This window comes from Marmota monax, unplaced genomic scaffold, assembly GCF_021218885.2.
Source record: "Marmota monax isolate L192 unplaced genomic scaffold, Marmota_monax_Labrador192_F-V1.1 WCK01_AAM20220418_F8-fsc00404, whole genome shotgun sequence".
In the NCBI taxonomy this organism is placed as follows: domain Eukaryota; kingdom Metazoa; phylum Chordata; class Mammalia; order Rodentia; family Sciuridae; genus Marmota; species Marmota monax.
This window is the reverse complement of record NW_026694380.1, coordinates 619,654-679,521: the sequence shown is the minus strand read 5'-3', so window position 1 is coordinate 679,521 and position 59,868 is coordinate 619,654. Positions and strand designations below refer to the sequence as shown.

The following is a 59,868-nucleotide window of genomic DNA, read 5'->3' as shown; positions in this document are numbered from 1 at the left end:
TGAATTAAATACATTTTTATTGCCAAATCACCTGAGATTGTGGCTGTTTGTTACACAGCATTATTACAGCAGTAGAACTGACACATAATTATCAATAGTCCTGCCATGAAACAACAATGGTTCAAATAAAACACTGGAAGTCTCTGAACACTTCTCTTCCCCTTCCAAACTTTGTGCCCACAAATCTGTTTAGTTGAATCTGGTTTCTAAACCTGACTCCTCCTCTCCCACCCCACTACCATGCCTCAGGTCAGGCAATCATTCTCTCCACATCACAAATGCACTCCAAGCCTCCTTCTTGCTCACCTCCCATTCATCCATTCAAACTGCCAACATGAGCATTCCCAGCTTGGCTCTGTTTAGGATTCCCCCTACTCTGCAACCAAACTCCATAACACAGCACAGAAAGCCTTTACTGATCCAGTAACTGTCTTCCTCTCTGAACACTTGTCCCCAAACTCCACCATCTGAGATCCTCAGAGCCCTTACACTCAACCCCAAGAACTATTTAGTCAAATGCAAGTAGCCACAATCACCATATTGTATGCCCTCTGCCGTTTTACATTCCAGCCCATCAACATCCAGGGCTCTTGTGCCAGCCCAGGTGTCTACTCCTAATGACCTCATCCTGACACCTGACAGTGGTGTTAATACAGGACCATCTCTTTATTCCAGTATTGCCACTTCTTACCATCCTCTCTTCACTCCTCCTACCAACCATGATGGCCTCATTATACCCAGAATAATCAACCAAACTCCTACTTCAAAGGTTTCATAGCAGGTGCTCCCTCTGCATTAAACTCTGGCCCCACAGATATCCACCTGGCTAAATACCTACTTCCTTTGAGCCTTGTTTAGACTGTCAATAAGACTCTGCCCAATTCCCTATGTAACACTATGGATTGTCCTAAATTCCCAGCCCACATCCTGAGCCCCTTTCTTAAATCTACTTGGTCTTTTGTCTTAAGTACTTATCATCTTATGCCATCTTGTACTGAATTATTTCTTATAATTTTTCTTCCTTTGTCTCTAGAATGTAAACTCCTCATGGCTGGGATCTCTATTACACTGATATATCTCTGGTGCACAGGACAAGTCCCAAAATATTTTAGATGCTCCCTATACAGTGTTTGTATTGAATCAATTAATAAAAGATGAGCCACTTTTTTCTCCACTTCACCTATAAAATGTTAGGTTAAATTAGATGATCCTTGATATTCCCATCAAACCCAATATTCCCAAGGTCTCCAGAATAGACATCAAGTAACTAACCTGCCACCTTCACTTCCAAATCAGCCTCTTCATAGAAGCCTCCATGTCTGAAGAAGCAGGTGTACATTCCATTGTCAGAAACCCGGACCTGGCGGAGGAGCATGGCAGCATGCCCCTCAGTAAGGCAGCCCCTCACCAATGAAGTCCGCCCTCTGTACTCAGCCATCTGCTCCTCAGTCTGTTCCCAATGGTTCCAGTAGATGAACACTGTTTGTGAGAATGTGGTGCGGAACCACCCAAGTTCCATGTTCTCTGCATTCATGGCTGGAACTAGGGTGCAGGGAAGTATGACATCCTCACCCAGCACTGCCAAAATGGGGTGTCGAGGGCCAATGACCTGGAATTGCTCTGTGGGCACAGACATAGTGGGGAGAAAGCTAGAGAGACACAGACCAAAAAACGAGAACATACAACATCAGGTGGGAAGGCCAGGAAAGCCGGGGCAGGGGCCACATGAGATGACCCTAGAAGTCTGATGGATTTGGAAGAGGTCTTCTGATCATTATCATGTGGCCAGAAATAATGCCAAAGACACTCCCTCATTGTCTTCTGCTCCTGGTCCCAGGCCATCCCATGAAGAAATCTCTAATTCAGTGATTCTCAAACTTTCATGCACCAGAACCATAAGGCTGCCTTATAGAGCACACATCACTGGACTCCACTCCAGAGTGTCTCATCCACTAGATCTGGGGTGTGTGGGGGGGCAATGAATGTGCATTTGCAAGGAGTTCCAAGGGTGGTCTGAGGAGCACACATTGGGACCTGGGAACCCCAGGTCTAACAAACCCCTGTCTCAGGACAAACATGAAAACTGACAAAGAGCTCACATGCGGCCTGGGTCAGCACTCTTTGGTCATTCAGTCACACCCAGGAAATTCCCCTCTTCCTATTCTAAATTATTTACTTCAGTCTATATTTTTCTCCTCCACTGAGGGAGGAGAGAAATACATATGCACTTTAAAACACAGAGTCAAATGTTACTTACTGCTATGAAAATCCTGCTCTCATAATTCACGGAAACCCCCATCAATGCATGTTCAAGAAGCAGTTCACCTCACTCTCCACTCTTGGGACTCTTGGGCTTCTGAGGCTACCACATGACTCCTCTGCAGGACACGCTGCAATGGGCCTCCAAAGAGCTACTCTCAAATCCTGTACCTCTCCACTCTGGTCTCAGCCACCATTAAATCTCAACTGGAGAATGACTAGGATTCCTGACCTCAGTGATCCTTTTAACACGTGAGCTGATCCATGATGCTGCTCTGCTCAAAGCCTCCACATGGCTCCCCACTTCTCCCCAGGCCTGTCTAGTTTGACCCTCCTTCCCAAGACCCTTCTGAACTCACCTGCTGCTTCTCTCTCCATGGGCTCTAGTCCAGCAACACTGGCCTCTGAGCTTCCTCACACCTCAGCACACTGCCAGCTCTGTACAGGCTCCTCCCCCTGCAGGAACCCTCCTTCCAAATGGTCCTACAGCTCACTCCTCCTTCTCCAGGGTTATGTTCCCATCTACACACCACCTCACTGAACAGTGCTGCCTGCCCACACCTGCCTCCCATGCCCCGGACTGTCCACACCCTGCCCTGCTGCATTTCCCATAGTTTTCCAACACTCTTAGGCCTCTCTGCCTAGTTGCAGTTATTACTCACTCTCTCCTGCTAGAAGACAAACTGTATGACAGAATTTGTGTCTGATTCTTTCATAGAATAGCACCTACCAATCAACATTTCATTAATATTTCAGGAATAAAATGAATGAATGAAAGCTCGCAGCACCAAAAAAAAAGCCAAGAAAACAAAAAAAAAAATGAGGAAAATGTATTTTCAAATGTTTTTCTATCTTGATTTTTAAAACCACAAAGGAAAACAGATGGGGACACTCACCTGTGGACAGCTGGACAAGGAGAAGCAGGGAAGCGAGACAGCAGAGCAAGGAGCGACTGCAGCGCCCTTCCATATCTTTAGAGCTGGGGAGAGAGATGGGGATGAGGGCCGAGACCTGCAGGCAGGAGGCAGGTCCAGCCCAGAGCTCCAGCACCTCAGCATAGAGAGCAGGGCTCAGGGCTGGACAGCAGTCCCCTGCTGGAGCAAAGCATTTCCTATTGGTTCATCATACTAACAGGGTGGTGGGCCCCCCACTACCCTGACACTATCAAATAGCTGAGCCTGGGCTCCTTCCAGCTCTTGTGGGAAGACTGTGGTATCAGGAAACCATAGAATTACCTGGTAAGAAACTGTTCCTATTAGTACAAGCATGAGTGTTCACATGTGTACACACACACACACATACACACACACACACACACACAGAGAGAGAGAGAGAGAGAGAGAGAGAGAGAGAGAGAGAGAGAGAGAAAGGGGTAGAAACTTAAATAAATGCAGGTATGGATGCATATAGGTGAGTCAGCCTACCACATGTTTCTAGCTTGGAAAAACAAGTAGTTCCAGAAAAAATGACACTCTAGTAGCCACAAGCATACGGAGCATTAATGTAGTTGTTTTTAAATATCCTTTTCCAATTAAAAAAATACTGGGATCTCTGAAAAACAGCCTGATGATAGGACTGAAGCAAGATAAACATAAATTACATTTGGAGCATATCATAGTAGCAGATTGGGAGAAAGTGCTCAGACATATAGTTAAGCAAATATATCACCAAAGGTGTGTGGGGGGGGGGGGTTGAAAATCAAAGAAAAGGAAGAAAAAGAGAATGGGACCTAGTCACTAGGAAAGACTCACCAACCAGAAAGAGCTTCTAATAGCCAAGGCTTGAGCCATCAAATAAAAAAGCCATAATAAAAAGAATAAAATTACTAAGAAAATACTTTTTATATTTTATTTGGATTGTAGTTCCTCAAATAAAATCTGAGTTTGTATTATTATAAATAAATGGATAATTAAATTAATGGGAGCATTTTTTTCTTTACACAAGACTTCTAATAAGGAGAATGAAAACCCACCAGTTCAATATTTAGAAAAAAATTACTGCAGGAAAGATCAATGAAGAAATGCAAAAGGAGGAGCAACTTCAAAGAAAAACAGGATATTAAAAAAAAAGAAAAGAAAGAAAGAAACCGTTCCTTCCTTTCCCACCCCAACCACAGCTTACTTGACCCAGAACACCAGGCTCTTTCTCTATATATACCTGGAGCTCTGTGGTGGAAGGCATTCCTCTATCTCTCTGTTATTCACATACCACTCATGACCCCCCAGAAAGGAGGGCCCAGACCCAGGGTTCCCATTATGAAAATCATGCAAACTCCTGCTTGCCTCTTCTCCTGCCCCATAATTATGCCCAGGTTTGGCCTGGGCAGTGTCAGAGACAGACATGCCCTCAAGGAGGCTGTGGTGCCCATCACAGGAGCCCAGAACCCTGTCCTGCTTTCTTAGATGTGGAGTTCCCCTAAACCTGAATCTCAGCCCAGTCCCTTCCGCTGCGGGCTCAGATATGGCGCTTCATTTAGAAGGTGCCAAGCACTTCCCCCACCAACAGGTTTGTCCTTGCCTTCTTTTTCTTTGAGAGGTTAGGGACCCTTCCTGGAGACAAAGCATAGAGATAATGAGCCCTGGTCAGAGAAAAGACCCCAAATCACCTACAATTTGGAAGGACCAGGGAGAAGACAGTCTGTGGTATTGGGAAGAACAAATTCTGGGAGCCGACTTCAAGGCTGCCCTCCAGGCTCAGCCACTCTCACCGTGACCTTCTTGGCCTCAGTTTCCTTGACTGTCTGATGGACATAGTCACAACATCTACCTCCCAAGTTTGTAATGAAAATGATGTGATTTATAGTCACTACATGTAATTAAAACAGGGCCTGGTCCAAGAAAATGTTAAAGAAATGTCATTATAGCAAATGAATAAAGGAACAACCCTCATTAAGCTTCTCCTGGGTCTTCCTAGAACAAGACTGTTCCACCTACTCCCCCACACTGCCTCTCACACCACCTCATCCTCTGCTCCTTCCTGCCACCGGCTTCTCCCTAGATTCCTCCTCTTAGGTCACAGGTGTCTTCAAAGCCAACTTACCTTCTTCTCTGTTCTCCCACCTATGAAAGGCTGTGACTTCCTGGAGCATCTCTAAACACAGAGCTGGAGAAATTTCAGAGTCAAAAGGACCCCAGAAGACCACAAATAATGCCCTCAGAATTTACACCTGCCCCAAGCTGCTCACATAACCCAGTCCTCTGCCTCTGAGTCCAATGCTGGGGCCACAAATTCCTCATCTCCTAGAGGCAGTTGGTTCCCAGGAAAGGGACAAAGCAGAGCCGGACATAAGTTGCAGTGATCTCTGCAGAGTCTCTGACACCGGGGTCCCCACTAAGCCCTCCCAGTCAGAGGAGCAACCACTCACTCACTCCTTTCCACCATCTAAAGCGAAAGCTTGCAAAAGGAGCCTGGGCAGAGTGTACCCTGCCCTCTGGACATTGCTCTCTTTACCAGGAAGAAGGAAGCAGAGTAGAGCAGCAAAAAGAGAGTGCCCACCATTTTCCTGGAACACTGCAGAACAAGCTCAGAATGCCACCACCAATCCCTGCCCAAAGGTCAGACTCCCTAAAACCTAGAGATGTTAGGGACATGTTACAAAAAGAAGAAAACAAAATTATACTGAATCCCTATCAAGAATTGTGCTACATAAATTTTACTAATGCCATCTCATTATCACAACTGCAGAGATAAAGCCATGAGCCCCGCCATCTGGTAACATCAATCTAGTAACTTCCTAGATGAAGGAGAGCCTAGATGTGCCAGGAGACTGCCTCCCACCACCACATCTCCAGCCCAGCTCAGCCCCCTGCCCCAGGTAACTCAAGTGAGCAAGATCCTGAAAGAGACCTTGGACTCTCAGTTGCCTCAATTACATGACCAGAAAGCTTATCTCACCCAGACCTGAGCATTCTCCCTCCCAAGGTTGCCCTTTGCCCTTCCATTTGGGGAGGAAGGGATGGAAGTAGTGACAAAGAGCAGGTCAGGTCTCCTTAAAGAACACTGGCAGAATCCTTGAACAGCACTGGCAGGGGACACAGAACCTCAGCACTATCCTCTCCCAGCTCATCAGGATCACTGTTCAGCTGCTTCGACAAGAATCACCATTCACTGAACCACAAATAATTTTTCTTGTATAAACATAAATTATCCTAATATTAATGAGGTTAATATGTACTGTCTTTTATAACCAAAATGTAGTCTTATCTTTTACCTGTAGCAAGTACTTTCTAAATAGCTTCAGATAAATGCCTAAACCACAAACAACAGTTAATGTAAAATGTATGAAATGCATTGGAATTCTAAAAATGTGAGAGTTGATGTAAAGTACTTCACTCACCCAACCCCCCACCCCATTCTGTTCATACTGGGGATTGAACTCATGTTAGGAAAGCCCCCTGCCTCTGAACCATATCCCTAGCCCTTTAACCCCTTTTCTTAGAATACAGGACCATCTCTTTATCTTGACACTGCTAAGATGAGTTCACTAGGTTACCTTCTACTGTAGGAAAAGGTTTAAAGAACTGTTTTCTGGCTACTTATTTCTAGAAAAAAAAATGAAAAGGAAAAAGACACACAAGTTGGTGAATTTTGTTTCAGTTCCAAAATATCCCTCCAATCTCTATCCAGCATAAACCTGGCTGATGGGCTGCCCTGTGACCTGGCAGCCCACTGAGTAGAATCCCAGTGGTGTGGCTGTGCAAGCCCCTTCTTCTGAGTCTGCCCATCTGCCTCTCCGGTGGGGAGACCCCTCCCAGGTGAGGCTGTCACCTCCGAAACTGAATATCCAATTAGAAGCGGCTGAGAGACCTCCTTATTCCTCTCACTCTCTTAGTGGAGCCAGGCCTTGGCCCAGCCCCACGCTGAATTCACCAATGAGCCCTCCTGGCTGGGGCACCTGCCCCACCACTCTGCATGAGCAATCCACCCCCTTCCTCATCTGAGATTCCAGGGAGGTAAAGTATCCCTCCCACTCAAGCCCTGAGATAGAAAAGGATAAAGGAGTGAGGCCAGAGAAACAAAAATTGTACATTCCTATAGAAAATTTAATGAATTATATTAACTAATAAAAAATAAATAAATAAATAAAAATTTACAAGTAAAGACAGCAGATTGAGAGAAAGCTGGCATAAAAAGGAAGGAGCAGGGCTGTGGGTGTGGCTCAGTGGTAGAGCTCTTGCCCAGCACATGTGAGGCACTGGGTTCGATCCTCTGCACCATCCAAAAATAAATAAAATGCAGATATTGTTTCTATCTACAACTAAGAATTTTTTTAAAAAAGGACAAAAAGTGAAGCCAGGAAAGAGGGATAAGGCCTTCTTGGCATTCGGTCCCAACCTATAAGAAGATGAGACACCAGAATGGGCCCAGAGTATCTGAAACATGTTCCCCAGTTACTGCAATGTCAGATCAGTTGCAGAGAGCCAGCACAGGCACTGACCATATGTGTGACCCATCAGTGACCTGGGAAGAATTTACTGACCCTCCCAATCCCAGGTAGGTCAGGCCCATGTATGGTCAAAGGTGAACCAGGTGAGTCCCAGTGGAAGGGATTTCAAAACTGGGTCATGGGAAAAGGCCTAGAGTTCTCAAAGGTTGACCTCCGCCCCTCAGAGAAGTAGAGGGGGGCCTAGGGCAGGAGAGGCCCTGTCCAGCTCCAAGAGGCACATTCTAACAGTCCCTAGGATGCTGCACACCTTGTTCCTCTCCTGTCACAGAGAATCCTCCCCCCAGGCACAGCCAGGGCCTCTGCTCTCTAATAACCACCAAGAAATATTTAGGCACACCATTCACTGAGGGTCATTTTACCTGAACATTTTATACTTCATTCCCATGATGATTCCCATGAGGTGGTTCTCACTGTCCTCATTCTAGAGCTGAAGGATGGATCCTCTACAATATGTGTAAGCTATCCAAGGTCATAGGGTCACGTGGACAAACACTGACAGGGGCAGGTCTGCCCCAAGGCACAGTCTAAATCCAAAAGAGTTGGGGGAATCAGCACTTATGGTGCTCCAGGGACCTGGGGGGCAAAAGGGGAGGCAAAAACACATTAGAACTTCTATTATAAAAGCTTTAATCTTACTTCTCCTGATGTGATATTTGTTTTTATAAGCCAAATAACTCTTGTACATATTTGTTAGCTGCATGTTCAAAATTCATAACTTTAAAAGGAGGGCATGTCCGGAACTGTTTGGAAACTCCCTCTCAGAGAGGAAGGAACAACATGCACCCAGCCAGAGGGTGCTTCATGGATGCCAGATCATTCTTGGGCCAATGAAAAAGCCACACAGGCATCCTCAACCAGTTTCCTTGGCCTCTGCTGCCCCCTTGTGGCTAAAATGTGGCAGAGAGAAAGGGCAGTTCCCCCAAGAAAGAGAGAGAATATGAAGTCAGATAAGAAATCTTAAAAATGTTGGGGGCTGGGGATGTGACTTAGTGGTTAAGTTTCTGTGAGCTCAATTCCTGGTGCCAAAAAAAAAAGGAAGAAAAATTTAAAGTCAACAGGATAGGGCTGGGGATACAGCTCAGTTGGTAAAGTGCTTGCCTTGCATGCACAAGGCCCTGGGTTCAATCCCCAGCACCACAAAAAAAAAAAAAAAAAAGAAAGAAAGAAAGAAAAGAAAAGAAACAAACAAACAAACAAAGTCATCAGGCTAGAGGTGAAAAGACCTGAGCAGAATCCTACTTCTCACTGGATAGACCTGGGACATTCTGGCCTGCTGTAGGCCTCTGGTCCTACCTGTGAAATACAAGTAATCTGAGTGTCAATCCCTTATGGTTATTTTATATAGATAGATAGATAGATTACACGGCTTAATGCATGAAATTATTCACTTTTCTGAAGTACTAGCTCAGATTCAGATTCATTCCACAAGAGAACTGACTCACCACAGAGGGCAATACAGGGAACAAGGTCAGCATTTCTGCCCCAAGTCTCCCCTCAAATTAGTCTACCCACATTACCCCACTCCCACTGCTCCCCTGAGAACAGGGAGGATGAAGATCTCCCCTCTTCCTGGATAGCCCCAAACACACAACTGCAAAAGGCCCCAGCCAGACCTGGTTCTGCCCTTTCCCCAAACCAAAAGCTTTTCCTCTTCTCCCCTCCCCTTTGGTCCTCACATTCCCCTACTGATAGGCTGTAGGACACAATCTCTACACAAACTTGTTCAGAGAGCATTTATTAACAGCCAGCTGCATGTATCTGGAACAACAACAGAAAGAAAAACAAAGTCCTTTGCCTTGAGCAGTTATGATCTAGTTAACTAACAGGACCCGTGGTAAAGTGGAGAAAATTACACAGCAACATAGATAAGAAATTCAGGCTCCCAGATACACCTAAGACAGGATACACCTAAGATAAGGTACACCTAAGGTAAGCCCAGGTCAGAGGAGCTGGAGAAGCACCCTCAGTTTTCTGGCTCTGACCCTGGGGAAATCGAATTCTCTGGGAATGGGAACAAAGCTGAAAATGTCACCAGGAAAACACCCTTTTGAACCCTGAGAAACAATCCTTTTTAATAACTAGTCCTCTCTTCCAAACCAAATTATACACCTAGCCAACCATGCTGACATCTGGGACCTCCTTGGCCACTACTGTGAAACTAGATACAGACTGGAACTGAACAAAATTGGTTTTAGGCCTAAAGGATGCCATGTAGACCTGTTATTCACCCCAGACTCATTTCCACTTCATTGTAATTATCTTGCTTGGTCTGGTCCCCTTATGACCCAGATTGAAATCAGCTCAAAAAGAAAGGATCAAACAAAAGCAGCCCAGATGGGACATGGTGCTTTGAACCTGTATAATCCCAGCTAATCAGGAAGTTGAGACAGGAGGATGGTGGGTTCAAGCCAGCATTGGCAAAATAAAGAAAATAAAATAAAAGGGCTGGAAGTGTAGCTCAGTGTTAGAGCACTTGCCTAGCATGCTGAAAACTCTAGGTATGATCCTCATTACGAAAGAAAGAAAGAAAGGTCCTTATCTCCAGAATGAACCTAACCCTCTCCCCAGAAGAAGTCATGAATCATCCTCCTTCTCCTTAAATCCCAACTTTCCCTCCATATTCTTAAAAGGACTGTCTCATCTTTTGTTTGGATGGGAAGCTCATCGGAGAGTTATCTCTAGGCTTCTCTTTATTCTCCAGCCAAAGAATAAACTTTCCTTCATTTATAATCAACTCTCAGATTTGTTATTGGTTTCATAACTCAGAGAGTGAGAAAGAACCCAGTGTGGGTCAGAAATTGGAAAAAAAGGCTGCTCAGCTCCTGCCCTCTCTGAGAGACCATCTTCCTCTCTACAGAGACACTGACTCTGAAAATTGGAATCAGAGGTTCAAAGGCTGAGTGTAAGGAGGGTAGAGAGGAGAACCCTGCTGAGGACTCTGCCCTGCAGTTTCTGCTGAGAAGAACGCTGTCCTCAGTGAGATGAGAGCTTCCCCACCTCACAGGAAATTCAGCCCTCACCCCTGTGGGCTGGGCGCCAGGGTGAGAGGAAAAAGAAAAATGGAGGGGGGCCAGTGGGAAGTGAGTGCCGCTGAGAAGTTCAGCTACACAATTGTAATGAAGGGGCTGTACACTGGCCAAGGGCCAGTGAAGGGGACAGCAAGGAGCCATTACCCTCATACACACACACCCCAGGCATGAAGGGGTGAGAAGCAGAGAAGCCCCGCAAAAAAGGAAGCCTGACACTGACAGCAGTATGGGTGAAATGCCCACCCCCTCTCCTTCCATGCAGGGCTCCCCCTAGAGCTTCCTATTGGACAAAACCAACAAGAAACTGCCCGCAAGGGGGTCCCAGAGTGATCTGTCCATCAAATGTGAATATGGAGTCAGTTTCCAGGGTCACAAAGCAGAGAGGGGAAGGATGGAGGATGGATGGGGGGAGGGAACAGACAGAGATTATGGAAAACATGAAGGACAAAGTCCAGGCCATGGGGCAACAGGTAGGGCGGTTAATAAGAGAATCCTCATCCTGATCCCTCTCCACCTCAGACACCTTCCCAGGTTACTGCCAGATAATGACCCTCCCTCCATAGAGAAGAAAACACCAATAACCAACTCACTGACAAGGAGAATCCAGGTGCACATGGAAGTGGAAGAGGTAAAACATCAGTCCAGGTGGCTCAGGGGTAGGACAGGATGAAGGGAAGAACTGGGTTCTGTCCACTGATCAGAGCCCTTGATGTTTGCAGACCCAAAGTCACGACCCAGCCCATCCTGACACTTCTGTTCCTCCCCTCTTCCTCCTGCCTCTGCTGCTGGCTGAACCTCCAAGAAACAGGGGCAGTTCCTTGGATGGAAGGGTAGTAGCCTCCCAACAGGAGCTACAACAGCCCTGAGGTGTGGATTCTAGACATACTCACCCCTGGGAGCCTCTACCATTCTCCAGGATTGCAGGAAGAATGGCTCCCTGTGTCCACTCAGTTTAGCTTTTGGTGTTTGTTTTAAACCACTTTGTTTAGGGAGCAAATAACTTCTCCTGCTTTTCGACCAGCAAAAAGCTGCACATACTTCATGTATACAACTAGATGAGTTTGGAGACAAGTATATATCCCAGGAACCATCACCACAATCTATGTCATAAATTATCATTTTCAAATCTTTCCTATGATAAAAGAAAAATTCTAAGGTATTCTAAAGTTAATTACAAAGGTCAGAGCATGGTGAACTGTTCTGGTTTGGATACAAAGTGTCCACCAATGTTGAAGGCTTGGTCCCTAATGCAGCAATGTTCAGAGGGGCTTTTGGGGGGAGTGATTAAATCATAAGGGCTCTGACCTCATCAGTGGATTAATCCATTAATAGCTGAATGGACTACTGAGAGGTGGTGGAGTCTATAGGTGGTGGGACCTAGTTGAAGGAGTGGGTCCTTGGGGGGCATACTCTTGGGTACTACATCTTGTCCCCAGCCTCTTTCTCTCTCTATTTCTCTCTCGGCAGCTTCCTAGGTACCATGAGCTGACAGCTTTCCTGCCGTGACCTTCCACCAGGACATTCTGCCTTGCCCCAGTCCTGGAGCAATGGAAGCAGCCAAACATGGACTGAAATCTTTGGGTTTTTTTTGTTTTTGTTTTTGTTTTTGTTTTTAAGAGAGAGAGAGAGAGAGTTTTTTTTTAATATTTATTTTTTAGTTTTCGGCGGACACAACATCTTTGTTTGTATGTGGTGCTGAGGATCGAACCCAGGCCACACGCATGCCAGGCGAGCGCGCTACCGCTTGAGCCACATCCCCAGCCCCTGGACTGAAATCTTTGAAACTTTGAGCCCAAAATAAATCTTTCCTTCTCTAAGTTGTTTTTATCAGATATTTGTCACAGCAATAAAAAGCCAATACAAGGAAGGAAGGGGGGGAGTTAAAAGTTAAGCTAAGACTGAAACCAACAAAAGACTGTTCCACATTCCTAAATATATGTTAGAACTCACTTAAAACCCCTGGAGACTGACCATTAGGTGCCAACACCTCCTGCTTAAGTATAAGCCTCCCTTGGGGAATGAAAATGACTAAATGATATTGTTCTATTGTATGTATGTACAGATATGTAACAATGAATCCCACTATTATATACAATTATAATGCACCAATTAAAAAAAAAAGTTCAACCCTTCCTAAAAGCTATTAACCCCGACCAATCCAGAAGCAACAAATAACTTCTGCTTTGTCCTCCTGTTCCAAAACCTTCCCTTCACATTTTCCTTTTCTTTCACCTAAATGCAGTGTAGGTTCATTGTGAATAATTTATGCTTTCCTTCTCCAAATTTTCATTATAAAAATGTTCTTCACTCTCAGGTCCCGAGAACATGTTCCAAGTTCTTTCTAGCCTTGCTGCGGGGAATTGTAGAAATTGTCCCAGGACTTGTTTCTTTTCTTGCTAGCACCGATTGGGTTATTTGTTCATTTGTTTGTTTTATTTTGTTTTGTTTTGTAGTACTGGGAATTGAACCTAGGGGTACTCTACCACTGAGCTACACCCCTATCCCTACATCCCTTTAACTTTATTAATTTTTTATTTTGAGACAGTCTCACTACATTGCCCAGGCTGGCCTCAAACTTGTGAGGCCAGCCTGGGCAAGACTCCCAATTTGGAATTCCAGTTGTGTGCAACCACACCTGGCTCTTGCTAGCACTTACCAGTTCAATAAGCCTTTTTATTTCAATGAACTCTCAGTCTCAAGAGTTTAAGTTTAATGCCTTCAGCCCTTTGTTTAGTGTGTGTGTGTCAAGAACTGACTTTTGCCATAATGTGCCTCTTGGCAACTTTTAAGTGTACAATGCACTATTATTAACTATAGGCATTCTGTGAACAATAGAGGTAGATTTTCTTTTTAAAGAAATTCTATACAAAAAATAAAAGGTAAAAAATGCAACAAGGACTCCTGAAGAGTTTTCAGTGCACAGGGCTCTGAGCTCTCTGCCCTGCATCTGAAAGCCAGTGGCCTGGCTGTCCAGCACTATGGCTGTCTGGGATTGGCCTCAAGCCACTGGACTCAGTCCTCCTTTTCCAAATCTTTCACTGTGGTGAACTTAGGGCCTTCCCATGGCTCCAAATCATGCAGCCTTTCATTCTGCAGTTGCCCCCCTTCTCCCTGTGAACTTCCCACGCCACCCGCCTGCTCACAGAAGGTCAGGGCCTCACCCCTGTCTCCAGCTCTCCCCTTACCTGTCTGCCCTGACCTGCCCCCACCTGTGCATTCCCATGCATTGCTCCCGCCCCTCACTACTCTTACTGGTTAGGGGTTTTTTTTTTGCTGTCAGAAGAATCAGATTAAAGGCACAGACAACAAGAGCAAGACCCTTTATTGGGACTGGAACATAAGGGAGACACAGCACTGACCAAGTGAGTGTCAAGCTGGCTCCCAGGACAAAAAGAGAGAGCTAGTTTTATTCATGTGAAAAGGTGATGGGGTGGCCTCGAAATTAGAAATAATTGGCTTTAAGTAGATTTTTAAAGATGTTTTTCTTCTCCTGGGCCAGTGCTTTGACCTTGAGGAAGTGGTAGCCGTCTCCCATAGTGATGCTGAGTCCTGCATAAACATCTTTGCCCAGGATGAGGATGAGTTGCTGCTGCTGTTAAGAGAACTCACAGATGGGGAGTGGAAGGAAACACCAACCATGACAGTAACAAGCTACGGGTCCTGGAAATATGTCATTTCAGTGACTTCTCAGCAGTTTTATCCTACATGTTTTTTTTGTCCTTAGAGACCCATAACCCAGGCATCCTGGCTTTAATGGCACCCAGTTTCTGAGGCCAATGAGACTGAGAGGGAGCAAGTGAGGGGCCAGAGGAAAACAGAGCTAACGTGCCATGAGTTCAAGTTCCTCAAGTGCATTAATCCTTTTCAGGGGACAGGGGCTGACTGTCTCTTTCCCCCTAAAGCCTTTACTCTCTTAATGTTAAGGGGTGCTGTTTTTCATGGGGGGTTCCTGGATAGCTCACTGCCACCCACAGAAGCTAGCCTCTGTGGACAAGAAGCATCCTGTTTCCCTTTGACCAGCACTATCCCCACCCCTAGTGATCTTGCTCAGTTCTGCTCAGTCCTTCCTGCTCTGCTCACTGCCATTGGGTGTCAAATAGGGAACCCAAAGAGATCCCAAAAAAACCTCTAGTACATAGCTAGTACACAAAAAGAAAGAATGGGGTGGGTGGGATGGATGAAACACAGAGGAAAGGGGATGGTATGTGAGGTAGCGCTCAAATGGCCCAGGGACAGCTGTGCTAAAAGTGACATCATCTTGACAACCTCTGCCCATTCCAAAGATGCCTTTGAGGAAGAAGGGGCGGGGTCTCTCTGACACCCCTACATCCTCTAAGGAAGGGTCAGTAGCCCAGACATAAGTGGTCTCTGTGGCAAAGGCTTATTCATCTAAAACAAAGAGCAACTGGCAAGCCTCCTGTCTCAGCCTCCTGAGCCACTGGGATTAGAGGCATGCACCACCGTGCCCAGCCCTTTTTACTTTTTGAAACAGGTTCTCATTAAGTTGCTAAGGCTGGCCTTGAATTGGTGAACATCCTGCCTCAGCCTCCTGAGTTGCTGGGATTACAGGCATGTACCACCGCACCCAGTTTGGACTTTATTTTTAAATTCAGTTTTGCCACCAACCCAGTAACTTACTTGGTTCTACATAAATGCACAGAAGATGGTGTTCTCAGCAAGCTCTCAACCATAGTCACCTGTTGGAGAATACAGTACAGGTATAGTGCACACCTGAAATCCCAGTGATCAGGAAGGCTTCTCAGTGGTAGACTGTCCCTGGGTTCAATCCCTAGGGAAGGAAGGAAGGGAGGGGAGGAGAGGAGAGGGGAAGAGAGGAAGGAGATGGTAGCTCAAGTGGTAGAGCACGTTCCTAGAATGTACCAGACCCTGGGATCGATCCCATTACTAAGGAAGAAATATTTTTTTAATTAAACAGAGGAAAAGAAAAAAGACATGCTGGCATAAGCTGGGGGACAACATCTGGGAAACATTTAGGAGAGGAAGAACTGTGGAAGGGCCAGAGATGAGAAGGAAGAAAGAATCTCAGGCCCTGCCATGGCCTGGGTAATTGTCCCCAAAAAGGTTCATATGTTAAAGGGTTTGTCCCCAGCATGGCAGTATTAGGAGGTAGGGCCTAGTGGGAGGTTCCCAGGTCACTACAGGCATATCTTTGGAAGGAGATTGTGAGACCTCAGATTCTTCCTATTTCTTTTTCGCTCCTAGCTGAGGAACTAAGTGATTTTCTTCTGCGTTATACTTCTGCCACAGGCCCAAACCAATGGAGTCAATCAATCATGAACTGAAACCCATGAAACAAACCCACGCTTCAAAACCATGCAGCAAAATAAAACTTCCCTCTGTATAAGTTTATTATCTCAGGTATTTTAGCACAGTAAAGAAAAGCTGAATAATATAGGCCCTGACAGGTGGGCTAGAGAGAACAGAGGACCTAGGGAGTAGGGGGCATTGCAGAAGAGACTCAGGCAAAGCCTAGAAGGGATGCATTACCATCTTGGCGATTTCTTATGTCCTACATCAGAAGAATCAGATAAAGACACAACTGCAAGGAGAATGAGACTCTTTATTGGGACTTCTGCTTGAAACAGAAGGGAGACACAGCACTGACCAAGAGAGTGTCAAGCTGGTTGCTTGAACAAACAAGAGAGCTAGTTTTTATTTCCATGTAAGGATTACAAAGGTGGGCTGGAGTCTAGAAATTTTAATTGGCTTTGGGTACATTTTCTAAGGTATTTTCTTTGTGGGTCCTGTGTGAGCACTTCAACCTTGAGGGAGGAGCAGTCTATTGGTCAGCCTAGTACCAAATATTCCATCTCCCATATTGATGTTGCATCCTGCATAAACATCTGTGCCCTGTGATAAGGATAAGCTACTACAGCTGTTAAGGGAAAAAATACTTGTGAAGTGGAAGAGAACACAAATCATGTAACAAGTTAAGAGTCCTGGGAATTTGCAGTTTCCATGACACCTCAACAGCTTTATCCAGAACTATTTATCCTTAGAGAGTCAGAGTGAGGGTATCCTGACTTTAATGATACACCTGGTTTCTGAGATCAATAAGACTGTTTGAGAGTGCAGCGAGTGACAAGATAGGGAAAGGCTCTTAATAAATAGCAAGCCCTGAGTTAAGATGGGACATCAAGGAAAAGTACACTCCATAATTTTAACAGCTAATAAGCTATGAATTGAGGTCTCTGGAGTACATTCCCCCTTTTCCGGTGGGGGTGGGGGACAGACTGACTGTCCTATTCTTTGCTCAGAGTTTTTATTCCCTTAATCTTAAGAGAACACTGCTTGGGGGTGTTCGGGGGAGGTCCCTGACTGTCTCAGATGGAGCCCTGTCCTGTCTGGGCCCCACGGCTTAAATCTAGATGTTCATGGTAGGATGAGGAGTCAGCTTGGGGATTATGATGAAGGCAGAGGTGACCAGATTAGCTGGCAAATGGAGTGTTACCTAGGTTTCCAGCCTAAGTAATAGGATAATGACTTTGCCGAGGGGAGGTAAGAAGAGGGAGGAGATGTTGGAGCAGGGAATCAGAGTTTAAATTTGGATGCATTTCTGGGAACACTCCGCTGGGGAGTTAAGGAAGCGAAACATATGGGTCTGAGGTCTAAGGAGAGGTCTGAGCTAAAGACCTACATTGTGTAGCTATAGCTTTTTCCCAGAGCTTCCAGAGGGGTGTTCACAAAACTTCCCTTCACACCCCATTTGTATCTGTCTGTCTTTCCCACCTTTATTAGGAACTTCTGAGGGAAGGGGCTTGGAGGCAAAATATCCTTCCTAGAAGACAGATTTTCCTTCTACCTAAAGCTGGGCCAAGTTCAGAGACCCCATGAGGAAGACAGGCCAGGGGAGGGAAGCCCTGGATCCATAACTGTGCCCAGCTAGAGACCTGGGGCCATGAGAGGTGCTCCCAAACTCATCACTAATACAGGCCAGGGGTTGGAGATCTGACCTCCTCTGGTGATAACCAAACACTGGGGGAGAATGGACTATGAGTAGATCACAGAAACCCAGTCAGGTGACCATTGAACATTGCACCATCTCAGACTGCCACCATGGCACACCATACCCTGATCCCACACCCAAACCATTCATCTCAGGATCCTCTAACCCCTCGGAATCTGCTCCATCAGCTACCCCTGGACATCAGCTCCTGGGCAGGTTCTGAAGCCCCAGACAACCACCTGCCGCCCCACCACAGTGTCACACCTTGTCCTTATTACCTCTCTACCTCCAATCCTCCCATCTTCTAGTCCTCCCAATCCCCATGCCCACAAAGCCCTTGAGTCCCAGCTGCACCTGCCTAAGGGCTTCTTCCTGATAAGGAGAAAACATTATGATTTCACCGAAAACACATCCAACAAGCCTCTATCTTCAGTAAGTATTTGGTAAAATTTGGCAAGAGAGGCAGAAAAACAGAGAAACTGTGCAGATTCACATGCCCTTTGGATCTCTGGGGCTTGGAGCTTGGGGACAATTACTAAAGGCCAAGAAGTTGTTTCACTAATTTTATTTATCTATCAATCAGAATGAATTTCTTATGCTTATAAAATTTTTATACATTTTGATTGTTTCCTTAATTCAAGACCCCCAGCCCATGATTGTTCTTCTCTTTAAAAAAAAAAAAGGCAGATAATTCATTTGTGAGGTTTTTAATTTTTTTCTATTTATGTGATTGTTTCTAAATTTAAAATGGAGGATTGTCATAATCGATGATCCTGTGTATCCAGTAAAAATTTTAAAGTCTATTTTCAGGATTAATTGCCAGTCTTCCTGGGAAAGAGATGGCCCAGAAAGCTCCCCAGCGCATGGTCTCCTGGGACAGTAGCTGACACCATTTTACAACCCCTAATAGAAAAACAGAGCTGGGCAATGGTCATCAACAACTGTCAACTAGAATTATACACTTCCTGATGAAAAAACACAACACAACACTACTTATGACATATCCTGTCATAAAATAGACCCTGAGTCATTTCAAGTCTTTAAAATCTAACAGAAAGAACAGGGGAGGCAGAGGAGCATGATAAATGATAATGGATGCAATTAGCAAAATTTAGAATGTGGAAAATCCTATAATACGACATTTCTTCAACAAATATATGTGGGGGGATTAAGAGAGACTTAAGCTCCAAGCTCTAATTTTCCGGGGGGAAATGGCCAGCATCTCATTGAGGGGGTTCTTCTGCCCAGAGGATTCCAAGCCACCCTAAATCTTAATATGTCAAGTAATTAACAAATAATAAAACACAAACACTCAGAAATATATTTACAAACAGCGAAGTCCCTGATAGATCTAGTCCACATGAGTTCTTGAAGTAGACAAAGAGAAAATGGCTCTGGTGGTTTATTTAAGGGGGTACATCAAAGGCAGGGATAAGTTTTCAAGGGTGAGTCTTGCTTCAGTGATGTCTTGCAGTCAGCAGGTTGATTGACATCTCGGCAAGTCACACTCATCTCAGGTGTTGTGTAGAATCTTAGGCAGAGCTTGAAGGGGAAGTTCACCTGCTTCAGGCAGTCAATGCCTATGGGGGTTGCTCAGGAAGGTCCCAGGGCCAGACTTATCTCCTCAGGAGGATACTAGCAACATAGTCCACACACAGCCCACAGATGGCTAATCACTAGGAAAACACCAAATTCCAAAAGAGGACATCCTATAAAGTGTTTGACCAGTACTCCTCTAAATTATCAAGGTCAGAAAAATCAAGGAAACTTTGTAAAACTGTCACAGGCAAGAAGAATCCAAAGACACTGGACAAATATACATAATGTGGTACCTTGGATGAATCCTGGAACAGATAAAGGACATTAGGTAAAGACTAAGACAATCCAAATAAAATATTGACTTTAATGATAATTATCAACATTGATTTATTAAGTATAGCAAATATACCAAATTCATGTGAGATGTTAGTAACAGGGGACACTGGACGCAGAGTACACAGAAACACTGTATTATCTTCTCATTTTTTTCTACAAATTGAAAACTATTCTAAAAAATAAAATATATTTAAAAGAAGAGAGACAGAGCTCAGTGACTCAAAAAGCTAAGGCAGGAGATCATAAGTTTGAGGCCAGCCCCAGCAACTTATGAGACCCTGTATCAAAATTTTTTAAAAAGTAAATATTTTAAAAAGGACTGGGGATGTAGCTCAGTGTTAAAGCGTCCCTGGATTCAATCCCTAGTACCAAAAGAAAAAAAGAACAGAGACTCAAGAGACATATCAGCTTAATACAATGTATGATTCTTTCTTTGATCCTGATTCAAACAAACAGTGGTGTATGTGTATATGTATGTCTATTAGACAATTTGGGAAATTTGAACTTTGCTTATTTTGAGATAAGAAGGAATTATTGCAAATTCTAGGAGCAATAATAATATTGTGGTTGTATTTATAAAGAGTTCTTACGTTGTTGTTGTTGTTGTTGTTGTTGTTGTTTTGTTTTGGGTACTGGGGATTGAACTCAGGGGCATATGACCACTGAGCCACATCCCAAGCCCTACTTCTAATTTAGAGACAGGGTCTCACTGAGTTGCTTAGCACCTCACTTTTTGCTGAGGCTGGCTTTGAACTCATCAGCCTCCTGTCTCAGTTTCATGAGCCACTGGGATTATAGACATATGCCACCACACCCCTCTGACTCCTTACCTTTTAGAGATACTGAAATACTAACATTAGAAATTATATGTCTAGGGGCTGGGCACTGTGGCGCAGGCCTGTAATCCCAGCAGCTCAGGAAGCTGAGGCAGGAGGATCAAAAAGGCAGTCTCAGCAATGGCGATGCAGTAAGCAACTCAGTGAGACCCTGTCTCTAAATAAAATACAAAATATGGCTGGGGATGTGGCTCAGTGGTCAAGTGCCCCTGAGTTCAATTCCCAATAGCAAAACCAGAAAAAAAAAAAGAAATGAAATATCTAGAATTTGTTCTAATAATCTAGGATGGAGTGTGAGAGTAGAGATGGAACCAGAGGGGGCTGGGGATGTGGCTCAAGCCTGGGTTCGATCCTCAGCACCACATACAAATAAAGATATTGTGTCTGCCGAAAACTAAAAAAAAAAAATTAAAATTCTCCCCCCCCTCTCTCCTTAAAAAAAAAAAAAGAGAGAGAGAGAGATGGAACCAGAGTATTCCTGAAATAATAATTTATTACATCTGGATGATGGGTATGTGAGAGTTCTTTGTTTAATTGTCTCAGCTTATGTGTATGTTTGAGTTTTCTGTGATAAAATTTTTAAAAGCCTCATATGCTCTCCTGCCATATATCTTTCCTCAACTCTCCATAACAAAATTCTTGAAGATATTTCAAAATATAAAATGTCTGTACACCTATCCTCTTACAGATTTATTGAGGCACAATTTATATCTCACAAAATTTAACCATTTTAAGTACACAATTCAATGAATTTAGTATATTCATAGTGTTGTGAAACTATCACCATAACCTAATTTTAGATTATATCACCTCCAAAAGAAACCTTACGTTGGAGCAGGGAGTATAGCTCAGTGATAGAACACTTATCTAAGATGCATGAGGCCCTGAATTCCATGTTCCATACCAAGCACTGAAAAAGAAGGAAAAACCTTGTGCTCATTTGCACTCATGCCCCATTCCAACCCCCATAGCTAGGCAATAGTTAATCTTTCTGTCTTTGTAGTTTTGTCTATTATGATCATTTAGTGTAAGTGGAATCATACAATATGTGATCTTTTTACTCAGAACTCTTTCACTTGGCATGTTTTTTAGGCACATTTACATATCAGTACCTCATTCCTTTTTATTGCTAGTTTCATTGTATGGATGTACCATATGCTGTTCACCAGTTCACCAACTGATGGATATTTGGGCTGTTTCCATTTTATGGATGTTGTAAATAATACTGCAATGAACATTATTATACATGTACCTATGTGGACATATACTTTCATTTTTCTTGGACAATATGGAATTTGTGGGCCTTGTGGGAAATCTACAACGAACATTTTAAGGATTTGCGAAGCTGGTTTTCAGTTCCAGGACAAGATGGGATAAATGCACTTCTGATTCTTCCTAATAAATGCAACCACAATCCTGAATTTTATATATAAAACAAATAAAAATAAAATTGAGATGAGAAAACAGACTGGCTAAGAATCTCAAGCTCCAAAGAATATGATGGTGAGGGGCTGGGGATGTGGCTCAAGTGGTAGCGCGCTCGCCTGGCATGCATGCGGCCCAGGTTCGATCCTCAGCACCACATACAAAAAGATGTTGTGTCCGCTGAAAACTAAAAAATAAATATTAAAAAATCTCTCTCAAAAAAAATTAAAAAAGAATATGATGGTGAGTTTTCTGAGTTTTGTTTTTACCTCACATATATGGAACTGGGTACTGGAAAAGCCAGCAACCAGGAAATTTCAACAGGCACAGGAAAAAAAAGAAAAAAAAAAAAAACTTTAACCAAATAATCAAGAAACAGACATCCTGACAATATAGAAAACTTGTAGAAAATTGCTGTCTACCTGAGGTAAACACCATAGTGGTAGGGGAGATCTTCACCTCACCTTCCAGGAAGGCTGAATGGGAAGTTTAGACATGACAATTTAGATGTTGACCCTCACCCAGCTGAAGTACCCCTCCCCACTGCTGGCATGGCATCAGAGAAGACCAAGTGGAAAGCCAGGATTATCAGCCCTGCCTGATGGCACCAGACTTCTCTCCATCATGTTTCTAGGGACTAATTGGGAAGCTGAAATAAGGGACCTTACACTTTCTCAGTCAATGTATGTCAGCAGAAGCCTACCCCTCCTGACTGCAATGCATCAGAACTCTCTTTCCTACACTGGCACGATGTCAGAAGACACCTGCTAAAACAGTTTTAAGTAGATCCAGAGTCTCATAATATCCAAAATGTCCAGGACACAAGTGAAACTCATTTATCATACCAAGAATGAGAAAGATCTCAAATAAAATAGGAAACAACAATTGACCTAAAATTCAAGATGACCTAAAAGATGAAATTATCTGATACATCTAAAGCCGACAGGTACTTTGAGGAGAGAGGGGAGATTGAACTCAGGGTCACTTAACCACTGAGCCACATCCCCAGCCCGTTTTAAATTTTTTATTTTGAGACAGGGTCTCTCTACATTGCTGAGACTGTCTTTGAACTCATGATCCTCCTGCTCTAGCCTCCAGCTGCTGGGACTACAGGCATTCACATCCAGGCTCGGCACAGACTAGTATTTTAAAGCAAGTATTAAAAGTGCTTCTCCAAGAATTGTGGCATATGCCTGTAAACCCCGCTTCTCTTGAGGCTAAGGCAGGAAGATTGCAAGTTCAAGCCCAACCTGAGCAATTTAGCAAGATCCTATCTCAAAATAAAAAAGGGCTGAGGATGTAGCTCTATGGTGAAGTGTCCCTGGATTCAAGCCCCAGTACAAGAAAGGAAGGAAGGAAAGAGAGAAAAGAAAAATACTTCAATAAAGCCAGGTTAAGTGGCCCATGCCTATAATCCAGATACTCAGGAGGCTGAGGCAGGAGGATCATAAGTTCCAGGTAGCCTTCACAATTTAGAAGCCCTGTCTCAAAATAAAAACAAAAAGGGTTGCATCTGGATTTAGTAGTAGAATACTCCTGAGTTCAATCCCCAGTACCAGAAAGAAAAAATAAAATAAAATGCCTCAACAAGTACTTATAAACTCTCTTTAAATGAAAAACATAAATAATATTGGCAAGGCTGGGGATGTGGCTCAAGTGGTAGCGCGCTCGCCTGCCATGCGTGCGGCCCGGGTTCGATCCTCAGCACCACATACAAACAAAGATGTTGTGTCCGCCAATAACTAAAAAATAAAATAAAAAAAATAATAATAATAATATTGGCAAAGAAATAAGATATAAAGGATAACTAAATAGAAATTTTAGAACTTAAAAATTCAGTAATCAAAATTAAAAACTCAGCAGAATGGAAAGTATAAAGGAAAAATAAAGTGAACTTAAAGATGGAAGGTATACAGGGCTAGTGTTGTGGCTCAGTGGTAGAGCGTTTACCTGGCACCTGTGAATGTTCTATCCTCAGCACCACATAAAAATAAATAAATAAAATAAAACTATTTTTAAAATGGAAGATATAAATTAATCTGGACTGAAAGAGAGAAAATAGACTGAAAAAATGAACAGAGGTTCAGAGATTTGTTGGACTAACAAAAAAGTAAACATTCACATCATAAGAATCTCAGAAGGAACTGGACACAGTGGTTAGATACCTGTAATCTCAGCTATTCTGGAGTCTGAGGCAGGAGGGTTCAAAGTTGAAGCCAACTTAGACAACTTAGTAAAAACCCATCTCAAAACAATTTTTTTTAAAAAAAAGTCGGGGGCACGCTCAGTGGTAAAGTGCTTGCTTAGCATTTGCAAGGTGCAGGGTTCAACTCCTGGTACCGCAAAAAAAAAAAAAAAAAAAAAAAAAAATCACTGAAGGAGAAGAAAATAATGGAACTCTTGTTCCATTAAAATAAATAATGGCTGAAAAGCTCCAAGATTAGATAAAAGGTAAGAGTTGGGGATATAGCTCAGTGGCAGAATACCTTGTCTAGCACAAATGAGGCCCTGAGTTCAATCTCCCTTCTGAAAAACAAAACAAAACCAAATTAGGCAAAAGATATAAACCTATGGATTTAAGTGGTGGAGACCCTGACAAGCTAAATTTTATGTGTTTATTGGTCATTTGTATATCTTTTGGGGGAAATGCCTATTCAAATCTCATGCCTTTTTTGTTTGTTTGTTTTTTGTTTGTTTGTTTGTTTGTTTTTGAGACAGGGCCTTGCTAAGTTGCTGAGGCTGGCTTTGAATTTACAATCCTCCTGCCTCAGCCTCCAGAACCACTGGAAACAGGTTTTTGCCACTGCACCTAGCTTCTTGCCCATTTTTAAATGATCATTATTGAGTTATAAGAGTTCTTTTTATATTCTGGATAAAAGTCCCTTAGCCAATATATGATTTGCAAATATTTGTTTCCCATTTTGTTGTTTATCTTTTCATTTTCTTTATGGTGCCTTTCAGAGCATCAAAGTTTCCAATATTAAAAAAAATGTATTTTTAAAATTGTATTTATTTGTTTGCTTGTTTATTTATTTTTACTGGAGATTAAACCCAGGGACACTGAATTAGATCCCCAATTGTTTTTATTTTTTATTTTGAGACAGAGTCTCACTAAATTGCCCAAGGTGACCTCGAACTTGTGATCCTCCTGCCTTAGCCTCCAGAGCCACTGGGATTATAAGTGTATGCCACTGAGCCCAAAGTTTCTAAGTTCAATGAAACCCAATTATAAATATTCTATTTGATTGCTGTACATTTTCTATCATGTGCAAGAAATCATTTTCGTAATAACCCAAGATCATGAATATTTACTCTCAGACTTTCTTCTAATAGTTTTATAGTTTTAGCTCCTTCATTTAGGTTTATGGTCAACTTTGAGTTAATTTTTAGATATGGTATGAGGTTAGAGTCCAAATTTATTCTTTTGCATGTGGAGACACAACGGTTCCAGTACTATTTGTTGAAAAGACTTCACCACCTTGAGATACCTGGGTACCTTTTTAAAATTAATTAGTCATAAATCAATTCTGTTGCATTTATCTATGTGTCTAACCTACCAATATCATGCTGATTTCCATAGTCTTATAGTAACTTTCAAAATTGAGAAGTGCAAGTTTTCTGTTGTTCTTTTTAAAACTGTTTGGCTATTCTAGATCCTTAACATTTTCATATGAACTTTGTTATCAACTTGCCAATTTCTGAAAAAAAAAATTAAATCAGCTGGACTTTTGATAGGAAACACATTGAATCTTTAGATCAATTTGTTTAGTATTAATAATAGTAATAATAGTAAGTCCTCTTACCTAGGAAAATGGAATGCTCATTATTTCAGTATTTTAATTATTTTCAGCAATGTTGTATAGTATTCAGTGAATGAATCCTGCCATCTTCTATTAAATTTATTCCAGAGAAATTTATTCTTTTGATAATATTGGAATGGAATTGTTTTCTTAATTTCTTGGTTTTTACTGCTGTTTTTTGTACTGGACACTTTACCACTAAACTACATTCCCAGCCCTTTATATTTTTTATTTTGAGACAGAGTCTCACTAAGTTGATTAGGGTCTCACTAAATTACTGAGGCTGGCCTCAAACTTGCAATCCTGCCTCATCCTTTCGAGTCCCTTGGATTATAGGTATAAGCCACCATGACTGGCCTTAATTTCATTGTTAAATTGCTAGAACATGGAAATATACTTGGACTTTGAGTATTGATGTTGTATCCTGAGAACTTGCTAGACTTTTTCATTAGTACTAAGAGTATTTGGAGGGATTTGTTAGAATTTTCTGCATGTAATATCATGTCATGTGCAAAGAAATATAGTTTTACTTCTTCCATAGCCTTCCTTTTCATTTTCTCCATTCCAATCTGAATGCTTACACTGTCTGGTGTACACTCCCCTACAATATTAAAGAGATCTTTGTTCCCAAGTATAGGGGTAAAACATTTGGTCTTTCACCTTTAGGTATGTGATATTAATATTTTCATAAACACACTTTCCCAAGTTGAGTAAGTTCCCTTCTATTTGTAATTTTTCAGGTTTTTATCATGAACAGGTATTGGGTTTTATCAAATGCTTTTTCTGTACTTACTGAGATGATTATGTTATTTTTGTCCTTTATTCTAACAAATTTGGTATATTACTTGATTATTGGATGTTAATTACTAATTTGATATATTTACTTCTTTTTTATTAGTTGTTCATGATAATACAATGATCTTGACATATTATACATTTGAATCAAATGGGGTATAATTTCTCATTTTTCTAAGTGTACAGGTTGCAGAAACACATTGGTTATACAGCCACGTACATACATACAGCAATACTAGTGTCTATTTTATTCTGATGCCCTTCCTATCCCCCTTTCCCCTCCCCTCCCCTACAATATATTTACTTCTTATAGGTCTATTCAGATTTTCTTTTTTCCCCTTGAATCAATGTTAGCAACATGTGTTATTCTAGGAAATTGTCTATTACATCACTTCTAATATGTTAACAAATAATAGTTGATGATTTTCTCATGTTACATCAGTATTGATGTCCCCCCTTTCATTCCTGATTTTAGTAATTTATGTCTTCTCTTTTTATTCATCAAGCTAACTAAGGAATTATCAAAATTGTTAACCTTGACAAAAAGACAGCTTTGGGACTCATTAATTTTCTCTATTATTTTTTATTTTCTCTTTTATTTATTTTCACTTTAATACTTATTATTTCCTTCCCATGGCTTGCTTTGGGTTTACTATGTGTTCTTTTTCCAGTTGTGTGTGTGTGTGTGTGTGTGTAGGTATGTGTATATGTATATAAATATATATATAAATACCTTTATTTTATTTATTTATTTTTATGTGGTGCTGAGGATCGAACACAGGGCTGCATATGTGCTAGACGAATGCTCTACCTCTGAGCTACAACCCTAGCCCTTTTTCTAGTTTCTTAAGGTAGAATTTTATATTATTATAATCTTTATTCTTTATTTTTTTTCTAACAGGTATTACCAACTATAAAAAGTTTCTATAAACAGTTTTATCTGTATCTTGAGAATTCTGGTGTGTTTTTTTTTCATTCAGCTCAAAATATTTTCTAATTTGCCTGTGATTGCTTCTTTGATTTGTTGGTTGTTTAGAAGTGTGTGTGTAATTTTTGCATATTAGAATTTTCCCAAATTTGCTTTCATTGTTTATTTCTAATTCTATTGTGATCAGAGTACATATTTTGCATGATTTCAATCCCTTTAAAATCATTGAGACTTGTTTTATGACTTAGCATATGGTCTAGCTTGGAGAATGTTCCATGTGCACCTAAAAAAAAAATGTTATACTCTGCTCTTTTTTGGTAGAGTGTTTCAGAGTTCTCCATTAGAGAATTTAATTGATGTGTTGTCCAGTCCTTAGCTCTCAGCCCTCTTTGTAGACTGAAGATAACTGCCTCCCCAAAGTCACACTCTTTTCAGAGTCAAACCACCTCACAGCTGAATAATGTGTGGATGTAAAGGCCTGGCTACCTCATCCCAACTCCAGATTAAATCTCAATGTCTGCTTCCCAGAGACCCAACCTGCATATCCCTAATTCAGTCAAACCATGACAACCCCGGTTTCAAAACATATTTTGTATCAGACCTCTTCTCACCTTGCCACCATCATTTTTCATAGGTCACCATGTAGGGAATGGCTTGGGCTAGGGGTTGGGGGAAACATGGAAGCAAGGAAACCAGGTGGGATACTATTGCAATATATCCAGTAGGATTTGGTGGTGGTGTGGTGAGTAGCTGTCTGATTTAGAATTTATTTTGAAACTAAAGTGGACATCTCTTATTGACCTCCCAATTTAAAATAACCCCAAAGTCATTCTTTCTTACCCTTCTTTATATTACCTCATACTCCTTATAACTATCTAATACTATATTTTACATTTACTTGCTGTCTGTCGTTTTGTTCACTACTGAAAATTCAGAGCATAAAACAGTGCCTGGCATACAGCAAGTGCTCAACAAAGAATTTTTGGATGAATAAATGAGCCAATCACATGCAACAGTACTTCTTGAAAGTGGCATTGAATGTGGTAAGTAAAGGCATACAGGAATGTCTGGATGTGTGGTTTCTGGTGCAATCCCAAGTAGAAACTTATTTTCCAGTCATTCTCACATTATTTTTTAAATGACAAAAAATATAATTCCCACTAAGATAGATGGTGCTTCCAGGTAGAAAGAACATGGGTTTGGAAGTAAATACCCTCTGTCTGAAACTCAGTAGCTACATGACCTTGGGCAAGTGACTCAACTGCTTTGAGCCCCACATATCACTGTAAATGGAAGTAATAATATTCTGCTCCTGAAGGTTTTTAGGTTTTTATTTGCAGTATTAACGATTGAACCCAGGGTCTTGTGCTTCTGGGGGTATTTTAAATGCGATAGTACATGGTCAATTGAGGTTCCGCTTCACACAAGCCTAAAATAAGTAAATAAAACATAAAAATATCTCTGCCTTTGGGGAACTGCCAGTCATTAAATAAGAAAAATAAATGAAATATATAACATGCTAGTTAGATGGTTAAAAAAAAAAGTAGCAATAAAAAGAAGAACCAAAAGGGATGGGAAACATGGGAGAGAACTTCCAATTTGGGAATAGGATAGACAAGGAAGACCTCCAAGAAAAAGTGTCTTTTGTGGAGGAAGGAGTAATGCAGATAGGTGGGGGAGGAGAAGATCCAAGCAGCAAGAAGAGCAAATGTAAAAGCCCTGGGATGTGCATGAACCTGTTTAAAGAACAGTGAGGAGGCCAGTGTGGCACAATGAATAAGAGGAATAACTACAGTTAGCTCAGAAAAGTAAATGGGGCAAGGAGTGATAGGGTGGATGTGTAGGGCCTTGAAGGCCCTGAAAGGAAGTTAGCTTTACTCTGAGTAATTAAAGAATTTTGAGCAGAGAAGTTACATGATCTAACTCACATTTTAACAGATTCATTCTGGCTGCGGTGTAGATAAATGGCCAAAAAAAGCAAGGGCAGCAGTAGGGGGAAAGGAGATGCAAGAGATGAATCTGGATACATTTTGAAGGTAGAAACAATGGGATTTAAGACAGATTGGAAGCCAGATGCAATGGCACATGCCTTTAATTCCAGCAACTTGAAAGGCTGAGGCAGGAGGATCACGAGTTCAAAGCAAGCCTGGGTAACTTAGTGAGGTTCTAAGAAGCTTAGTGAGACTCGATTTCTCAATAAAAAGGGCTGGGGATATGGCTCAGTGGTTATGTGCCCCCTGCATTCAATCCCCAGTACCAAAAAAAAAAATCGCAAGAACCATTTCTATCAGTAGGAAGGAGAAGGTTTATAATGGAAAATCAGATCAATTTTGAGCAAATTGGGTTTAAAGTACTCACCAGACATTGGAAGTACAAGTCTGGAATTCCAGGGAGTGGTCTGATCTAGAAATAGTAATTTGAAGTTGTCAACACAAACATGGTCTTTGAAGAAACTATTTAAATCTGGTGGGGAACCATGAAACTGTATGAGATCACCTAGGGACAGAAAAAGAAAAGATCCAGGAATTGAGGCATGAACACTACCACGTAAGAAGTCTGGGAGACCCAGCAGCTCAGGAGGCTGAGGCAGGAGAATCACGATTTCAAAGCCAGCCTCAACAAAAGCAGGGCGCTAAGCAACTCTAAATAAAATACAAAATAAGGCTTGGGATGTGGCTCGGTGGTTGAGTGCCCTGAGTTCAATCTCTGGTACTGCCCCTGTAATGCCAGATTCATGGGACCCCAATAGACCTCCAGGAGCCGAATCCGATGCAATCACACAAGAGTCTCTATTGCAAGCCTGGACTCAACAACCGTTCCCGACACAGCGGTCCTGAGGAGTGAGTCCCGGTCCTTTGTTCAATGAGATTTTATAGGTTTTGGGGGATACTCTATGTGTCATAACATCATATAGAAAATCATTTCACACCGAGGGAAAGTCAAACAACAATTAACATTGATTAGCACATTCACTGGGGGGAACAAGTTGAGTAGGAGTGTTTGGTTAGTAAAAGAGGAGGATTCCTTTGAACTGATTGTTTTAAGCCATGAGGGGTGTTTGTGCTAAACTACATGGTTTCCCAACATGTTATCAACCACCATAAACTACTGGGGGGGGTCATCTGGCATCCCAGGTATTTTCCCTGTCTCATGCTGATTGGTGGCTGCTAGAGGGTTGCTATGGGTCCTCACCTAGCCTGACTGAATCAGGGACACCTGGCTCTGCAGATCTCTCCTGTTATTTTCAGACAAACAACTCAGCAGGGTGGATATGTGCCTAGGAGCTCTCTGTGGGTTTTTCCAAGGACAAGGGTCACACCCCCTTCGTTGGACAGGCTTTGAGGTAGAAGCTGTTTTCAAAACTGGAGTCACATCAGTTTCTCACCCCCCCACACACACACCAAAAAAAGAAAAAGAAGAAGAAGTCAGGGAGAGGAGGCCAGAGTGGTGGTACATGTAAAATATTCAGGAGGCTAAAGCAGGAAGATCTTGATTTTGAGGCCAGCCTTGGCAACTTTGTGAAATCCTGTCTCAAAATAAAAATTTAAAAGGACTGGGGATATAGCTCAGTGGTAGAATGTCCCTGGGTTTGATCCTCAGTATGAAAGAAGGAGAGAGAGAGACAGAGGAAGGAAGGAAGAAGAGAGGAAAGAAGGAAAGATTGATTTATCAGCATGGGGTCAATTTTGCTTATTTTTATATCTATGGTGGGCTGTTGTCTTCTTTGTGTTTAGTCACATTATCAGGGCCTAGCTCAAAGACTGATCCTCTGAAGGTCAGAACCTGAAGTATGCATGATTGACAGGTTATCCCACTCAGGAAATATACACTGAAAGAGAAGTCAGTTGAGCAAAATGAACCTCTCTTTGAAGGGATATTATAAGGAAAGGGGTCATTTTCACCAGAGAGAACTTTGTGCCCCTGCCATGCTGTAGATCACTTTAATGACCATACCATCATGGTTAGCATCAACCTCTGGGAAGCCTTTATGAAGGAAAAGCAAGCTCTTAGGCAAGTCTCCATATTCTTTGGGGATGTAAGGTCCTAGAAGACAGTGAGTGTGTCTGAGACCCAGGAACAGCAGGTTCATACTGCCTGACCTCAAGCAGGATAAGCAAAGAATGAACCAAGCACCTTCCTGACACTATCCTTAAACAGTTTCTGCCTTACACCACTCCTGGTTCCCCTTCCACCTAACAATGTCTCTGTCTCCATTGCCAATTCTTCTTTTTCCCAAGCTCTAGCCGAGTGCCCCAGCCTCCTTCTCTAAAATGCTATGAGGTCAGCAACACAGCAGAAATGGCAAGTTCAGTTCTTTCCACCCAGGTTTTTTCTTTGTGGTTCCATGAGAAGCCTAATGTTTCTTCCTATTTTCCTTTTGCTACTCATCAACACCAAATCCCCCAATCAGAAAATCAAAGAGGGCAAAAGGAGGGGTTTTTCACACCAGGTTTCCCCTTCCCAGATCCCTATACCCTTGGCTCCTCAGCTGCTGCCTCAACTAAGGAGGTGATACAAAAATGGCTTTACCAATAACACAATGGGCCTAAGGCACAGACAGGAAACTCACAAAAGAAGAATCATGAATCATCATTACCTAGATGAAAATGTTAACCCTAACAACAAAATACTTCTTTTTTTTTTTTTTTTTTTTTTTTGTACTAGGAATTGAATCCAGGGACACTCTATCACTGAGCTACATTCCAAACCCTTTTTATATTTTATTTGAGACAGAGTCTCACTAAGCTGCTCAGGCAGGGCTTGAACTTGGGATCCTCCTGCCTCAGCCCCTCAAGTAGCTGAGATTCTGGGCATGCACTATCATGCCCAGCAACAAGATATAAATTTAAAGCAATAATGATATGCCATTTTGCCTAATACCTAGGGTTGAAAAGAGTAAGGACATATATATAGACCTTGCTGACTGGAATATAAAGTCCTGCACTGATCTTTGGAGAATGATATTGGCCACACTTAAGGACCAAGAGTTTTGACCCAGGAAACAGACAACCACACAAATTATGTAGATTCAAGAATACTTACTGCAAAATAGTTTATATATTTTTAAAAATTGACACCCACCTAAATGTGTTACAATAGGAAATTGGTTTAAATGAATGAGGGGGTTCATCAAATAGTGGTATACTAGGCAACTATTAAGAATGATGGCGGGCTGGACATATTGCTCATTAGTAGTGCACATGCTCACCATGCCTGAGGCTCTGGGTTCAATACCAAGCATCAAAAAATGAAAAAATAATAAAATTCAGACTTACTCAAGCTATCTACAAAATAACTGACCTATATTCTTTTTTAAATTGATACATTATAGTTATATATAATAGAATTTTTGATGGCATATTTGTACATGCACATCACATAATTTGATCAATCTCATTTCCATTACTTTCCCTCTCTCTCCTCTCTTCCTTCCCATTGATCTGCTTGCTCTACTTTACTGATCAATCTTCCATCTATTATTATTATTATTATTACATTATAATTATAAGTGGGATTCATTATAGCATATTCATAAATTAACATATAATAATTTGGTAGATTTCATTCCCTAGTACTTCCCCAGTCCCTCCCCCGACCCTTGATCCCTTTTCTCTACTCTGTTGGTCTCCTTTCTGACCTGTATTCTTTTAAATGTCAACATCATGAAAGGCAAAGTGAGTCTAAAGAAACATACCTACATTAAAGGAATGTAAAAAGACAAATACTAGCCGGGTGCGGTGGTCCCTCCTATAATGCCAATGGCTCGGGAAGATTGCGAATGGTTGAGTGCCCCTGAATTCAATCCCAGGTACCCAAAACAAAAAGACTTAAATACTAAATACAATATAATGAGTGATTCTACATTAGATCCTGGGCCTAGAAATAAAATTTTTATAAAGGGTGTTATTGGGCAATTAGCAAAATTTGAATATGGATTGCAGATTAGAACACTGTATTATATCAATCTAAGTTTCTTAAGGTCACTTCATCTTTTGCCCACCAGTATTAGTGATTGAACCCAGGTACACTCTATCACTGAGCTATATCTCAAGCTCTTTTTATTTTTTATTTTGAGACAGGGTCTTGCTAAGTTTCTGAGGCTGGCCTCCAACTTGAAATCCTCCTGCCTCAGTCTCCTGACTAGCTGGAATTATGGGCATATACGACCCAGCCTGGCTAAATTTCCTTATTTTGATAATTGTAGTGTATTATATAAAAAGATGTTCTTGTCCTTAAGAAATTCATGCTGATGGGTTTAGAGGTACTGGCCTTGTGTGTGACTTAACTCTCAAAGGATTCAAGAAAAAAATGCTACTAATGTGCATTTATAGAGAAATAATGATAAAGCATATGTGGTCAAATGATATCCATTGGTGAATCCAAGGGTAGGGTATCCAGGAATTCTTTTTAGTATTTTTGCTGCTTTTATATAAGCTTTAAATTATTTCAAAATAAAAAGTTTAAAAAGAAAAAAAGAAAGGGAGGGAGGGAGGAAGAAAAGAAGGAAGGGAGGGAGGGAGGGAAGGAGGGAAGGAGAAAGGGCGAGGGAGAGACAAATGGCACCGATGATGTATATTCCTTGGCAAGAGAGGTGTTCAGAACACTCCAGAATGCAGCCCAGGTCAACACTGGGTGTGTGCGGCTGCCGAGACACCTCCACAACCCTGGACTCTTGCTCTCTGTGCTACTAGAGGAACTGAGCATGCAGTTGACCTCAAAGCTCTCCTGGGCTGACTTAAGAAGATGGAATGAGACTTCAAGGCAACAAATTTCCTTTTGTAGTTTTATTTACTCCAATTTTATATTATACATCCCAGAGATCTCCACAGTAGAGGGAAGCAGAGATGGAAGGAGTAAAAGCTACCCAAATTCAGTATTTGCTACAAATAATTCAGAATGAAAAAGTTAGAATTTTAAATTTAGAATAGATGATAGAATATACTAGAATTTAGGAAACACTATGTTCATTTATCATTGATGATGACAAATATGAAGGCCAAGATTTCCTCCTAAAACCAGCTGAGTATCTTGCCCATTCCCCAGAAGGAGGGGAAAAAAAGAGTCCCCACAAGGACCAAGGTGAGGTCCAGAGGTCCCTGGGTCTTTTCTGCAAGGTAAATGGTTTCAAATCATGACAAGTTGCAGGTCCTCTGAGAAGCATCTGTACTCATGAGGCAAGTTAAGCATCATCTCTTGGGAAGAGGAACAGGGAGATCCCTCACTACCCCACACCTCTGCTTCCAGATCCTTCCCCTCTGGAGGCTCAGGGGTAGCCACCTTGCAATTCTCTTCTCTAGAAAGGAGAAACCAGATTCACAAACAGAAGAACTGAGACTACCCCCCACCAGGGGCCTCAGAAACCAAGCCAGTTCTCCCCTCCTATCTTCACCTGCCATTCATTCATACCGTCCTACTTCTCCCACTTCCCCAGGGGTTGTCAGGGACAGAAGGCCCCTCCTTCATCCCCCTCAATGTTCCTCCAACCCCCCCACACCACCATTCACTAGGGTGTCCAGGACATTGTGTGACTCAGGAAACAGCTCAGACATTAGGCTTGCAGCAGGCTGAAGAGGACAAGGAAAGGGCAGTGTGAGCCAAGGAGGTGGCCCTGCCACAGTGAGGGCTCTGAAAGTCCCTGCCTGAAAAGGGAGAGGAGATCTGGGCTTGGGGATGCTCTGGAATGCAGCCCCCTTCCCTGCTGCTGCTTCTGCTGCTGCCGCCACCACCGTGTTTCCTAGTTGTCATGGCCAGAGGTGAGTTATGGGGTGTGAGAGGAGGGGGAGTCCATTTTCCCTTAAGAGGATGTCCAGTGGGGTGGGAGAAATAGAGCTGACCCCCAGGTTTTGAAGGGACACTAGATAGAAGAGATTTTCCCAAAAAATGCAGACAGCCTGTAGGGAGAACCGACCGCCACAGAAGCTGCTCCAACCCAGGCTTTGGGCTGGGTGCCAGTAGGGACTGTTGGGGGGATGGGTGAGAGGGCGCCCATCCCCAGGGAAACCCAGTTAGCCCTGGAGCTAAGTTAAGTGTACTCTTATAACCACGTTGAGAAGGGCAGATCGACCACCTGCTAGGGGGGAAGATGAGAGGCGATCAGGAGGTGGAGATGTGGAAGGTCATGGGTCCACCATGTCCCTTTCCTGTCCAGCTGTCCCCACCCCCCGGAAGGCTTGATTCTGGGCCCTTCCTGGCCTTCCTGGAGGAAATCCCTTCAATGTCTCAGCCATTCACCTCCTGGGGCCCCCTTGCCCCCCTTCTGTTCCCTGTTGTCTTGCTTCCTAGGGATGGAGTCCAGGGCTGGACTTGGAAGGCTAGAGAGTAAACAGGAAAGGGGGGTGTTAGGGAGTAGTAACTGAGAGGCCTGGGATGGAAGGAACTGAGGCATGGGACCACACGTGGACTGGAACAGGGTATGATGGTAGTTTAGAGCATGCATGGGGGCTTGCTTTGAACAGGTCTCTTAGGAGCACCTGGAGGAGGAAGTGAGACACAAGCTCCATGGCTCCATCTCATTCTCCGTTTCCATCCATAGGGCTGCTGTGCGGAAGTTTTCCAGAACCCTGTGCCAATGGAGGCACCTGCCTGACCCTGCCTCAGGGGCAAGAGACCTGCCTGTGAGTGTACCTTGTGGGACTAGAAGACTAGAAAGAAATGGGGAGGGAGAGTGAGGGAAGAAAGGAGAATGAGGGGAAGTGAAGGAGATGAAGGGAAACAAATAAGGCAAGGGAGAAGGGTGGGAGAGAAGGGAAAGAGGGGCCAGTGATGTGAGTTTTCCTCTCTCCCTCCCACCCAGGTGTGCCCCTGGCTTCCTGGGCAAGACATGCAAGTTTCCTGACCCCTGCCAAGATGCTCAGCTCTGCCAGAATGGGGGCAGCTGCCAAACCCTGCTTCCCACCTCACCAGGCTCCTCTAGCTCCCCCTCTCCATTGCCCCCCAGCTTCTTCTGCAACTGCCCCACTGGCTTCACTGGTAAAAGGTGCCAGGTCCGCCTCCAAGACCCCTGTCTTCCCTCCTTCTGTTCCAAAAGGGGCCGCTGCCACATCCAGGCTTCAGGCCACCCACAGTGCACCTGCATGCCTGGATGGACAGGTAAGCTCTGGTGGGAGTGGAGTGGAGAGGACAGGCAACAGCAGTGGGCTAGGAAAGATGTGGGCTGGGAAAGATGGAACTGGACACCATCACCACTGTTGCATATGCTGTAAAGTGAGTTTCCTTGTCATTATCCAGGTCAGAGTTGCCAGGTCCAGATTAGGAAATCAGATCAGAGAGGCAAAGCAACTCATCCAAGAGCATACAACCAGTTTTGTGGCACAAAAAGATACCAATCTGAATCTCTTACCTGTAGAAGCTGGGTGCTTTTCACCTCCTCCAAGAAGGTCATCACTGTAGGGACCCCATCATTGCTACTTGGCCTTTTGGCTAAGATCAGGTGTTATAGGACCCCAGGTCCCAGTTTTCCCCGGGTAAGGCCAATTTGCAATATCCATTTTCAGTTTAGAAAATAAGGTTGCTCCAGATATAATCCTACCAAGGCATGGCAAAACTAAGGCAGGGGTGATGGAACAGGGTAAAGTGAGCACAGAAATAAAAGGAGGAAAATTCAAATATTCAATCCACAGGTTATCTGCAGGGAGATCAGAGTCATCTCAGATGGGCTGGAATTTGTGCAATGCTAGAAAGAGCTCCCTCTACCCTCTATTGCAGGTGAGCAGTGCCAGCTTCGGGACTTCTGCTCAGCCAACCCCTGCATCAATGGAGGCGTATGTCTGGCCACATACCCCCAGATCCAGTGCCGCTGCCCACCTGGCTTTGAGGGTCATGCCTGCCAACATGATGTCAATGAGTGCTTCCAGGACCCTGGACTCTGCCCTAAAGGCACCTCCTGCCATAATACCCTGGGCTCCTACCAATGTCTCTGCCCTGCAGGGCGGGAAGGTCCACACTGTGAGCTCCGAACAGGACCCTGCCCCCTGGCAGGCTGTTCAAATGGGGGCACCTGCCAGCTGGTGCCAGGGGGAGACACCACCTTTCACTTCTGCCTCTGCCCGCCAGGTGTGTCCTCATAGGTGCTTTTCTGTAGCCTCCTCCCCTTTCTGGGAAGGGAGGGTTGCCTCTTTTGGGTTCCTTCACCTGGCTAATCCCATGACTCTATCAGGCTTCACAGGCCTAGACTGCGAGGTGAATCCAGATGACTGTATTGAGCACCACTGTCAGAATGGGGGCATTTGCCAGGACGGACTGGGAACCTACACCTGCCTCTGCCCAGAGACTTGGACAGGTGAGTTGTTTAAGCCAAGTTAATGTCACCAGTGGCCAAGTCAGCCTGTGGCTTCCCTTCCTCACAGGACTCCCAGCTCTAGACCTTGTTCCTTTCCTACCTCCCTACAGGCTGGGATTGCTCTGAAGATGTGGATGAATGTGAGGTTCACGGTCCCCCTCACTGCAAAAATGGGGGTACCTGCCAGAACTTGCCTGGCAGCTTTCATTGTGTATGTGTGAGTGGCTGGGGAGGCACAGGCTGTGAAGAGAACCTGGATGACTGTGTTGCTGCTACCTGTGCTCCTGGATCCACCTGCATTGACCACGTGGGCTTCTTTTCCTGCCTCTGCCCACCTGGGCGCACAGGTATGGGGACTGAGGGGTGAGGGAAGAGTGAGGTAAAGGTGGAGGCTGAGAAGAACTGGGGGTCTCTTGGGAGGTCAATCAACCTTGCCCCCATCTGGCCCCTCCAGGCCTCCTATGCCACCTGGAAGATATGTGTCTGAGCCAGCCATGCCATGGGGAAGCCCAGTGCAGCACCAACCCCCTGACGGGCTCCACACTCTGCCTGTGCCAACCTGGCTACTCAGGGCCCACCTGCCACCAAGACCTGGATGAGTGTCAGATGGGTGAGGCACCCCACAGCAGAGCCTCTCTGAGCCCAGACAGGCCTCCGCACTGAACAGAGAAAAGGGGAAGTTGTTTCTTAAATTAAAAAAAGAAAGAAAGAAAGAAAGAAAGAAGGAAATATCTCTTTTTCTTTGGGTTGGTCCTGATGTGACATCTCTTCCCTACATGGCCCTCTCCCCAGTGCTTAGCCCTCCAGGCCTCATAGATTGTCCTCTTGGTCCTTCTCTATCCTAAAAATACAAGCCCTTTCCCCAGTTGGTCTTGCAGCCTCAAATGGGCCCTCACACCTCTCCTGACAGTTTGGCCTCTTTGCCCTTCCCATCCCTGGCCCCTGTGAACTCTCAGCTCTTCTCTCCTCCCAGCCCAGCAAGGTCCCAGTCCCTGTGAACATGGTGGTTCCTGCCTCAACACCCCTGGCTCCTTCAACTGCCTCTGTCCACCTGGCTACACAGGCTCCCGCTGTGAGGCTGATCATAATGAGTGCCTGTCCCAGCCCTGCCACCCAGGCAGCACCTGCCTGGACCTCCTTGCCACCTTCCACTGCCTCTGCCCACCAGGTATGGCTTAATGGGGACTTGGGTGGGGGAGAAACAACTAAGCTGAACCCACTGGGAATTGCCCCTAGAGAACAAGGATAGCATCAGTCCAACGGGCGTCACTTACTACAGGATGTTTCTCCTCTCCCTCCCCCCAAGTGAAAACGGAGACACCTATGGACCCTAGGAAAAGAGCTGCCACAGATAGTAGTGAGGTTGTACACTGCTCAACTCTGGAGGAGAGGGGCTGCCATTCCTTTCATGGTAATCAGAGACAGCACAACACATGGCCCACTGTACACTGTGGCCAAATAAGGGAGGATAGTTAATAAACTTTCCATGGTGAAGCCTCTGCTCATACTTACCTACAATGCTCTCCCTAATCACTCCAACTCTCCCATCCAGAGATAAAGAGTAAATCCTTAAAATTCCAAAAAGATCTGTGTGCTTGAATTTGATGCAGTAGGAAAGAAACACGGCAAGGGTGCAGGCACTTCCAGGCTAGTTTTACCAGGGAAAAGTCATTTGAAGAAAGAGAACTACAGAGCCAATACAGAGAGCTGGATGAAACCAGAAAAATAATAGCTGACTTTGTGCCAGTACTGTCTCTTACATGTATTATCTTATCTACTCTTTACACTAATCCTATGCAGTTGGCATTGTTACTATATCCATTTTATAAATGAAGAAACCAAGACATATAAAACGTTCAAGTGGTTTGTCCAAGGTCATGCAGTTAGTAAGTGGCAGAGCCAAGATTTAAACCCAGAGTTTCAACATTAACCACTACACTACACTACCATTCTAAGGTGAGCAATATCCAAGGTTTATGGCTCAGACCACACATAGATAAGTATACAAAAGTAAAGAAAACTGTCCAGTTTCTTTACTCTTATATACTTATCTATGTGTGGACAAGGTTGTAGACGTGAAGGAGGGTTGGAGGCACGCTCCCTAAGCAAGAAAAGGAAGGTAATGAGGTCCTTGTTCAAGATGAGACCATGGACATGAGGATGACCCCAAAGCAATGGGATAAATATGAGAGTAACACAGCTTCCCAAATGCCCTTCACATTCTCCCACATTGGGATTCCTGTTCACTTTAGCATGAAGACCTGCCATGAACAAGAGGAGTAAATCATGCTCCAGGCAGACACCCGCTTGCCTAATTTGTACATCAAAGACCTCCAGGTTAAGCAGCCTGCCTGGGTGGGCCCCACGCTGCCTTACCCGGAGATGGCCCCAAGAGGCACTTCTAGGATGCCCTCTTACAGCTCTCAACAGGAGCCCTCTTGCTTCCTGAGGCTTTCACACCTGAAGGAGGTAGCACTGCACACCACAGCAGAGCTCAGGGTTCATCTACCCAACCCATCGGCAGACAGCAGAGAGAGGGGAGGCCTGATGGGGACACACAGCAAGTTGCATGTGTGCTGGCTCTAGAACCCAGGTCTCCCAAGGAGAAGGGGGCAGGGCCAGCCTGGCAGAGCCCCACCCTCACCATGCTCCTCTGTTCTCAGGTTTAGAAGGGCTACTCTGTGAGGTGGAGACCAATGAGTGTGCCTCAGCTCCTTGCCTGAACCAAGCTGACTGTCACGACCTGCGCAATGGCTTCCTGTGTGTCTGCCAGCCTGGTGCGTGCAGATTCCAATCCAGCCATCCTCACCCTGCAGTGTTGGAACCACCAGAGTTCTGTCCTCTGGAAGTTCTCTCTAGCCTGGTCAAAGAGTTCCCCATTTCTCCAACTCCTCTGCTCCTCAAACTCTCTTCTGCTACATCCCAGATCTTTCCTTACTTACACACCCACCCTCATCTCTGACCTTCCAAATCACCCATATATCCCTCCTTTGCAGTCCTCCTGCATAGTCCTCTATGGACTCTGCATGTCAGGGGTCCCAGGCTGGTCTTGGCATTGCCTGCCCTGGACACAGGGAAAGCTGCCCCAGGTCTTTCTTTTCCAGCTTCCTGGAACATCCCTCTGGTACCCTGCTATGAAAATAATTACATTTATTGACTATTTACTCCAGGACAGGCACTTGACTTTGTGCTTTGGAGGCATTATGTCATTTAATCTTTTCAATGGCAACATAAGGTAGGCTCCTCTTTATTTATTTTTCCAGTGCTGGGGATCAAAGCCAGTATCTCACGCACTCACACATGCTAGGCAAGCACTGTGCCACTGAAGCTACACCCCCAGTCTAGGTTCCATTTTTTGCTCCTTTTACAGAGGAGGAAACTGGGAGCTTAGAAAGTTTAAGTAGCTTGCCCAAAGTCACACAGCTGGTAGGTGGCTGAGCTTCACGTTTTCTGCACCATCCTTCTGTTGATCCATGCCCAACTACCCAGGTGTCTTCTCTGGGAAGACCTACAGGTTCACCTTTCCTGGCAAGAAAGAGCTAAGCTGTGTCTTCCTCAATGACCTTGGCCTTCTCTCCCCATCTACTCCCTTCCCCACTAGGATTCACTGGCACCCAGTGTGAGGAAGACATCGATGAATGCAGAAGCTCTCCCTGTGCCAATGGTGGTCAGTGCCAGGACCAGCCTGGAGCCTTCCATTGCAAGTGTCTCCCAGGTAAACTGGGGCCCAAACACGGGAGGAAAGGGTGGCAGGGGGCAGAAGTCTCTGCAGTCCCTGATTCTCCTCCTCTGCCATAGGCTTTGAAGGGCCACAGTGTGAGACAGAGGTGGACGAGTGTCTGAGTAGCCCATGCCCCAGTGGAGCCAGCTGCCTTGATCTCCCAGGAGCCTTCTTTTGCCTGTGCCCCTCTGGCTTCACAGGTCAGCAGGGAAGTTGTTAGAGAATAATTGAGTCCATTTGGCATGGGACAGTAGTCATTGGTGGGTGTTTGAGAGTCAGGATGTGAAACAGATAAGAATGGCACCCCTTAAAGTAACTCAGGGCAAAACCTTCACAACTGTGGATGTTATTAAAGAGCCACATTTATCCCAACATGATTGGGTATAATTAGGGCTCAGGAGCAGATATTGGGCTCAAAGGGGAGCCATTCACTTTTTTATATAGCAAGTCTTTATTAACACTGGGGATGTGACTCAGTGGTAAAGTACTGGCATGAATGAGTGCCTGGGTTCAATCCCCAGCACCATACAAATAAATAAATAAATGCTTACTATGCCAGTCATAGAAGCAAGTTTGAGTAAGAAGTTGCTATCCTCAAGTGGTTTTAAGTCTAATGCATAGACCAACAAGTCTCCTGTTGGTATGGCCCAATGGCCCTGAGAGAGGAGAACCCACTAACCCAGACTAAAGGTGAGAACTCTTCATGGAGTTCAGAGCAGAAAAGGGCCTGCATGGAGGAGATGATGGCTAGGCTGAATTTTGAGAAATGAGCAGGAGTTTGTCAAAATAGAATGCCAGATAATGTGTTTTAGTTGGAAATCACTGTGTTTGTAAAAGCACAGGGGAAATAAAAGCACCTTTCATTTAAGGAACTGCATGAGATCCAGAGCTTAGAGTGCAACAGGGCAAAGATGAGAAACACAGCAGTTGTAGGAAGGTCATGTCACACCAGATCCCATATGACAGGAAGTTAGTATCCTGAAGGTAACGGGAAGTCATTGAAGGACAGGTCTATGGGGAGTGAGTTAGTCATACATAAGTAGCCTTTGGTCCCCTCAAGGGCATAAAAGGGTTTTGTTTTCTATCTGACTCATATCCCCACCCCAGGCCAGCTCTGTGAGGTTCCTCTGTGTGCCCCCAACCTGTGCCAGCCTGAAAAAAAATGCCAGGATCAGGAAAACAAGATCCACTGCCTCTGCCCCAGTGGAAGCCTTGGCTGTGCCCCTGCTGAGGACAACTGCACCTGCCACCATGGGCATTGCCAGAGGTAACATCTTCCAGGCCCTCCATTTGCCCCTTTTCTGGTCCTCCTTAGCTATGGTAGGAGAAAAAGCAAGTGAGGAACATGTCTGTGGGAAATGACCATCGGCGACTATGAAGGAGATGACCAAGTTCTTAGGGCAAGTCGATAGGAGGACTCGTTATCCAAGGAGGGGAGAGCTCGTATATGATAAGGGAAACAGAGGATTAAGGCATCAGAGCAGAAAAGGGAGCATAATGCCCAGCATCAGTTCATCATTCACTAGACAAGTATCTATTGAATATCTACTGTGTGGACACCATTCCAGACACTGGGAAATAGCACAGAGCCAAAGAGACAAAGTGATGACTCTCATGGAGCTTTCATTTCTGTCTGGCAGAAAGACAACGAACAAGTTATAGAAGAAATAAAGATAGAGAAATAAAATGTGTGATGCAGGATCAGGAAGGTGAAAGGGCAATGTTAGGAGGAAAGTCACTGAAGAAAAAGGCCAGAGTCTCAGGGACAAAAAAGAGGGGGTCATAAGGGCCTGGCCCACAGGAAAAGGAAAAGGATACACCAGAAGAAAAGAAAAATACTCCCCTTTCTCTTTATGGCCAGATCTTCATGTGTGTGTGATGTGGGCTGGACAGGGCCAGAGTGTGAGGCAGAGCTGGGGGCCTGCATCTCCACACCATGTGCCCATGGGGGGACCTGCTATCCCCAGCCCTCTGGCTACAACTGCACCTGCCCCACAGGCTACACAGGTGAGACTGTCTCTAAACCATATACACCTGGGCTAGTCACACCCTAAGTCAAGGGAAATGTATGTGGCCAAAGGCTCTGTGTATTAGTCACCACCAAGGAAAACTGGTCATGGGTTGCAGGGGACACAGATGATGTGTGGGAGGTGATAAGAAAAGGGGCTGAACAGGGGGGAATAATAGAGTTGGGGTAAGGAAGGGAGGGCAAAAGGAAGAGGAGGAAGATGGAGAGAGAGAAAGGATTCCCACTCTCAGATCCCACCTCTTTCCCTCAGGGCCCACCTGTAGTGAGGAGGTGACAGCTTGTCACTCAGAGCCCTGTCTCAATGGTGGCTCCTGTAGTCCCAGCCCTGGAGGTTACTCCTGCATCTGCCTTCCAACCCACACAGGGCCCCACTGCCAAACCATCATTGACCACTGCGTGTCTGGTAAGTGCCCACCATGTCCAGCACTGAAGCACAGGGGGATGAAAGAATCGGGCAGGGTTCTTCCATATTCAGAAGAAAAAAAAATTAACTGGAAGCTGTTGTTTTAGTGGGGGAAAGGTATGTCCTGTGAGCGGTGTGACTGAGGTCACAGGCCAGGTTACAGGCAAGGAACCCAATCCCTCACAGCCTCCTCTCTCCAGCCCCGTGCCTCAATGGGGGTACCTGTGTGAACAGGACTGGCACCTTCTCCTGCCTCTGTGCTGTGGGCTTCCAGGGTCCACACTGTGAGGGAAGGATCCACTCCAGCTGTGCAGACAGGTGAGCAGAGCACTAAGGCCCCCAGAGGAAGGGAAGGAGCCCCTCAGCCTTCCCGCCCTTTCCCTTCCCTCCCCCTGGAACTCCAGGCTATCTCTGCTGCACACTCTTCCTTCTGCCTCCCCTTCTGGTCAGCCATCACTCCAGTAGTTGCCTCCCCATCACACACTTCCTCCCCCTTTTTCCCAGACCTCCTTCCTACCTTGCCCTATCTCTGTCTTGTACAGCCCCTGTAGGAACAGGGCAACCTGCCAAGATGGCCCTCAGGGCCCCCGCTGCCTCTGCCCTCCTGGATACACAGGAGAAAGCTGCCAGGTGAGGTGCAATGAGCCAGGTGTGCAGAGGAGGGAGGGGCCTGGAGAGCTCTAGTAAGAATGGTCTCAAGAACTAAAAGGTGGGCAGCAGGGAAGCTCATGAAGAAAGGTCTAGGAGTGGAAGTCTCATTTGAGGTTTGTGTAGCCTGAAGAAGGGAGGAAAGAACGAATGGAGTTATGACCCTCAGGGGCCATTCTGGAATATGGGTATAGAAGGTTAAACCAGGGAGGGTTACCTGGTCCAGGCCACTCATGAGAGAGTCTTAGAGGGAGGGATTCTGAGGAGCTGGAATTGGCAGAGGCCCATCTCCAGGCCTGGGAACCTGATGCCTCATGATCCCTCCCAACCCTCAGACTCTGATGGACTTATGTGCCCAGAAGCCCTGTCCACACAATGCCCATTGCCTCCAGAGTGGGCCCTCCTTCCAGTGCCTGTGCCTCCAGGGATGGACCGGGCCTCTCTGCAACATTCCACAGTCCTCCTGCCAGAAGGCTGCGCTGAGCCAAGGTACCAACACAAGGCCCAACTGAGGAGCAGATGAAGAAAAACAAGTGTCCTTCTTCACCCCTTTCCTAAGAGCAGCCACACAGCTTTTGGCCAAAACAACCACCTGAGAGTCAAAACAACATAAACTAACTATAGTTATTTTTTTTAATATTTGTAGTTGTAGATGGACACAATACCTTCATTTTATTTATTTATTTACTTATTTACTTATTTATTTTTGTAGTGCTGAGGATTGAACTCAGTGCCTCGCACATGCTAGGCAAGTGCTCTACTTCTGAGCCACAACCCCAGCCCCCAACTATAGTTATTGATTCTACAGTTTAACACCCAGGAAGCCTAAAACAACCCAACTCCTGTCACCACATTCAGCACAACACCAATCACCCCAGTAAAGTAGACTCCAGCTTAACACAACCACCAGGGACATAACTCCTGGTGGAGCAACTCAACATTGTTACGGTTGTAACTCACCTTGAGTGGACTACATTTAACCCAACTACATCAACACACTTCACCCCACCCCTGTGAGGTTACACCAACCCTCTTGTAAAAGAATACTCTACCTTCAAATAAGGTTCAACATGAGAAGAGCTCAGGGAAGAGCTTAGCGCTTAGGTTGATGGGAATCACGGTGAGAAAAATCAAAATTGATGCAAAATCCAGGGGACAAACTTGGGACAGTAGTAAAGCCTCATGTCACCAGCCTGAAGTTTCTCTTGAGTTCATTTTTTTAAAAACTTCATTTTATTTGTGGTGCTGAGAAATCAAACTAAGACCTTGTACATGCTAAGCAAGTGCTCTACCACTGAGCTGTATGTCCAGCCTTCCCTTGTGCGCTCTCTTGCTTATGGCTCAAGACAGTAGTCACCTTACAACACTGATAAAAGAAATCTTTCCCATATTCTGGCAGAAAAGATAGGCAGAGAAACCTGATGTTCTACCCTCTTCAGTGTCAGGAGTTACTTTTTCCTTGTGCCCACGGGGGTTTCCACCCAAGAACATTAGTGGCTCCCAAGTTAAAGGCCTCTCTGCTAGAGATCTGGGATCCTGAAAACCCTTCCAGCCCACTTAGCTTCACTTCTCCCTGTTTGTCTTTCTCCCTCAGACATAGAAGTCTCTGCCCTGTGCCATAATGGAGGCCTTTGCATTGACAGAGGCCCCTCCTATTTCTGCCACTGCCCCCCTGGATTCCAAGGCAGTTTATGCCAGGATAACATGAACCCCTGTGAATCCCGGCCTTGTCAGAATGGGGCCACCTGTGTGGCCCAGCCCAATGGCTATCTCTGCCAGGTAAGAGGTGTAGAGAAAAGAAGGGAGAGAAGATAACTCTCCTTTCTGGAGATGGGAAACAGGACATGGCTGGAGATATGGAAAACAGTAATAATGGGAAGGATAACATGGTGTACCCAATTCTCCTCCCTTTCCTTTACCCCACACATCCAGCTAACCACCAAGTCAGGCCATTCTACCTCCTAAATATTTCTCCACTCTATCCTTTCCCCTTCACCCTTCATCCCACTGCTTTAGTACAGGCGTTTGTTGCATTCCACCTGAATACCCATGTCAGCCTCCATATCTATCCTTCCACTGGTTCAGTCTTTACTCCACAACCAGGGGATCACTGCAGATATTAAGTTGACCTGTCACTCCTCTGTTGAACATCCTTCAGGGGGCTGCCCACATCTTTATAAAGTTCAAGGCTCTGCCTGATACAGCACTGCCTGCCCCTCAGTCCTCATTTGTCACCTTCTCCACTCTCCACTTCCCTACTTCATTCTAGCAATGTAAACTTTACACACCCCATACTGATTCTTGCTTCTCAGCTTTTTTTGTTTGTTTGTTTTGTTTTGTTTTTTAATCTGTACTAGGGATTGAACCAAGGAGCACTCTACCATTGAGCTACATCCACAGTCTTTTTTTTTATTTTGAGACAGGGTCCTGCTAACCTGATGAGGCTGGCTTTAAACTTGCAATCCTTCTCATTTGGCTTCCCCAAGTTGCTAGTATTACAGGCGAGCATCAGTCTCAGTTTTTTTCCCTGCCATTGCCTCTGCCTGGAATGGCCTTCCCCACCTCTCTTCCACTGGATGGGGACCAGGAAGCACCTTCCTTAGGAAGATATCTCTAAGTCCTCTCTCAGATGGGTGAAGGCTTCTCCTTGGTGGTTTTTGTCACTATACCAGGAAAAGCAAAGCTGGGATTTAAATCTGGGCAGCCTGATTCTGTGCTCAGACCACAACTTTTAACAGAAGGCACAAGATGGATCCCCTTTACTTCATCTTTTTTTTTTTTTGGTACTGGGGACTAAATCCAGGGGCTTTTACCCCTGAGCTACTCCCCCAGCCCTTTTGAGACAGGGTCACACTAAGCTGCTTAGGGCCTCCCTAAGTTGCTGCAGAGACCCAGACAGTCCTCACCTGTGAGATAGCCTAGTCCCCTTGTCTATCCCCTGCCTCCAAGTGCTATCCCAGAGAGAAGCCCCAGGATACCTTTGTGCTGGGCCAACTTCCAGGAGTGAGTTAGGAGGTAGGAAGTGACTGAAGTAATATCTACTCTACTCTCATCCCCACCAAACTCGTGATCCTCCTGCCTCAGCCTCCCAAGTCGCTGGGATTACAGGCGTGTACCACTATTCCTGGATCCTTTACTTCACTTTTAAATTTTAGTTTTAACCTTTTTATTATGAACATTTTCAAATATATACAAACTCAGCGTGCTTGACTGAAAGCAGTGAACTTCTGTGCACTCATTTCTATTTCATGTCCTACTTCCTGAAACTCCCCCTTCCAGAAGTTTCCAAAACATTTAACTTGTTCCTACCAACCTTCTGGCCACTGCTCAGTTTCTTTGTAAATTTTTTATCAACTCTCCAAAGGCTTCTTGTACTCCATTCTTGCATGCTCTCTTTCCTCCTGCAAGAACCCAGCATGTGGTACAGAATCATCAATGACATTCTCTCATTAGCAGAGAGACATGAAGCAACCAGAAAAAATGATTATGGAGTAATAGACTTGAACTTCAGGTCTGCTATCTTCAGCCATATGACTTGCACAAGTCACTTTACCTTTGTGGGACTCAGTTTCCTTTTCTGTGAAGTGAGGATCATGTGAGATAATCTATATAAAGGGTTTTAGGAGGTTTTTCTGAGGTTATGTATATAAAGCATGTAATAAATACTAGTTACCTCTCCCCTCTGATTGACTGATAGCTTCATAGAAACAGGAATGAGCTCTAATTTTGCCTGTATTCCTAGTACCTAAAACAGAGCCTGGCAGAAGGTGGGCATCCAATACAAGTTTATGAAGTAATGAAGTATGAGACAATCTGGAGGGTGTATTGGTAGGGGAAAGGGTTTGTTTGGGACTAGGGGAGGGTTAAGCTGTGTGTTACTGAACAATAATGTATCATGTGGCATTGAGATAGAATGCTCAAGCTACATGTGTCAGCGATGGATGGTGAGTTGAGTGAAGTTGTTGGGCTGGAAAGTGGGGGGCTGAACAGACTGCTTTGAGCTGGGCTCATCCACTGGTTACATCTCTGATCCTTCATCCCTGTAGTGTGCCCCAGGCTACAATGGACAGAACTGTTCAAAGGAAATTGATGCTTGTCAGTCCCAACCCTGTCACAACCATGGAACCTGCACCCCCATACTTGGAGGCTTCAACTGTGCCTGCCCTCCAGGTTTTGTGGGTCTGCGCTGTGAGGGGGATGTGGATGAGTGTCTAGACAAGCCTTGTCACCCGACAGGCACCGCGGCCTGCCACTCTCTAGCCAATGCCTTCTACTGCCAGTGTCTACCTGGACATACAGGTGAGGCCTTGGTGTGTATGTGGTGGGGGGGTGAAGACATCTAAGCAGACCACGGAGACCTAGACAGTCCTCACCTATGAGACAGCCTAGTCCCCTTGTCTATCCCCTGCCTCCATGTGCTATCCCAGAGAAGATGCTCCAGGATCCTTTTGTGCTGGGCCAACTTCCAGGAGTAAGGAGGTAGGCAGTGACTGAAGCAATATCTAGTCTCGTCCCCATCACAGGCCAGTGGTGTGAGGTGGAGATAGACCCCTGCCAGAGCCAGCCCTGCTCCCATGGAGGATCCTGTGAGGTCACCGCAGGACCACCCCGGGGTTTCACCTGCCACTGTCCCCAGGTAAAAGACCACAAAGCTGCCTTCTCTATTGCCTTCTATACTGATAAAAGGTGAGAATGCCTGAGCTGGAATCCTAGAGGGGAGCATAGGAGATCATCAAAGTGTGACTTATTGGAAGGAGCCATCTTAAATTCCCAGCAGTAAGTGGCTCTCAGAAGCAGTCAGGGGAAAGGAGTCAGGGAAAAGGTAGGATCATGAAGGGAATGTTCAGAAACCATAGGCATTGCCTAAGATCAAAAGCTCCTGGATAAGTTACTTTAACTCTGTGTGTGGATCCCTGATGCATGGGATTGGATTAATAGTAAGCCATGATTCATGATACACTCATCATTGGTTTGTGCCTAATCCTTTTTCCCCCTCCTCGGAGGTACTGGGGATCGAACCCACGGCCTTGTGCATGCAAGGCAAGCACTCTACCAACTGAGCTATATTCCCAGCCCCTGTACCTGACCTTTTATTTTAGTGTTTTAACAATATTACATCCATGAACCTAACCCCAAAAGTTCAATATTAATAACTTACTTCTACTTATGTTCCCTTCCTTGGAGAAAGAGGAAGGCATATGATCCTGTCTCCAAAAGGATGAACATAAGAATATAATAGAATTCAATTCTATTAAGAATTTATTAAGACTTTGTAGTCTTTCAGGACTTTTATTATAATGGCAAAGTTCATCCATTTTTGCAACAATGTCCTGTCATTGCATGAAATTATCATGCAACATGGTTCCAAATCCATAAAATGATGAACTTGATGAGAGTCTAGGACCCTCTCTGCACTAATCTAACCCAGAGTTTTCTTGGGGGAGTGGGAATAATAATATAAGGTCCTTCCCCAATGTCTTCCCCCTATACAGGGTTTTGAAGGCCCCACCTGCAGCCACAGAGTTCCTTCCTGCGGCATCTATCACTGTCACCATGGAGGCCTGTGTCTGCCCTCCCCTAAGCCAGGATTCCCACCCCGCTGTGCCTGCCTCAATGGCTTTGAGGGTCCTGACTGCCTGACTCCACCAGCTCCTCAGGGCTGTGGCCCCCCCTCCCCATGCCTACACAATGGCAGCTGCTCAGAGACCCCTGGGTTGGGGGGCCCAGGCTTTCGATGCTCCTGCCCTCCTGACTCTCCGGGGCCCAGATGTCAGAGGCCCGGAGCAAAAGGGTGTGAAGGCAGAAGTGGAGATGGGGCCTGTGACACTGGCTGCAGTGGCCCAGGAGGAAACTGGGATGGTGGGGACTGCTCCCTGGGGGTCCCAGACCCCTGGAAAGGCTGCCCCTCCCATTCCCGGTGCTGGCTTCTCTTCCGGGATGGACAGTGCCACCCACAGTGTGACTCAGAAGAATGTCTGTTTGATGGCTACGACTGCGAGCCCCCTCCATCCTGCACGTGAGCCTAGAGCCCACTGTGGCTGGGGTATAAGGGGATGAGAGAGTGAGACATAGATGTCTGAGTTACAGGGTGACCATAGTCTCAGGCTCCAGGGAATTTCCACCCTAATAACCATTGCTAAGTAGGGCTTGAAGACTCTGGACTCCAACCTAGAATAATGGGATGGCATCAACACTTTATGTGGGACACAACCTCTTTCTAGGCTCCTCTCTAGTCCTTTCTAGTTCTGGGGCTTGGTCCTCAAGCTTGCCTTCTTAATTCATGTTGCCATGGAATCTCTCTCTAGCAACCAGCATCCCTGAGGGAAAACGGCTCTCCTTCAGGGAAAAGGGCTCTCCTTCAGGGAAAAAGAGCTTGGGAGAGCAGGGAAAGGACGGTCTCAGGAGAGGATGTCAGGGTGTTTGGGCCACCATCCAGGGATGCACAGCTACCCCCACTTAGCAACCAAAGGGCTATGGAATGTCAGGAATTTCCTCTGGGGAAAGAGGGGTGTCAGGTTTTAGGGGGTCCTCAGTTCCCCTCTTCTCACCCTACAGTCCAGCCTATGACCAGTACTGCCGGGACCACTTCCACAATGGGCACTGTGAGAAAGGCTGCAACACCGCAGAATGTGGCTGGGATGGGGGCGACTGCAGACCTGAAGATGGGGACTTGGAGTGGGGGCCCTCCCTGGCCCTGCTGGTGGTGCTGAGCCCAACTGCCCTGGACCAGCAGCTACTTGCTCTGGCCCGCGTGCTGTCCCTGACTCTGAGGGTGGGGCTCTGGGTGAGGAAGGATAGTAATGGCAGAGACATGGTGTTCCCCTATCCTGGGGCCCGGGCAGAAGAAGAGCTAAGAGGAACCCATGACCCCTCACATGCAGAGGAAGCAGACCCTGATATGCAGCTCCTAGGCAAGGAGAAGGACTCCCTCGGTGCTGGGTAAGAAGTGGATGGAGGGAAGTCCAGATACTAGTTTGTTTTCCCATGGGCAGAGGGTTGGGAGCCAAGTTACTGACACACGTCTCTAACATGCCTCCCCTACAGGTTTGTGGTGGTGATGGGTGTAGATTTGTCCCACTGTGGCCCTGACCATCCAGCATCCCGTTGTCCCTGGGACTCAGGACTCCTGCTTCGCTTCCTTGCAGCAATGGCTGCAGTGGGAGCCCTAGAGCCCCTGCTGCCTGCACCCCTGCTGGCTGCCCACCCTCACACAGGCTCTGGTAGGTGACACCCGCCACTTCTCCTGACCTTTGTGCTCATGTCAGTAATAGGCAAGAGATAAAACAAAACAGGATAGCTGAAACCAAAAATATTTTGTGGGAACTTGCCCTCCTTTTAACAACTCTTTACCTGGTTCTCCTCACAGCCTATTGGTTCTGTAAGTACTTTCTAACCTCTGACATAGCCCTCCAAGAAACCTCAGGTTCTAATTTAACTTCTTTACTAGATGTGGGTACCCAGTCATCTTTGTATTAAATAGTTCGTAGTATATGAAAGAATAACAACTGTTATATCATGCTTACTATGTGTGTTGCTCTAGCATTTTACTGTTAACTCGTTTAACCCCAAGAGGCAGGTATTATGTCCATTTCACAGATGAGGAAACTGAGGCAGAGAAATATTGTTGTACTTGCCCATGAGTAGAACTAGTCCCACCAGGAATGACCTCCTTGTCACTGTATCTCTCCACTAGCACCCACCAAACAGCTTCCCTGGACCTTGCTGTGCTTGCCAGTTGCTGGGGTGCTTCTCCTGGCCCTGGGGGCTCTTCTTGTCCTTCAGCTCATCCGACGTCGACGCCGAGAGCATGGGGCCCTCTGGCTGCCTCCTGGCTTCACTCGAAGGCCTAGAACTCAGCAGACTCCCCGAAGACGCAGGCCCCCACTGGGCGAGGACAGCATTGGCCTCAAGTGAGAATGAGGAGGAACTCAGGCTCAGGAAGGGGAATCTGTCCGTGGAGATATTTATGGTCAAAGCAATAAGAAATGCTATTGCAAAAGTTGAAAACAGAGAAAGATGAGGGGCAGGAAGGCTGCTGGAAATCTTGGAGACTCTTATTGGTCCTAACTTGTGTAACCTGTACCCAACTCACTTCCTTCCAGGGAACTGAAGCCAGAGGCAGAAGTGGAAGAGGATGGAGTGGTGATGTGCTCAGGCCCTGAGGAGGAAGAAGAGGTGAACCAGGTGAAAGGGCTAGGGCAGAAATAGTATGGAGTTGATAGAATAAAGAACAAGTCAATGGCCTTCACTGATTCTTGCTTTTGCCCCAAGGCTGAAGAAATGGCCCCACCCTCCAAGTGCCAATTGTGGCCACTGAGTGGTGGCTGTGGGGAGCTCCCTCAGGTGGCCATGCTGACTCCTCCTCAGGAATCAGAGATTGATGTGAATGCCTGTGGACCAGGTATGAACCAACCCAGACCAAGAAAATGAAAAAATGCTTTTTAATCCTTTTAAAAGCAGAAAAGTCCTTTAGTGTCAGAACTGGAGGAACTAATGTTGGAATGAGTGCCTTAGAATAGTGATTCTCAAAGTATGGTCCTCAAAATGCAGCATCACCTTGGAATTTGTTAGAAATGCAAATTATCAGGATCCACTACAAAGCTATTGACTCTGAAATTGAGATATTGAGCAATATGTGTTTTAACAAGCCTTCTAGGGGAGTCTGATTCAGACTCAAGTTTGAGAATCACTGCCCTAGAATGTTAAGAGAATTAAGGCCTTCTTATTTTTATAGGTGAGGAAACTGAAGCTCAAAGTAGGAAAGTCATTTAAACACAAAATCAAAAGCCAGAGCCTAGCTTCCTCATATCTCTTCTTGTGATTCTCCCTAAGATCCTCCTCCTGTGTCCTTTTGATGGACCCATTACTCATTCTCACCCACAGATGGGGTTACACCCCTGATGTCTGCAGTCTGCTGTGGGAGAGTGGAGTCCAGGACCTTTCAGGGAGCATGGTTGGGAAGTCCTGAGCCCTGGGAACTTCTGCTGGATGGAGGGGCCTGTCCCCAGGCTCACACAGTGGGCACTGGGGAGACCCCTCTGCACCTAGCTGCCCGTTTCTCCAGACCAACTGCTGCCCGCCGCCTCCTTGAGGCTGGAGCCAACCCCAACCAGCCAGACCAGGCAGGGCGTACTCCACTTCATGCTGCTGTAGCTGCTGATGCACGGGAGGTCTGCCAGGTAAGCATACACTGGGGTCCTCAAAGGGAAAAGGGTGATCTTACAAGTTACACTGGGTAGAAGCATTCTCTAGTGTTTGACATAAGAAATTGATGTGAGATTGAGGACCTGAAACAAGGAAGATGGTTGTATATGGATTGGTAAAAGGGTTAAAAGTATGAGGGACCTGAGTTAACAGTCCAGAGTACCCCAGAGGTCACAGCTTCTGTCCTTACAGCTCCTACTGGGCAGCAGACAGACTGCAGTGGACGCATGTACAGAGGACGGGACCACACCCTTGATGCTGGCGGCCAGGCTGGCGGTGGAAGACCTGGTTGAAGAACTGATTGCAGCCCAAGCAGATGTCGGAGCCAGAGATAAATGGGGTGTGGAAGGGCGGGGGTAATGTCATGCCACAGAGTTAAGCAGACTGGGGCGTAATATGAGGTGCAAAATATAGGGGCAGCAGAGAAGGGCTGCAGCAGTTGGAGGGCATACCCCTGCCCCTCCATCTGGTGGTAAAACTGCTGCTGTACGGTGACAGTACGGAGTAGCTGAGTTTCTCCCATAATTCTCAAACACACACACACACACACACACACACACACCGTCCAAACCCACGGGAAACTGGGATAAGGGAGAATGTCTGTGGGGAGGAGAGGGAGGTCTCCCGGTCCCACCGACCCCAGAACAATACCCATTGTCCCTCCAGTGCGCCAGTGACGTCACCAAGGCAACGCTTCCTGCTGGCTGGCGGTCGCCAGGGCAACGCTTCCCGCCTTTGAGGGGCTTAGAAGCCCTCCCCCCAAGGCTAGAATCCGTGGGAAACAGGAACCCAGGCTCATGGTCCCCAGCTGCTACGTTAACACCCTCCCCTTGTCCTCTAGGAAAAACTGCACTGCACTGGGCTGCTGCTGTAAACAACGCCCGAGCCGCCCGCTCCCTTCTACAAGCTGGAGCCGATAAAGATGCCCAGGACAGCAGGGTCAGAACGGGTATCTGGCTGCCCATATTTCAAAAAGAGGAAAGGACCAGTGATTTGGAAAGCGCGGGAACCCCAGAAAACCTGAAGCGGGAGGGGCCAGTAACCAAGCCGTTGGAGCCTGGTAGGACTCGTTCTGTGGGCGTGGCCTTCCCTGACCTCACCCCCTGGCTGTTTCCTTCCGGACAGGAGCAGACGCCGCTGTTCCTGGCTGCCCGGGAAGGAGCGATGGAGGTAGCCCAGCTTCTGCTGGGACTGGGGGCTGCCCGAGGGCTGCGGGACCAGGCTGGGCTAGCGCCCAGCGACATCGCACGCCAGCGTAACCACTGGGATCTGCTGACACTACTGGAAGGGGCGGGACCACCAGAGGCACGTCACAAAGCGACGCCGAGCCGCGAGACTGGGGCCTTCCCGCGCGCGCGGACCGCGTCAGGAAGCGTGCCTGCGCATGGAGGCGGCGCCGTCCCGCGCTGCCGGACGCTGTCAGCCGGAGCGGGCCCGCGTGGAGGCGGAGCTTGCCTGCAATCTCGGACTTTGTCCGTAGACTTGGCCGCTCGCGGGGCCAGGGCCTATCCTCATTGCCGGAGCCTGTCGGGAGGAGGAGCAGGAGGGGGCCCGCCGTCCCGCAGCCGTAGATTTTCTGCAGGCATGCGTGGGTCTCGGCCCAACCCTGCAGTAGTTCGGGGAAAATCAGGAGTTGTGGCCGCCCGCGGGGGCAGGACAGTAGCGGATGATTGGCCCTGTGATTGGGTAACCCTGGAGACCTGCGGCCCCTCCCCCAATATTCCGATCCCGCCTCCTTGCCTCACTCCTTCCCCAGAGCGGGGATCCCCTCAAGTTGTCTGGGGTCTCCCAGTTGAGCAAGTCATTCCCTTAAACTCCGAAGGAGAGGGTCAGAAATAGAAGGATAGTAAGGAGAGGGGAATCCTAAAAATGATTAAATGACTGGGTGTCTGGAAGGCCTGCCAGACTTTAAAATTAAGGCCCAAAAGTAGAGGGGGTAGTTTCCCTCCCAAAATGAGTGAATGCCCACCTCAACAGGCATGGTATTCCACGTAGAGAAGCTAAAGCACTAAAGATTTAGGATGCTGGGATGAGGCAGGCCCAGGTCGTCATCTAGAAAATAAACATGAGAGGCTACAAGAGGACAAAGTTCATGGAGAGAACTACCCCTAAACCAGAACTAGGAACTGCGGGCAGATGTTCCGCGTTCCCCCACCCCCACGCTGTGGTCAACAAATAGCTAAAACTTATAGAGCACCTACTGTGTGCCAGGCACTGTGTGGATGCTGAAAGGTAGCTAGTCCAGCTGATGACTCCTTGCTCGCCCTGACCCCATCAAAGAAACTCCATGCAGGGATGAAGCGCCTCCCTTCTAGTCACTGCCATCTCTAGTGAACCCCAAATCTCACTAGTAATAAAGCTGATTTAAAGCATTAAATTTTTTTGTGATGGGTTGTGGAGTGGAATGGGAAATAATGGAGCTTCTGCATAGTGTTGGGGATTTAGTGCCCCAGGCTCAACATTTGGATCGGAACTTTAAATACAGTTTAAGAGCAAGAGTAAGTACAGTCCCATGTTCATTTTGGATGTAATCTGAAAGCAAGAATTTCTAGTAGCCCAAGGAGAATACATACATACTAGGCCATGTACACCCCCTGTCCCTCACCAAGTGCATTTAGTTATACCTGCTTAGGAGATTCCTAAGGCCTCAAGTAGAGGAAGATGGAGAGAGAACATCTTAAAGGAACCAACCACCTTTCAGCAACATGATTACACCTCGTTGATACTGATAAGCCTGAGATGTGGAGGCCTGAGAAATTTTGAAAGCTAATAATTACCATTTATTGAACATTCACTATGGGTCAAGTGCTGTATCACAATCTTCACATCAATATATAAGGTAGGTGCTATGAAAGCCCCATTTTACTCTCAAAATCTGAGGCACAAAAGATTTTGTTTATCCACAATTGCAAGGTATTAAGTGGCATATCCAGATCTCTTTATCACATTTCATGGTCCCATCCACTCAGCTGTGGCCAGGTAGCCATTTAAAGATCCCAAAGGTCTACCCTGTTCCCTCCTCGATATCATCCAGTCCAACATCAATCGAAGGCCAAGCCAGGAAAGTTGTCCTCTCTCCATTTCTAGATCCCTCATTCATGACCTAACATTTTCTCCTGCCCCTTATCTGCATTAAGCTGCAAATTGCCAGAATGAAACCTGTTTCTATTTTTCTCACATTTGATGCACTTTTAGGGGAGGGGGCGAGGGGTGAGGGTACCAAGGATTGAACCCAGGGGCACTTAACCACTGAACCATACACCCAGCCCTTTATTTATTTGAGACAGGGTCTTGCTAAGTTGCATAGGGCCTCACTGAGTTGCTGAGGCTGGCCTCAAACTTGTGATCCTCCTGCCTTGCTAGGATTATAGGCATGAGCCACTGCACCCTTAACCCTTAAGAGCTAAACATCTAGTGGGCAGGAATAATTATTCAATCCTAAATTCTTTTAAAAAATATTTTTAGTTGTAGATGGACACAATATCTTTATTTAGTTTTTTATGTGGTGCTGGGTATCGAACCTCACAAATACTAGGCAAGTGCTCTACCACTGAGCTACAATCCCAGCCCTCAGCCCATAATTCTTGAGTAACTATTGCATGTGGGAACCAGTACTAGGGATACATGTGTACACACACACACACACACACACACACACACACTGCTCTGAGTGCTCTGCTTTCCACTGGAACCATGTGCCTCCTAATCCCAATAAGTCTGAGGGGAGTTGGGAAGGGCCAAATCCTAGGTCTGTTTTAGGAAGGAAAAGGACCTGGTTTGGGGGAGGGGGATCCTGAAGAGTGAAACCACACTTCCTGTATAGCTAGTTCCTGTGTTGACAGAAAGAGCTGGGGGGGGGGGGCAGTGAAGGGAGCTAAATTGGGGGTTGGGAGGCTACTGAGGCTCTGGAGAGAAGACCAAAGTCTCCCTCTCCACCCTAGAAACGTCTCCACTCCTGCAGCTGGAGGAGTTGTTCCCAGTCTTTATGCTCCCCTGGGGAGAGGGGTCAAACAAACTGTTTGGGTGGGAAAAGAGAATGGAGGAAGTTGACATGGATGGGCGGGGCCGTGGGGGGGCTGACCAGGAACCCAGCTTCCTGCTCAGTGCCCAGGCATCCATCCCCCAGCTCACCCCCACCCCTTCCAGCCCCCACTCCCCTCAGGAACCCAAGGTTCCGGCCCTCCTCCCAAATCCCAGTCACCCCTCCCCCATCAGTTTCTCCCCGAAAGGGGATGGAGGCTGAGAGACCCCAGGAAGAAGATGGTGAGCAGGTGAGCTGGGCACTAAGTGGGGAGGCTAACTCTGTCGAGAGAGAAATGCAAGGACCCAGAGTAAAGATCTAGTGATTGTGGACCTAAAGGACTTGAAAAGGCTTGGGCACCCTAAGGCAGGAACAGAAACACAGGAAATGGGACACTGACCTATCCCTCTGCCCACCCTACTCCCTCCACCTACCGGGGCTTGACTGGAATGTATGTCTCTTGGCATCAGGGACCCCCTGAAGAAGAGCTGGGCTGGCCCCCTCTGAACTCCACCATTCGGCCTTGGCGATCTGCTCCTCCATCCCCTCCTCCTGGAACCCGCCACACAGGTACCCCAACGCACCCAGGGAACCCCCTGACCCTGGTGCCCACATTCTGACTCCATCCCTACCTCTCCAGACTCCCCATCACACCCCCATGGCTCTGACCCAAAGTCCCTAGTCACTTCACCCTCACCATCCCCCACTGCTCCAATCCACCAACTTCTCTGAGTCTCTGAGCCCTCCTCCCTCCTCTCCCCAGCCATGGGGCCCCGTTCGGCCTCCCTGCTTTCCCTGCAGACTGAACTCCTTCTGGACCTGGTGGCTGAGGCCCAGTCCCGCCGCTTAGAGGAGCAGAGGGCCACCTTCCGAGCCCCTCAGAATCCTTCAAGCCTAGCTCCAGTCCCACCTCGGCCTCTCGAGGACAGAGAGCAGCTCTACAGCACCATCCTCAGTCACCAGGTAAGACACCCCCAGAAGGTCTGGTCTCTTGGCCCCTGTCCTGTTAGGATCTACTCCTCTTTGTCCCTAGACATCTGCCCCATACCCAGTCCCCAGTCCCCCCATCCCCATCATAGGCTTCCGATCTGCTCCCCCGACCCCACCAAGCCAGCCTTTGCTCCTCTCAAGGATACCTACCCCCCAGTCTTTACCAATGCTTTCTCCCTCCACTCCTCCAGTGCCAGCGCATGGAAGCCCAGCGATCAGAGCCTCCCCTCCCACCAGGGGGGCAAGAGCTCCTGGAGTTGCTGCTGAGAGTTCAGGGTGGGGGTCGAATGGAGGAGCAAAGATCCCGGCCCCCCACACACACCTGCTGAGACTTGAGTCTCCAACTAGCCCCTCCTTCCTCCTGGGGCTCAAAGCTGGGCAGCCAATGTATGCCCTCAACCTTGCCTGGCATGGGTACCAGAGACTGGAAGACCCAGCAGAAATTACAGTGATCACCACCCTCAGCACTTTCCCTGGGAACTGGAGGGGGTGAAAGTCCTCAAATCCTGGGAATAGGCAAGGTAGGATGGTCATTGAACTTCCTCAAGTATTCTGGAGCTTGAGGCTGTAAGAGGATCCCAGCCATCAATCTCAGGCAGTAACTGGGAGTCCCTGTCCTGAGCTATCCAGCTACTAGGCAGGGTGTGAGGGCTCAGGCCTTTCCCTCTCAAGGCAAGTCTCCTAAGGTTATCACTTGATAGACAGCTCTACCCTCCTTCCCCATAGGAAGAAAGGGAGGGTGGGCACAGTATAGAAAGATCAAGAGTATTTTCTCATCCCTGCCTTGAGCACCATCTAGCACCCAACACAGAGGGCCTAGCAGCTGTGAATGGACCTTTAGCCTGCCCACCCTCCCTCCCCACTGCTGCTGAGTTTGTCTGATGTTTTGATTGTATAAATAAATGTAATTCCCCTCTGGACTGAAGATTGATGTCTGCGGGGTGGGAGGGTGGAGAATAGGAAGGTGAGGCCAGAGGCGGCCTCTTTCCCCAGTCTGGCCAGAGGCCAGCTCCCCTCCCTAGCTGGTTAATTACTGGCTCATTAAGCAGCGGCTGGAGACCTCCCTAATTATCTCCCCCAGCCCCCCTCTCCTGGTTTTAATTAAGTAGAACAGGGAGGGGAGTCATTAGAACAAGAAATATGAACTGAGCTGCCTGTGAACCCGGGCATTCCAGCGGCTAGAGTCGGTGTCACCTAGGGTGGAGACTCAGAA

The 59,868-nt window shown here is 45.9% G+C and overlaps 3 protein-coding genes, 1 long non-coding RNA gene and 1 other non-coding gene across 10 annotated transcripts; 2 read left to right on the top strand and 3 right to left on the bottom strand.

Annotated features, from left to right (window-relative positions):
• Positions 1-18: 18 nt before the first annotated feature.
• On the bottom strand, positions 19-8,151 carry LOC124109359 (myelin-oligodendrocyte glycoprotein-like). 4 transcript variants are annotated; one of them, XR_009228929.1, is made up of 4 exons: positions 5,444-5,671; positions 5,299-5,361; positions 3,156-3,238; positions 22-1,620 (listed from the first exon to the last, which is right to left on the bottom strand). XR_009228929.1 is itself a non-coding variant. In XM_046467933.2 (3 exons), the coding sequence occupies exons 1-3, from the start codon at positions 8,100-8,102 to the stop codon at positions 1,268-1,270; spliced, it is 474 nt and encodes a 157-aa protein (XP_046323889.1). In that variant the 5' UTR covers positions 8,103-8,151; the 3' UTR covers positions 19-1,267. The 4 variants fall into 4 exon arrangements, 1 of the variants encoding a protein (XP_046323889.1); XR_006856910.2 differs by having other exon boundaries at positions 5,624-5,671; XM_046467933.2 differs by lacking the exons at positions 5,299-5,361; positions 5,444-5,671 and adding an exon at positions 8,065-8,151 and having other exon boundaries at positions 19-1,620.
• Positions 8,152-19,088: 10,937 nt separating this feature from the next.
• Positions 19,089-30,996, bottom strand: LOC124109329 (uncharacterized). Its single transcript, XR_006856905.2, has 2 exons — positions 29,719-30,996; positions 19,089-19,545 (listed from the first exon to the last, which is right to left on the bottom strand). It is a non-coding gene; the product is annotated as an uncharacterized LOC124109329 (long non-coding RNA).
• Notch4 (notch receptor 4) lies at positions 28,296-56,021 on the top strand. 3 transcript variants are annotated; one of them, XM_046467838.2, is made up of 31 exons: positions 28,296-28,403; positions 34,869-35,114; positions 35,894-35,975; positions 36,155-36,450; positions 37,066-37,413; positions 37,517-37,639; positions 37,750-37,986; positions 38,094-38,249; positions 38,613-38,807; positions 40,303-40,416; positions 41,241-41,354; positions 41,438-41,560; positions 42,468-42,627; positions 43,222-43,367; positions 43,640-43,792; positions 43,993-44,110; positions 44,335-44,422; positions 44,776-44,929; positions 46,035-46,219; positions 48,487-48,739; positions 48,964-49,076; positions 49,933-50,456; positions 50,996-51,379; positions 51,485-51,660; positions 52,134-52,350; positions 52,543-52,615; positions 52,712-52,841; positions 53,324-53,619; positions 53,837-53,984; positions 54,486-54,583; positions 54,770-56,021. In XM_046467838.2, exons 2-31 carry the CDS (start codon positions 35,042-35,044, stop codon positions 55,481-55,483), a joined length of 5,991 nt encoding a protein of 1,996 aa, XP_046323794.1. In that variant the 5' UTR covers positions 28,296-28,403; positions 34,869-35,041; the 3' UTR covers positions 55,484-56,021. The 3 variants fall into 3 exon arrangements, with proteins under 3 accessions (XP_046323794.1, XP_046323793.1, XP_046323795.1); XM_046467837.2 differs by having other exon boundaries at positions 52,543-52,624; XM_046467839.2 differs by having other exon boundaries at positions 52,543-52,624; positions 54,486-54,593; positions 54,770-55,033.
• On the bottom strand, positions 49,439-49,511 carry Trnaa-ugc (transfer RNA alanine (anticodon UGC)). The gene has a single exon. It is a non-coding gene; the product is annotated as a tRNA-Ala (tRNA).
• Positions 56,022-57,749: 1,728 nt separating the features above from the next.
• Gpsm3 (G protein signaling modulator 3) lies at positions 57,750-59,575 on the top strand. Its single transcript, XM_046467857.2, has 4 exons — positions 57,750-57,915; positions 58,136-58,235; positions 58,429-58,628; positions 58,847-59,575. The coding sequence occupies exons 1-4, from the start codon at positions 57,877-57,879 to the stop codon at positions 58,982-58,984; spliced, it is 477 nt and encodes a 158-aa protein (XP_046323813.1). The 5' UTR covers positions 57,750-57,876; the 3' UTR covers positions 58,985-59,575.
• Positions 59,576-59,868: the final 293 nt, after the last annotated feature.

What these genes read in the sequence shown, in the direction of transcription:
- LOC124109359 (XM_046467933.2), bottom strand. Translation starts at nt 8,102, where the DNA reads ATGGGAATCATCATGGGAATGAAGTATAAAATGTTCAG. An exon ending in ATGAAGTATAAAATGTTCAG is followed by an intron (nt 3,239 to 8,064) that starts GTAAAATGACCC and finishes CTCTCTCCCCAG; the next exon opens with CTCTAAAGATATGGAAGGGC. An exon ending in CCTTGTCCAGCTGTCCACAG is followed by an intron (nt 1,621 to 3,155) that starts GTGAGTGTCCCC and finishes CTGTGCCCACAG; the next exon opens with AGCAATTCCAGGTCATTGGC.
- Notch4 (XM_046467837.2), top strand. Translation starts at nt 35,042, where the DNA reads ATGCAGCCCCCTTCCCTGCTGCTGCTTCTGCTGCTGCCGCCACCACCG. An exon ending in CTGCATGCCTGGATGGACAG is followed by an intron (nt 36,451 to 37,065) that starts GTAAGCTCTGGT and finishes CCTCTATTGCAG; the next exon opens with GTGAGCAGTGCCAGCTTCGG. An exon ending in AAGATGCCCAGGACAGCAGG is followed by an intron (nt 54,584 to 54,769) that starts GTCAGAACGGGT and finishes CCTTCCGGACAG; the next exon opens with GAGCAGACGCCGCTGTTCCT.
- Gpsm3 (XM_046467857.2), top strand. Translation starts at nt 57,877, where the DNA reads ATGGAGGCTGAGAGACCCCAGGAAGAAGATGGTGAGCAG. An exon ending in AGGAAGAAGATGGTGAGCAG is followed by an intron (nt 57,916 to 58,135) that starts GTGAGCTGGGCA and finishes TCTTGGCATCAG; the next exon opens with GGACCCCCTGAAGAAGAGCT. An exon ending in TCCTGGAACCCGCCACACAG is followed by an intron (nt 58,236 to 58,428) that starts GTACCCCAACGC and finishes TCCTCTCCCCAG; the next exon opens with CCATGGGGCCCCGTTCGGCC.